Source organism: Mustelus asterias, unplaced genomic scaffold (assembly GCF_964213995.1).
Source record: "Mustelus asterias unplaced genomic scaffold, sMusAst1.hap1.1 HAP1_SCAFFOLD_382, whole genome shotgun sequence".
Taxonomy (NCBI): Eukaryota; Metazoa; Chordata; class Chondrichthyes; order Carcharhiniformes; family Triakidae; genus Mustelus; species Mustelus asterias.
In genome coordinates this window covers 126,311-197,521 of record NW_027590338.1, presented here as the reverse complement: position 1 = coordinate 197,521, position 71,211 = coordinate 126,311, and the positions used below count along the sequence as shown (strand labels likewise).

Genomic DNA, 71,211 nt, shown 5'->3' with positions numbered 1-71,211 from the left:
TCGCAGACCGAAATCTCAAACGTCACGTCTAGATCTGACAGAGTCATATTCCTTGGGAGCTGAATATCATTGGCCTTTGAATCTGGAACGAGAAATGATTGTCCGGTCTGTTGATTTGAAAAGATTTCAAATGTCAGTGTGACTGGAAAAGCACCAACACACTGCCACAGTCGAGTGAGAGTGTTCCAATGCACTGACTAAAGAGCTTTAACCAGTTACACAGCCTGAATAAATATCACACCATTCACAGCGGGGAGAGACTGTAATCTTGTTGTGAGTGAGGACGAGGCTTCAACTGATTGTCCACCCAAGAGAGTGGCAAGGACACCTGCACCATGGAGAAACCGTGGAAATGTGGGGACTGTGGGAAGAGATCCAGAGCCCCATCAGAGCTGGAAGCTCATCGGCGCAGCCACACTGGGGAGAGACCGTTCACGTGTTCTCAGTGTGGGGAGGGATTCACTCAGTCATCCAGCCTGCAGACACACCAGCGAGTTCACACTGGGGAGAGACCGTTCACGTGTTCTCAGTGTGGGGAGGGATTCAGTTATTTATCCAGCCTGCAGACACATCAGCGAGTTCACACTGGGGAGAGACCATTCACCTGCCCTCAATGTGGGAAGGGATTCGCTTGTTCATCCAACCTGCGGGCACACAAGTGGGTTCACACTGGGGAGAGGCCGTTCACCTGCTCTCAGTGTGGGAAGGGATTCACTCGGCTTTCCGACCTGCGGACACATGAGCACATTCATTCTGGGGAGAGGCCATTCACCTGCTCTCAGTGTGGGAAGGGGTTCACTCGGTCACATGACCTGCAGAAACACCAGCGAGTTCACACTGGGGAGAGGCCATTCACCTGCTCTCAGTGTGGGAAGGGATTCACTCAGTCATCCCACCTGCACAAACACCATCGTGTTCACACTGGGGAGAGGCCGTTCACCTGCCCTCAGTGTGGGAAGGGATTCTGTGATTCATCCAGTCTGCGGATACACCAGCGAGTTCACACTGGGGAGAGGCCGTTCACCTGCTCTGTGTGTGAGAAGAGATTCAGTCTTTCATCCCACCTGCGGAGACACCAGCGAGTTCACAAGTGATTCGAGGGGTTGGATTCTGCTGTTATTGTTTCTGCTCTCAATTACACCCAGGACTGCATTTTGTTCATTCTCACAGTTGGTCAATGGGGAGACTCGGAGGGTTTCTTTCTGCTGGACTGGCCGGTCTCACGCCTTTGCCTCCAGTGGGCTGATGCTCTTTGAGTCTTGTTGCGAATACCTGGTTTCAAATTTCACACGGATCACAGAGTGACAGGGTGTTAGGAAGTTAAGAGTCACTATTTCTGTTTGAAACCCCCTCAAATGCCTATCCAATTTCCTTTGTAATTGTTCATTGTCTCCACTTCCTCCACCCTCGTAGGCAGCGAGTTCCAGGTCATTACCATTTGCTGCATCAAAATTTTCTTCCTCACATCTCCCCCGCCTTGCATCTCTGACCCAAAACCATAAATCTGTGTCCCCCTCGTCCTTGTCCCACCAGCGAATGGGAACAGCTTTTCTTTGTCCACCTTATCTAAACCTGTCAGAATCTTGTCCACCTCTATCAAATCTTCCCTCAACCTCCTTTGCTCCAAGGGGAACAACCCCAGTCTGACATTGACAATAAAGAACAAACTAACAGAATGTGTTAATACCTGAAATCAAATGAGAATATTTAATTTCTGTTTTAAAGATATTATGAATATATTGTCCTGGACAATAAAGGAATTGGAATAACTCACCTTGGGGGGTGTGTGGTTGAATGGAATATATCAATCTTGTATCCACCTACAGTGAGTGAAAATCTGGAATGTGTAGCTGGAAATCCCTCCCTGTGGGCTTCCTTACACCTCAGGCATTGTAGCAGTTTAAGAAGGCAGTGTTGGGGTTGACCATGGCCGAGGCAGCTGCATACAGCCACATATTCTGTTATAATTGAAGGACAGTGAGAGTTTTAACAACACCAGGTTAAAGTCCAACAGGTTTATTTGGTAGCAAATGCCATTAGCTTTCAGAGCGCTGCTCCTTCATCAGTTGGAGTGGAAATCTGCTCCCAAACAGGGCACAGAGACACAAAATCAATTTACAGAATACTGATTAGAATGTGAATCTCTACAGCCAACCAGGTCTTAAAGATACAGACAATGTGAGTGGAGGGAGCATTAAGCACAGGTTAAAGAGATGTGTATTATCTCCAGACAGGACAACCAGTGAGATTCTGCAAGTCCAGGAGGCAAGCTGTGGGGGTTACTGATAGTGTGACATAAAGCCAATTTATCTTTCAAGGGGTGAGTGTCTCAGAGGTATGCAACTGGAAAACATTTTCCATTCACCTCCTGCGTTGCTGCAGTATATAGATATTGTTCTCACTCTGCCAGCAGGGCTGTGGGATTAATTATTCAGATCTTAAAGACAGCCCAACTGGGCAGGATGTGCCAAATGGTTTCCATCTGTGATGTATCGTTCCACAAAACAGAATATTCAGCATAGAACATAGAACAGTACAGCACAGAACAGGCCCTTCGGCCCACGATGTTGTGCCGAGCTTTATCTGAAACCAAGATCAAGCTATCCCACTCCCTATCATCCTGGTGTGCTCCATGTGCCTATCCAATAATCGCTTAAATGTTCCTAAAGTGTCTGACTCCACTATCACTGCAGGCAGTCCATTCCACACCCCAACCACTCTCTGCATAAAGAACCTACCTCTGATATCCTTCCTATATCTCCCACCTCGAACCCTATAGTTATGCCCCCTTGTAATAGCTCCATTCACCCGAGGAAATAGTCTTTGAACATTCACTCCATCTATCCCCTTCATCATTTTATAAACCTCTATTAAGTCTCCCCTCAGCCTCCTCCGCTCCGGAGAGAACAGCCCGAGCTCCCTCAACCTTTCCTCATAAGACCTACCCTCCAAACCAGGCAGCATCCTGGTAAATCTCCTCTGCACTCTTTCCAGCGCTTCCACATTCTTCTTATAGTGAGGTGACCAGAACTGCACACAATATTCCAAATGTGGTCTCACCAAGGTCCTGTACAGTTGCAGCATAACCCCACGGCTCTTAAACTCCAACCCCCTGTTAATAAAAGCTAACACACTATAGGCCTTCTTCACAGCTCTATCCACTTGAGTGGCAACCTTTAGAGATCTGTGGATATGGACCCCAAGATCTCTCTGTTCCTCCACAGTCTTCAGAACCCTACCTTTGACCCTGTAATCCACATTTAAATTAGTCCTACCAAAATGAATCACCTCACATTTATCAGGGTTAAACTCCATTTGCCATTTTTCAGCCCAGCTTTGCATCCTATCTATGTCTCTTTGCAGCCGACAACAGCCCTCCACCTCATCCACTACTCCACCAATCTTGGTGTCATCAGCAAATTTACTGATCCACCCTTCAGCCTCCTCCTCTAAGTCATGAATAAAAATCACAAAGAGCAGAGGACCAAGCACTGATCCCTGTGGCACTCCGCTAGCAACCTGCCTCCAATCCGAAAATTTTCCATCCACCACCACCCTCTGTCTTCGATTAGACAGCCAGTTACCTATCCAATCGGCCAACTTTCCCTCTTTCTCACACCTCCTCACTTTCATCATAAGCCGACTGTGGGGGATCTTATCAAACGCCTTACTAAAATCCATGTATATGACATCAACTGCTCGACCTTCATCAACACACTTAGTTACCTCCTCAAAAAATTCTATCAAATGTGTGAGGCACGACTTGCCCTTCACAAATCCGTGCTGACTATCCCGGATTAATCCGCATCTTTCTAAATGGTCTAAATAAAGGGTCTGAAGGCAGAGCTGGTTAAGCCACACAAAATAAGGGACATTTGATTGTTTGATCTTTGATTTGTTTTGAATTATTGTTATTGCGTATTGTTATGATCCTGGTTGGGACTGTTGACAGAGAAATTTGAACCCAGTGAGTAACAAAGAATTACGCCACAAAATTCTATGCATGTAAACAAAAACAAACTTTATTGGATATGAAAAACAAAAGAAAATTAAAAACCAATACGACAAACAGAACACTGTAGTTTAGAAAGACTTACATTATAAACTCAGTTCTACTTTTTAACTTCTACCCCCAAGATTTCCCTTCTAAACGATATCTTGAAGGTTCATTCAGTTCTGTTCCTGTGAACATATGGAAGGTACATCAAAGCTCCCCAGAATTCACTTTAATTCTCCTCAGTATTCCAGCTATTTTCCAAGATTTCATGGGGGTCTTTTCATTAACTTTTGACTGAACAACCCTCCAACTTTCCTTCAGGGCCTCAAAACTGTGGAACTCCTCAGTCCAAGCCTGAGCTTCACTGCCTTCTTGCTGAGGGATTTAAACATGAGAAACAGCCCTGGTCCCTCATGATCCTCGAGGCTTCTACTCCCACAGCTGGTTCACAGCTCCCGCTCCCACAGCTGGTTCACAGTTCCTGCTCCCACAGCTGGTTCACAGCTCCCGCTCCCACAGCTGGTTCACAGTGGGAGTGTCATTGGCCGAGTAATGCAGAAACCCAGCAAAGGATCCGGGGACAGGCAGCTGGTGGGATTTGAATTCAGTGAATCAATCTGGAATTATATTAAGTTAGTCTCAGTAACGGTGACCATGAAACTATCATCGATTGTTGTAAAAACCTGTCCGGTTCACCCTATTAATGCTCCCTATTAGGGAAGGAAATCTGCCATCCTTACCCGGTCTGGCCTACATGTGAATCCAGACCCACACAGCGATGTGGGTGAATCTTAACTGCCCCTCTGAAATGGCCGAGCAAGTCACTCCATTCAGGGGCAATTAGGAGATGAGCAACGTGTGCTGGGGCTTTGCCAGCAGTGTCCACATCCCAGGAAAGACTAAAGAATATTCCACGGAAAGTGATGGGTGATTTGAAATGAATTGAAAGTAGGTCAGGAGGTGCTCGTATCGTCCAGAGCTGCTTTTCAATGGATCCTCCTGTTTAAAATAAAAACACATCAGTGTGCCCCTTTCCCAGACACAGTTGACCTTGGAATATCACAATGCTGTTTTTAAACATTCCTGTGTTAAAGAATCAGTCATTTAGAATTGTGAAACAGACAGAAATTAAACGGTCCGTTTTTCCTGGGATCCTCCTGTGCCTGGCACCGGTGTCCTGAACAAGGTTATTAACATTCTCTGGGTTAAAGGTTCCTCCTGGTTCTTGCTGTCTGTTGTGTCCTTTGTCACAGTCGGTACCAGGGCATTTCTATTGAAAGGTTGTTAAGAAATTCCAGTGAATTCCAGCCCCTTGTGTAACGTTCCATTTGGTGTGTGTCAGATTCAGAGATGTCCACGTGTGTGTGAAAAGGGTTCTGGGTAAGGGTTTTAACCCTTCTTTCCCCGTTAGTAACAATGAGCCCTGTATTCAATTCTAAAGTATAAAGTCCTCATTCGATATCAATTCTACCTGTTATCTACATTTCACCAACCAGTCTATATTTTCATCACAGGACTGCAGTGGGAGCACCGTCAACATCTTACTGACTGGATTGATTTTATCGAGGAGGTGACGAAGGTGATCGATGAAGGTAGAGCAGTGGATGTTGTGAACATGGATTTTAGTAAGGCTTTCGACAAGGTCCCTCATGGTCGGCTCATCCAGAAGATTAAGATGCATGGGATTCACGGTGACTTGGCCGCTCGGATTCAGAATTGACTTGCCCATAGAAGTCAGAGAGTAGTGGTGGAGGGTGTTTTTCTGGCTGGAAGTCCATGACTAGTGGTGTTCTGCAGGGATCCGTACTGGGACCTGCGCTATTTGTGACATATATAAATGACTTGGATGAAAACGTGGATGGGTGGGTTAGTAAGCTGGCAGATGTCACAAAACTAGATGGAGTTGTAGATAATGTAGAAGGTTGTGAAAGGTTACAGTGGGATGTAGATCAGCTGCAGATAAGAGCGGAGAAATGGCAGATGGATTTTAATCCAGACAAGTGAGAGGTGCTGCACTTTGGAAGATCAAATATTAAGGATAAGTATACAGTTAATGTACAGAGGGATCTTGTGGTTCAAGTCCATAGCTTCCTGAAATTAGCCACACAAATGTTTAGTCGGTAAAGGCATATGGCATGCTTGCCTTTATTGAGTACAAGAGTCAGCGTGCCATGTTGCAGCTTTATAAAAGTTTGTTTGGGCCGCACTTAGAATATTGCGTTCAATTCTGGTCGCCACATTACAGAAAGGATGCAGAGGTTTTGATGAGGGTGCAGAAGAGGTTTCCCAGGATGCTGCCTGGATTGGAGGGTGTGAGCGACTGACAAACGAGGGTTGTTTTCTCGATAGTGGCGGAGGGTGAGGGGAGACCTGATAGCAGTCTATAAAATAAGAGACATGGAATCTTTTCCCCCAGAGTCGATATGTCTAATACCAGGGAGCATGCACTGAAGGTGAAACGGGGAAAGTTCAAAGGAGATGTGAGAGGTAAGTGTTTTTACACAGAGAGTGGTAGGTGTCTGGAACACGCTGCCAGGGATGGTGGTGGAGGCAGATACGATAGGGGCGTTTAAGGGGGTTTTAAATAAGCACATGAATATGCAAGGAATAGAGGAATATGGACCAAGGGCAGGCAGAAAGGAATAGTTTAATTTGGCATCATGTTCGACACAACATGGTGGGCTGAAGGGTCTGTTCCTGTGCTGTACTGTTCTACGTTCTATTTGTGATCTCCATTTAGAAAAAGGAAATAGAGGCACTGGAGAAGGGGCAAGAAAGATTCACAAGAATAATCCCAGAACTGTCATCACTTGTGAACTCACTGGTGATTCACCAAGTTTGCTGACTGAGTGAATCCCTTCCCAGTCAGAGCAGGTGACCAGCCTCTGCCTGGTGTGAACTCACTGGTGGGACATTAGTTCCCGAGAGCTTTTGAAGCCACGCCCACATTTAAAGGGTCTCTCCTGGGTGTGATGATGTTGTGTCTGGGCAGGCTGGATAACCGAGTAAATCCTTTCGCACACACTAAGCAGGTGAATTGTTTCTCCCCGGTGTGAACTCACTGGTGTTTCAGCAGTGTTGATGATATTCTAAACCTCCTTGAACAGTGAGAGCAGCTGAACGGCCTCTCCCCGGTGTGAATGTGCTCGGGGATCGTCAGTTCCTGAGGGCTTCTGAAGCCGGCCTCTCAGGCAGAGCATTTAAAGGGTCTCTCCTTGGAGTGAGTGGTTTTGTGTTTCTGCAGGCTGGATGACTGAGTGAATCCTTTCCCACACACAGAGCAGGTGAACGGTCTCTCCCCAGTGTGAACTCGCTGGTGGGACACCAGTTCTCCAGAGCTTTTGAATCCACTCCCACAGTTAGAACATTTAAAACGGTCTCTCTTTGGTGTGAGTGAGATTGTGCCTGCGCAGGTTCGATGAATGAGTGAATCCCTTCCCACACATAGAGCAGGTGAATGGTCTCTCCCCGGTGTGAACTCGCTGGTGTTTCCGCAGGTTGTATGATGTTCTAAACCTCTTTGAGCAGCGAGAGCAGCTGAACGGTCTCTCCTCAGTGTGAATGCGCTGGTGGATCATCAGTACCTGAGAGCTTTTGAATCCACTCCCACAGTCAGAGCATTTAAACGGTCTCTCATTGGTGTGAGTGACTCGGTGTCTCAGCAGGTGGGATGAATGAATGAACCCCTTCCCACACACAGAGCAGGTGAACGGTCTCTCCCCAGTGTAAACTCGCTGGTGTATCTGCAGGATGGCTAAAGTTCTAAATCTCTTTGAGCAGTGAGAGCAGCTGAATGGTCTGTCCTCGGTGTGAATGCGCTGGTGGGACATCAGATCTCCAGAGCTTTTAAAACCACTCCCACAGTCAGAGCATGTAAATGGTCTCTCATTGGTGTGAGTGAGATTGTGTGTCTGCAGGCTGGATAACTGACTGAGTCCCTTCCCACACACAGAGCAGGTGAACGGCCTCTCCCCAGTGTGACTGCGTTGATGAATTTCCAGCCGAGATGAGGATATGAATCTCTTCCCACAGTCCCCACATTTCCACGCTTTCTCCATGGTGCGAGTGTCCTTGTGACTCTCCAGGTTAAACAATCAGTTAAATCTGACACAGAACACAGGTACAGTCTCTCCCCTGTGAATGCTGCGATGTATTTTCAGGCTGTGTAACTGGTTAAAGCTCTTTCCACACTCAGTGCACTGGAACACTCTCACTCGGGTGTGTGTATCTCAGTGCATTTCTAGTCACAGCGATGTTTACAATCTTTTGAAGCCAAGAGGCCAAACAAACATTTCTCCTGCTAGGTTCAAAGGCCAATGATATTCAGGTCCCAAGAAATTGAGTCACTCTGTCAGATCTCGATGTGATGTTGGAGATTTCTGTCTGATTTCTCCTTGTCTAATATCCTGTAAGTCAATTTAGAAAAAAACATCGCAATTCAGAATATGATCGAAATTCAAATCTACATTTCTAGTTAATGGAGCGTTCATTAAAGACACAGTCATGGAGCATTAAACTTGCCGAGCAGGGCCTCCCGTATCAGCACACAGGCAGCTGCTTTGTGAGACTGCCAGCAGTACGGACAAGTCAGAGATCAGGGCGTCCTCAGAAGTGGGATTCATTGTGAAAGCTCAGGGACGGTTGATAAGATGCAGCAATTCTATGATTCTAATGAACGTTCTTTCCTCTCTCATTCCGCAAAAGCTGCGAATCTCCATCTCACACACTCTCCCTCCATTCTCACTCTGCTGTATCTAATATTCACCCTCCCAATTCTCCTGAAGGTGCTGATTGAGGCTGATTGACAGATCCATGCTCACTGCTTCCTGTCCAGCACAGAAATCATAACAAATAGGAGCTGCAGTCAGCATTCGGCCCATCGAGTCTGCTCAACCATTCATTGAGATTATTGGTTGATCTACCTCTGCATTATTTTCCCCACACTATCCCCCATATCCATCGATATCTTCAATATCTAGAAACCTATCTATCCCTCTCTTGAAAATTCTTGATGACTGAGGCTCTGTAGTCTTCTGGGGTAGAGAATCCAAAACATCACCACGTCCTTGAGTGAAGAAATCCTTCCTCATCTGAGCTTTCTCTCCATTTTGCAGCCTGTTCCCAATAATTATTGACTCCCTTGTCATTCAAAAACTGTCTAACTCATCCTTGAATATATTCAATCCCTCCACTGGTCCCTATGGAAGAGAAATCTAGATACTAACAATTCTCTGAGGGAAGAGATTGTTGGAAATATATAATATAGCTGCAGTCCAAAATTACACAGCCAGATATAATAAGTGTATTTTATTACAGAGCTATAAATAATATATTGAATCTGTACCATATAACAACAGGGGAGCTGATAACCTCGTGGTATTATCACCAGACTATTAATCCAGAAACTTAGCTAATGCTCTGGGGACCCAGGTTCGAATCCTGCCACGGCAGATGGTGGAATTTGAATTTAAAAACAAAATCTGGAATTAAGAATCTACTGATGACCATGAAACCATTGTCGATTGACCAGAAAAACCCATCTGGTTCATTAATGTGCTTTAGGGAAGGAAATCTGCTGTCCTTACCCAGTCTGGCCTACATGTGACTCCAGAGCCACAGCAATGTGGTTGACTCTCAAACAGCTTCTGAAATGGCCCAGCGAGCCACTCAGTTCAAGGGCAGTTAGGGATGGGCAATAAATGCTGGCCCAGCAACACCCATATCCCAAGGATGAATAAAAAAAACATCAGACACATCTCTGTCCTATATTAGTTTACTGTCCCCTTTAATATATTTCAGAAATTAGATGGGCACACGAAGGAAATAAAGTTGCAGGGGAAAGGGAATATAGAAAGGGAATGGGACTGATTGGATTGTTCGACAGAGAGTCGGCAGGGAATCGAGTTATTGAATGGACTCCTTCTGCGCTGTAATGACTCAATGAGTGGAAATATATAACATAGCTTCATTGCTACATTACAAGACAAGAAATAATAATAAATGTACTTTGTTACAGAACCATAAATAATATACCAAATCTATAATATAACAACACGAGGCATATCTCTGCCCTCTATTAATTTGTTGTTCTTTTAAATGTCAGCCATCTCCGAGGGAAACCAGCCCTTTAATTGTGAACATTAGGAAAGGGACCTTTGAGCCAGACAAATCAATGTGTCAAGCTGAGGGAGCAAAGGATGTCAATGTCTTTCAGAGAAAGAGACCCGGGCCAACCTTTCCAGAGTCTGCAGCCTCCCTGGATTCACTTCCTTTCCTTTCAGTTGCTGCAAGTCCCCAGTTTCCCCCAGAATGAGAAAAGAAATGGAAAGGGGGAAAAAAGAAAGTATTTTACTCACAGATGTTGGAGACAGAAGACGTTTGAGTCTGTCTGTACTCAATCTTCATTCAGAGACAGAGCAGCAGCAGCTTTGCTGGGCAGGAATGAGCAGCTGAACAAGCTCATTGTCCAACTTCCGCATTCAGACAATGGGGGAGCTCTGATTGGCTTGAGGACCAGAGAACGTCCGGTCCTCCAGCTTTCCATTGGCCAACACCTCAAGCAGCAGGTCAACAGGTTGGCTCCCCCCGCACATGCGCATCTTCCCCTCTCCATTGGACATGCGCAGTGCCGGGCCCAGGGTGCAGACATATGGGCATATATCTGTCTGGCAGCCTGCTTGGAGATTTTCAGCTGTGTCCAGGACAGGAAGCAGTGAGCATGGATCTGTCAATCAGCCTCAATCAGCACCTTCAGGAGAATTGGGAGGGTGAATATTAGATACAGCAGAGTGAGAATGGAGGGAGAGTGTGTGGGATGGAGATTCACAGCTTTTGGGGAATGAGAGAGGAAAGAATGTTCCATAGAAACTAGAATTGTCTGTTCTGAATTTCTATCCTGTACTGACACTGATGACTTGTGTCAACTTGTTTTACAGGATATTGAAAGAGAAATCACAGGCTGAAATCTCAAACGTCACGTCGAGACGTGACAGAGTCATATTCCTTGGGAGCTGAATATCATCGGCCATTGAATCGAGAAGGAGAAATTGTTGTCCAGTCTGTTGATTTGAAAACATTTCAAACATCAGTGTAACTGGAAAAGCATCAACACACTGCCACACTTGAGTAAGAGTGTTCCAGTGCACTGGCTAAAGAGCTTTAACCAATTACACAGCCTGAATAAATATCACATCATTCACAGCGGGGAGAGACTGCACTCGTGTTGTGTGTGTGGACGAGGCTTCAATTGATTGGCCACCCAAGAGAGAGGCAAGGACACCTGCACCATGGAGAAACCATGGAAATGTGTAGACTGTGGAAAGAGATACAGTGCCCCATCTCTGCTGGATGCTCATCGAAGCAGCCACACTGGGGAGAGGCCATTCATCTGCTCTCAGTGTGGGGAGGGATTCATTTGTTTTTCCCACCTGCAGTCACACCAGCGAGTTCACACTGGGGAGAGACCGTTCACCTGCTCTCAGTGTGGGAAGGGATTCACTGTGTCATCCACCTTGCAGAGACACCAGCGAACTCACACTGGAGAGAGGCCATTCACCTGCTCTCAGTGTGGGAAGAGATTCACTCGGTCATCTGACCTGCAGACACACCAGCGAGTTCACATTGGGGAGAGGCCGTTCACCTGCTCTCAGTGTGGGAAGGGATTCATTCAGGCATCCAGCCTGCAGATACACCAGCGAGTTCATTCTGGGGAGATGACATTCATGTGCTCTCAATGCGGGTATTCTGGGGTATATCCCTTTAGGCCCTGGGGACTTGTCTACTTTAATGTTTCTCAAGAATCCCAATACCTCCTCCTTTTTGATCTCAACATGACTCAAACTATCCACACACCCTTTCCCAGACTCATCATCCACCAAGTCCTTCTCTTTGATGAATACGGACGCAAAGTACTCATTTAATACATCGCCATTTCCTCTGGCTCCAGACATAGATTCCCTCCCCTGTCCTTGAGTGGACCAACCCTCTCCCTGTTGCTCTTTATATATGTATAAAAAGCCTTGGGATTTTCCTTAATCCTGCTGCCCAATGCTTTCTCGTGACCCCTTTTCGCCCTCAGACTTGGGTGAAAGGACTGAGGGGATGGTTGCTAAATTTGCTAATGGCATAAAGATAGGTAGGAAAGTTGTGAAGATGACATAAGGAGACGACAAAAATATATATTTTTATTCCTTTAATTTCTTTATTGTTTCTTCATTTTTCTTCCTCCCTCCCACTCTTTCCCCCTTCTTTATTCCCCTTCTCTGACCTTTTCTCCCCCTTTGCTAAATCTTACCTCGTCCCATTCATTACTCTCTCCCCTCCCCCGCCCCTCCCTCTCTCTTTTGGCCATTCACACCCTTTATTCTCTCTGTGGACAGCTATGAGCAGTCTTTTCCCCTGGTTTCTGTGGCTATGACTCATCTTTAATTCCCTCACCCGGCAGTATAAATATCTCCCACTTTCTCTGCCTTTTAGCTTTGACAAAGGGTCATCTGGACTCGAAACATCAGCTCTTTTCTCTCCTTACAGATGCTGCCAGACCTGCTGAGATTTTCCAGCATCTTCTGTTTTTGGTTACAAAAATATATAGATCGGTTAAAACAGGGGCAAAGATCCGCCAAATGTAATATAATGTGGCAAAAAGTCAAATCATCCATTTTGGCAGGAAGAATAAAAGAGAAGCTTATCATTTAAATGGTGTGAGATTGCAGAGCTGAGATTACAGAGGGATCTGGGTGTCCCAGTGCTTGAATCACAAAAGGCCGGTATACAGGTACAGCAGGGAATTGGGAAAGCTAATAGAATGTTGTTGTTTATTGCGAAGGGAATTGAATAAAAAAGTAGGGAGATTATACAGGATATTGGTGAAACCATCTGGAGTACTGTGTACAATATGGCTCTCATTTAGGAAAGATGTAAACACATTGGAAACAGCTCAGAGAAGGTTTACTGGACTAATACCTGAAATGGCTGGTTTGTCTAATGAGGATTGATTGGACAGGCTGGGCTTGTATCCACTGGAGTTTAGAAGAGTAAGAGGCGGCTCGATTAAAACAAATAACAGGAGAACTTCTTCCTCTCAGAGGGTCTGAATATCTGGAACTCTCTTCCTCAAAGGGCAGTGGACGCAGAGTCTCTGAATCTTTTGAAGGCAGAGCTGGACAGATTCTTAATAAGCAAGGGGCTGAAAGGTTATCGGGGGGTCGGCGGGAATGTGGAGTTGAGGTTACAATCAGATCAGCTGTGCACATATTGAATGGTGAAGTAGGCTCGAGGGACGTACCCCTGTTCTGAATATGCACATTCATCTGTTATCACATCCTGTACAATAGATTGGAGCATTTTCCCTCTGGCTGATGTCAGGCTGATGGGTCTGTGGTTCCCCGTTTTCTCTCTCCCTCCTTAAACAGTGGGGTTTCATTTACCACCTTCCAATCTGCAGCAACCATTCCACAATCTATAGAATTTGGAAAGATGACCACCAATGTATCCACTATCTCCACAGCCACCTCTTCCAACACTCTGGGATGTAGATCAGCAGTTTTTGGGGATTTATTCACTTCCAACCCCATTAATTTCTCCAGTGCTACTTTTTCACTAATACTAATCTCTTTCAGTTCCTCATGCTCACTACTCCCTCTGCATGCTTTGCGAGGCTTCCAAACATAATTGCGAACAAAATATCTTTAAACTTCCCAACACCCTTTCACTCTGTGATCCTTGAGAAATCCAAAGCCAGATATTCGCAACAAGGTTAAAAGATTATCAGCCCACTGGAGGCAAAGTGGTGAGACCGGCCAGTCCAGCAGAAAGAGAGCCTCCAATTCTCCCCAGTGACCAACTATGAGAATGAACAAAATGCAGTCCTGGATGTAATTGAGAGCAGAAACAATAACAGCAGAATCCAACCCCTGGAATCACATGTGAACTCGCTGGTGTCTCCGCAGGTTGGATAACTGAGTGAATCCTTTCCCACACTGAGAGCAGGTGAACGGTCTCTCCTTGGTGTGAACTCGCTGGTGTGTCTGAAGAGTGGATAACTGAGCAAATCCCTTCTCGCACTGAGGGCAGGTGAACGGCCTCTCCCCAGTGTGAAACCGTTGGTGTGTCTTCAGATGGGATAACTGAGTGAACCCATTCCCACACTGAGAGCAGATAAACGGCCTCTCCCTAGTGTGAACTCGCTGGTGTGTCCGCAGGCTGGATGACTGACTGAATCCCTTCCCACACTGAGAGCAGATGAATGGTCGCTCCTCATTGTGAACTCGCTGGTGTGTCTGCAGGGCGGATGACTGAGTGAATCTCTTCCCACAATGAAAGCAGATGAATGGCCTTTCCTCATTGTGAACTCGCTGGTGTGTCTGCAGAGTGGATAATCGACTGAATCCATTCCCACACTGAGAACAGGTGAACGGTCTCTCCCCAGTGTGGCTGCGTCGATGGGTTTCCAGGTGAGAAGGGTATCTAAATCCCTTCCCACAGTCCCCACATTTCCACCGTTTCTCCATGGTGCAGGTGTCCTTGTGACTCTCCAGGTCGGACAATCAGTTGAAACCTCATCCACACACAGAACACGGGTACAGTCTCTCCCCGCTGTGAATGCTGCGATGTTTTTTCAGGCTGTGCAACTGAAGTGTTTTCCACACAGTGCACTGGAACACTCTCACCCGGGTGTGTATGTCTCAGTGCTTTCCAGTCACACTGATGTTTAAAATCTCCTGAAGCAGACAGAGCAGAGAAACATTTCTCCTTCTAGATTCAAAGGCCGATGATATTCAGGTCCCGATGAATTGAGTGACTCTGTCAGATGTTGACGTGATGTTTGGTTTGAGATTTCTGTCTGTAAACCCTCACCTTCTGATAGCCTGTAAAAGGTGTTTACAAAAGTCATCAGTGTCAGTACAGGATAGAAATTCAGAGCAGACAATTCTAGTTTCTATGGAACATTCTTTCCTCTCTCTTTCCCCAAAAGCTGTAAATCTCCATCCCACACACTCTCCCTCCATTCTCACTCTGCTGTATCTAATATTCACCCTTTCAATTCTCCTGAAGGTGCTGATTGAGGCTGATTGACAGATCCATGCTCACTGCTTCCTGTCCTGGCCACAGCTGAAAATCTCCATGCAGGCTGCCAGACAGTCTATACAGAGTCATAGAGGTTTACAGCATGGAAACAGGCCCTTCGGCCCAATTTGTCCATGCCGCCTTTTTTTTAAACCCTTAAGCTCGTCCCAATTGCCCGCATTTGGCCCATATCCCTCGAAACCCATCTTACCCATGTAACTGTCTAAATGCTTTTTAAAAGTCAAAATCATACCCGCCTCTACTACTATCTCTGGCAGCTTGTTCCAGACACTCACCATTCTCTGTATGAAAAAATTGCCCTTCTCACCTTAAACCTATGCCCTCTAGTTTTAGACTCCCCTACTTTGGGAAAAGATATTGACTATCTACCTTGTCTGTGCCCCTCATTATTTTATAGACCTCTATAAGGTCACCCCTCAGCCTCCTACGCTCCAGACAAAAAAGTCCCAGTCTATCCAGCCTCTCCTTATAACTCAATCCATCAAGTCCCGGTAGCATCCTAATAAGTCTTTTCTGCACTCTTTCTAGTTTAATAATATCCTTTCTATAATAGGGTGACCAGAACTGCACACAGCATTCCAAGTGTTGCCTTACCAATGTCTTGTACAACTTCAACAAGACATCCCAACTCCTGTATTCAATGTTCTGACCAATGAAATCAAGCACGCTGAATGCCTTCTTCACCACTCACAAAGCCATGCTGACTGTCCCTAATCAGTCATTGCATCTTGAAATGCCTGTAGATCCTGTCTCTCAAAATACCTTCCAACAACTTACCCACCACAGATGTGAGGCTCACTGGCCTGTAGTTCCCAGGCTTTTCCCTGCAGCCCTTTTTAAACAAAGGCACAACATTTGCCACCCTCCAATCTTCAGGCACCTCACCTGTGACTATCGATGATACAAATATCTCTGCTATGACTGAACTAAAAATATATTTAATGGATCGGATGGCTCTAGTTGGGTTAACATAGAACATAGAAAGCCACAGCACAAACAGGCCCTTCGGCCCACAAGTTGCGCCGATCACATCTCCACCTCTAGGCCTATCTATAGCCCTCAATCCCATTAAATCCCATGTACTCATCCAGAAGTCTCTTAAAAGACCCCAACGAGTTTGCCTCCACCACCACCGACGTCAGCCGATTCCACTCACCCACCACCCTCTGAGTGAAAAACTTACCCCTGACATCTCCTCTGTACCTACCCCCCAGCACCTTAAACCTGTGTCCTCTCGTAGCAACCATTTCAGCCCTTGGAAATAGCCTCTGAGAGTCTACCCTATCCAGACCTCTCAACATCTTGTAAACCTCTATCAGGTCACCTCTCATCCTTCGTCTCTCCAGGGAGAAGAGACCAAGCTCCCTCAACCTATCCTCATAAGGCATGCCCCCCAATCCAGGCAACATCCTTGTAAATCTCCTCTGCACCCTTTCAATGGCTTCAACATCTTTCCTGTAATGAGGTGACCAGAACTGCGCGCAGTACTCCAAGTGGGGTCTAACCAGGGTCCTATAAAGCTGCAGCATTATCTCCCGACTCCTAAACTCAATCCCTCGATTAATGAAGGCCAGTACGCCGTACGCCTTCTTGACCGCATCCTCCACCTGCGAGGCCGATTTAAGAGTCCTATGGACCCGGACCCCAAGGTCCTTCTGATCCTCTACACTGCTAAGAATGGTACCCTTCATATTATACTGCTGCTTCATCCCATTGGATCTGCCAAAATGGACCACCACACACTTATCCGGGTTGAAGTCCATCTGCCACTTCTCCGCCCAGTCTTGCATTCTATCTATGTCTCGCTGCAATTTCTGACATCCCTCCAAACTATCCACAACACCACCTACCTTGGTGTCGTCAGCAAACTTACCAACCCATCCCTCCACTTCCTCATCCAGGTCATTTATGAAAATGACAAACAGCAAGGGTCCCAGAACAGATCCCTGGGGCACTCCACTGGTCACTGACCTCCATGCAGAGAAAGACCCCTCCACAGTTAAGATACAGGGGGTTGTGATTAATGATGATCTTGAACTTGCTGACTGTGGAGGTAGTCAAGCCGAGGGGATCAATAATTTCTAAATGAGATTGGATGGGTGCTGCAGGGTTACAGAATGGGACCCACTCCAGACGGACAGAACTGCTCGACAGACAGTTTATAGTTTAGTTTTGATAATTTATTAATTAGTGTCACAAGGATGCTGACATTAACACTGCAATGAAGTCACTGTGAAAATCATGAAAAAGTATGAAGTTACTGTGAGAGTCGGTATGGACTCGAGTTATCCAATGGACTCCTTCTGTGCTGGAATGACTCTGTGACTGGAAATATATAACGTAGCTACAGGACTATATTACAAGACTGGAAATAATAAATGCATTTATTACAGGACCAGAAGTAAATCAGTCCCATATAATAACACCAGAGACTGTCTCTGCTCAAGTTTAGCTTCTGCTCGACTTTAAAAGAGTAAGAGGCAACTTAATTTAAACCTTCAAGATCCTGAAAGACCTTGGATGTGGAGAGGATGTTTACTCTTATGGGAGAATCTTGGGGTCACTGTTTTAAAAGTGTTGTAACAACACCAGGTTAAAGTCCAACAGGTTTATTTGGTAGCAAATACCATAAGCTTTCGGAGCGCTGCTCCTTCGTCAGATGGAGCGGAAATGTGCTCTCAAACAGTGCACAGCAGTCACGGGCATTCAGCCTCGGATCTTCAGGTAAGCGTTCTCCAAGGCAGCCTTCACGACACACGACAGCGCAGAGTCGCTGAGCAGAAACTGATAGCCAAGTTCCGCACGCATGAGGACGGCCTAAACCGGGATGTTGGATTTATGTCACATTATCAGTAACCCCCACAGCTTGCCTCCTGATCTTACTAGCTGTTCTGTCTGGAGACAATACACATCTCTTGAACCTGTGCTTAATGCTCCCTCCACCCAAATTGTCTGTATCTTTACGACCTGGCTAGCTGTAGGGATTCGCATTCTAATCAGTATTCTGTAACTTGATTTTGTGTCTCTGTGCACTGTTTGAGAGCAGATATCCACTCCATCTGACGAAGGAGCAGCGCTCCGAAAGCTTATGGTATTTGCTACCAAATAAACCTGTTGGACTTTAACCTGGTGTTGTGAGACTTCTTACTGTGCTTACCCCAGTCCAACGCCGGCAGCTCCACATCATAAAAAAGTGTTGCCCATTGAAGACAGAGATGAGAAGATTTTTTTTCACTCAGAGAGTCTTGAATCTTTGGAACTCCCTTCCTCAAAAGTAGAAGTAGAGTCTGATTTCAATAAGGAATTAGATACATTTCTTGGGGATCAAGGGATACGGGGGGTGGGGGGGGAAGCGGGATTATGATATTGAATTTGATGATCAGCCATGACCATAATGAACGGCGGAGCAGGCTCGAAGGGCCGAATAGCGTCCTCCCCACTTCTACTTTCCAGTATGTTTCTATGTAAACATGAGGAGCCTGGGGCTGAAATGTAACCAAATATTTTGCCACCGCTTCAGGCAACTTTTCACACTGAAACATAGAATCTAGAAGTGGGGGTAGGTCATTCAGCCCTTCGAGCTTGTTCCACCATTCATTATGGTCATGGTTGATCATCAAATTCAATATCCTAATCCCCCCCCCCACCCCACTCCCGTTCCCCCATATCCCTTGATCTATATTCTGTGGCAGTGAATTCCACACATTCATCACCCTCTGGGTGAAGAAATTTCTCCTCACCTCAGTTCTAAAAGGTTTACCCCTTATCCTCAAACTATGACCCCGAGTTCCGGACTCCCCCCACCATTGGGAACATTCTTCCTGTATCTACCCTGTCGAACCCTGTTAGAATTTTTAAGTTTCTATGAGATCCAACTCTTCCAAACTCCAGTGAATATAATCTTAACCGATTTAGTTTCTCCTCATATGACTGACTTGCCATCCCAGGAATCAGCCTGGTAAACCTTCGCTGCACTCCCTCTATAACAAGGACATCCTTCCTCAGATAAGGACACCAAAACTGTACACAATACTCCAGGTGTGGCCTCACCAACGCCCTATAGAACTGCAGCAAAACATCCCGATCCCTATACTCAAATCCTCTTGCTATGAAGGCCTACATATCATTTGCCTTCTTTACTGCCTACTGTACCTGCACGCTTACTTTCAGCGACTGATGCACGAGGAATCAAACATCTTGTTGAGTATATACCTCCCTCAATTTACACCTATTCAAGTAATAATCTGTCTTCCTATTATTGCTACCAAAGTGGATAATCTCACATTTATCCACATTATACTGCATCTGCAATGCTGACGCCCACACACTCAGCCTGTCCAAATCACGCTAAAGCATCTCTGCAACCTCCTCACAGCTCACCCTCCCACTCAACTTTGTATTATCTGCAAACTTGGAGATAATACATTCCATTCCCTCTTCCAAATCATTAATATATAATGTGAAGAGTTGGGGTCCTAGCACAGATCCCTGCCAAACCCCACTAGTCACTGACTGCCAATCAGAAAAAGACTCATTTATGCCAATGCTTCACTTCTTATCTGCGAACCAGCTTTCTATCCATCTCAAGACATTCCCTGCAATCCCATGTCCTTTAACTTTACATAGCAGTCTCATATGTGAGACCTTGTCGAAAGCCTTCTGAAAGTCTAAATAAACCACATCCACTGGTTCTCCTCGGTCAACTCTACTACTTACATCCTTACAAAATTCCAATAGATTCGTCAAGCATGATTTCCCTTTTGTAAATCCATGCTGTCTTTGTCTGATTATACCACTGCCTTCCAAATGCCGAGTTGTGAAATCCTTGATAATAGACACCAGCAACTTCCCCAATACCAATGTTAGGCTCACTGGTCTATAGTTCCCTGTTTTCTCTCTCCCTCCCTTTTTGAATAGTGGGTTTACATTAGCTACCCTCCAATCTGTCGGAACTATTACCGATTCCAAAGAATTTGGGAAAATAACCACCAATGTATCTACTATTTCCAGGACCACTTCCTGAGATACTCTGGGATGAAGCTTATCTGGACCTGGAGATTTATCCACCTTCAATCCCATCAATTTCCCCAAAAACTTCTCAACTGATGCTGATTTCCTTCAGCCCCTGACTAAAACATGTTTCTTTCAGCACTTCTGGTACATTATTCACGTCTTCCTTTGTGAAGACTGAAGCAAAGTACCAATTTAATTCCTCAGCCATTTCTTTATTCCCCGTTATGAATTCTCCCATTTCTAACATTTGTTTTTGTCAATCTTCTTCTCTTTACATATCTATAGAAACTTTTACAGTCAGTTTTTATGTTCCCTGCTCGCTTCCTTTCATACTCCATTTTTCCCTTCTTAATCAATCCCTTGGTCCTCCTTTGCTGAATTTTAAACTGCTCCCAATCCTCGGGCCTATTGCTTTTTCTTGCCGATTTGAATGCTTCTTCCTTGAATCTGATACTACCTCTAATTTCCCTTGTAAGCCATGGTTTGGCCACAATTCCCTTACCACTCTTGCGCCAAACAGGAATAAACAACTTCTGGAGTATGTACATGGCCCATGGACTCCTCTCGGCTGCAAACATTAGCTGCAGCCTGGGAGTGGGTGTTTAAAACCTGTTGTCCGGTTTTCTGTGCATTCCGGTCACTCGGACCCGATTGGGAGCAGAAAACGCTGAAGCCCCACCCACTCACTGTTGCGTCACAAAGATCCCAGCGCAGGCGGGCTCCGCTCCCTGCTGAATCAAGATGGCGGCTGTTAACCTGAGCCTCGTCCCGGGAAAAAGACCCAAAGCTGCAAACACGGGACCTGCGGATTACTATTAAAGGTTTGAGACCTTCAGCAGATATTTAGAAACCCTCTCCGTCCATCTGCCGGTTCCAATCCTCCCTCCATGTATCCGCATCCTTACCGGTTGCTGATGAGACAGAGGAACGTCTCTCCCCATTGCCATCATCCACGCTGCGCATGCGCTACACTCTGCCTGACTGCGCATACACAACTCTCCCGTGCTGTGGATAGGGGACATTCCCCACCGCGAGGAATGGTGGGTAAAGCGCACGCCATCGAAACTCCTCATTTGTGAAGTGAGCTTTTTCTGCTGCGATGTGAAAATTAGGGATAGGGTGCAGTCAATAAAATTAGGAATCAAATTATACTGTAATCTAAGTACTCAAGGCATTCATTATCCACCAGAAAGTAAGGGATTGGAAATTCTCAACCGAAGTATCTGAAATTGATACATAATGAGAGGGAAATCGATCCGTATTTTTAATGAACATCAACACACAAAAATGGAACTTGACACCTTTAAACAGCTCGCCCTCTTGACACAGAAGTGTCATAATGGGAAATGTGTGTGATGGATAGAGCGGTTTGTGGGGCACAGGGGATTGTGGGATCCACGGCCCCATTAAACAGCAGCTATTGGTATGAGTTTTATTAGAGAAGCGTCAGTGACTGCAAACATTAACTCTGTTTCTGTCTCCATAGATGCTGTCTAACCTGATGAATATTTCCAACGTTTTCTCTTTTCATTTCCGATTTCCAGCAGTTGCAGTGTTTTGATTTTGTTTAGTTGAAGGCGTTGCTCATGGAACCGAGCCTCAAAACAAATGGACCGTTTAAAGCTGTGTTTCAAGTAAGGAAAAAGTAGTTCTGTCGGGTATTTTCATTAAATTTACATTTAGAAAAATTTCAAATTTTTCAGTGTGTGGGAAGGGATTCAGTCATTCATCCACGCTGCTGAGGCACCAGCGAGTTCACAACTGGAACATGGAAATTACTAGAATTACCAGCAATTGTCTAAACCTCCTTTGACAGCAGCTTCCAAAACTACAAACCTCTTCTCCAACATGGATAAGGGCAGTTTGTGCACAGAAACCCCACTACCTGCATTTACTCTTCAGAATCACGCACTATTCTGATTTGGTAGTATACTGCTCTGCCTTCATAATCACTCAGCCAAAATCCTAAAACTTATTTCCGAGCAACACAGTACAGTGGCTCAGGGTGGCACAGTGGTCAGCACTGCTGTCTCACAGCACCAGGGACCCAGGTTTGATTCCAGCTTTGGGTGACTGTGTGGAGTTTGCACGTTCTCTCTGTGACTGCATGAGTTTCCTTCAGGTGCTCCGGTTTCCTCCCACACCCCAAAGGTGTACAGGTTAGGTGGATTGGCTATGCTAAATTGCCCGTTAAACGCAGGAGGATACAGTTATCTCAGGATTACAAGTTGTTTTGAGATTTGAGATTGAAAATGACATTTTGAGGTGATAGTTTTCCTGCATCCTTTGAGTTGGTGAAGGCTGTGGTTTGGCAGGTTCTGTCAAAGTTCTTGTCCAGTTGTAGATGTATAAAGTCCTTACCATTCATTCCCTCCCTGTTTCATCTTTATCTTTCTCCTCCCATTGAGGCTGAATTCTTGTGTAGATCTGGACTGGGTGGCAGGTTTCCTGCATTGAAGGACATTAACAAACCATTTGGGTTTTTAATCACAATCCAGCAGCTTCCGGAGTCACTTCTTCCTTGTGCCGGCTCCACAAATTACCGGATTCATTCAGCTCAATTTCACAACCTGCCTTTGTGTTTATCACTGTTTTTTCTCCTCTTTAAATTAATTTGCAGCCTTGAGAAATCCATGAGCCATGTACATATTCAGTGTGAGAGATTGCAACCCCTGAAGGAGCTGCTTCTCCACTTTTAGTTACAATTCTGTTCTGCCCCACGCTCCTGTTCGTTGACTGCCCAGTGTGGAGGAGACTGGGGAGGTCAGAGGATCTTTTCCTGGACCTGTTCTTGGGGCTGGTTAAAACAGTAATTTGTAGTTCAGCAGAGGGTAACTTGGCTGTGGTTCTTCTGTGGTTTCACAGTAACTTCATTACAGTGTTACTGCAAGCCTTACTTGTGACTAATAAAAGTAAACTTTAACTTTCTTGTCCATGCTCGTGTGGTCCTGGAGAGGGAGCAGACAGTGTCGACTGGAACACTCGATATCTTCCGCAACTCAGGGTACAGAGTGTCTCACAAACACTGGAAACAAAGTTCTGGTTTAGTTCAGATGGAAGTTCGATTGGACCACAAGATTTGGGGAAACAAGATTTGAAATAATATTCCATGGAAACTAGAATTGTTTGTTCTGAATTTCTATCCTGTGCTGACAGCGATACTGACTCTGTCAATGTCTTTTACAAGGTCCACAAGGACGATGAATTGCAGATGGGAAACTGAAACCAAACATCACATCAAGAGCTGACAGAGTCACTCAATTCATCAGAACCTGAATATCATCGACCTTTAAATGTGGAAGGAGAAATGTTTGTCTGTTCTGGCGGTGGGGAACAATTTCAAACATCAGTGTGACTGGAAAAGCGCCGAGACATACACCTGAGTGAGAGTGAACTGACTGGAAAGAGCTTTAACCAGTTACACAGCCTGAAAGAAACATCACACCATTCACAGCAGAGAACAATAAGATCATAAGAATTAGGATCAGAATTAGGCCATTGGACTCATCGAGTCTGCTCCTCCATTCAATGAGATCACGGCTGATATGATATGACAATCCAATTTTCTGCCTTGTCCCATAACCCTTAATAGCCTTACTTAGAAGCAATACACATGTTGTGTGTGGACAAGGCTTGAACAGACAAGAACACCTGCACCATGGAGAAACCATGGAAATGTGGGGACTGTGGGAAGGGATTCAGTTACCCATCTCTGCTGGAAATGCATCGGCGCAGTCACACTGGGGAGAGACCATTCACCTGCTCCATGTGTGGGAAGGGATTCATTCAGTCATCCCACCTGCTGACCCACCAGCAAGTTCACATTGAAGAGAGGCTTTTTAACCATGCTGACGGTGATCACAGCTCTAAAAGCCCTGAGGACCTGGTCACGCACCAATCTATTCACACCGAGAAACAGTTCTGCTGCTCTTACTGTGGGAAGTTATTTAAGCGATCACAGAATCTCATTGAACACAAACGCACTCATACTGGGGAAAGGCCGTTCACCTGCTCTGTGTGTGGGAAGGGATTCACACGATCATCCCACCTCGCTACACACCGACTGGTTCACACTGATAACAGACCTTTCAAATGTTCCGAATGTGAGAAGAGTTATAAAACCACAAGTGATCTGCTGATACACCAGCGAGTTCACAATGAGGAGAGGCCATTCAGATGTACAGTGTGTGGGAAGGGATTCACTCTGTTATCCAGCCTCCAGAAACACCAGCGAGTTCACACTGGGGAGAGGTCGTTCACCTGCTCCTTGTGTGGAAAAGGATTCATTTATTTAACCAGCCTCAGATCACACCAACTTGTTCACTCAGATAAGAAACCTTTCAGATGTTCTGAATGTGAGAAGAGCTTTAAGACCTCAAGTGTTCTGCTGAGACACCAACAAGTTCACACTGGGGAGAGACCGTTCACCTGCTCTGACTGTGGAAAGGGATTCACTCGCTCATCCAACCTGCGAACACACCAGCACATTCACACCGGGGAGAAACCGTTCACTTGCTCTGAGTGCAGAATGGGATTTTCTCACTCATCCCACCTGCTGAGACACCAACACACTCACAATGGAGAGAGACCGTTCACCTTCTCTGAGTGTGAGATGGGATTCACTCAGTCAACCCATCTTCTAACACACCAACAAATTGGCAAGTGTCTGGAGGAATTGGATTCTGCTGTTATTGCTGCTGTCAATCACATCCAGGACTGAACCATGTTCATTCTGACAGTTGGGGTGTGTTTTTGCTGATGTTTGTGATTGCTATAACTGGGCTGGAGTTTATTACTCCGGATAAATGTCAAATTAACTAATATTGTTTAAAGACACAAAGCTGAGACCTTCATTTCTTCAGGACAAGAAAAGATTAATCAATGTCTTGTTACCAATTGCTGCATTTTTGTGACCTTTTCTCCTTTCTAGTTCTAGATTATTTCAGTTTTCATACCTTGTTACTCTCCTGGACAAGTCCCAGCTCCCCATACCTTCCAGAGTGTCTTTCCTGGCCTTGGAATCTATGGAAGGCATCAGTAACACATCCGTGATCACCAAACACAAATCACAGTTGTTTTCACTGATCCACTTCTTTCCCCAGTCATTCAGGATGGTGATGTTTGTGGAGCTTTCTCTCTCTGTGATTTGTTTAATTGTCCCCCACCATTCACGACTGGATGTGGGGGGACTGCAGCTTTGATCTGATCCGTTGTTTGTGGGATCACTTGGTCCTGCCTGGGACATGCTGCCTCTGCTGTTTAGCATGCTTATGGTCCCGTGTTATAGAGTCACCAGATTGGAATCTCAGTTTTAGGGTGCCTCGTGCTGCTCCTGACTTGTTCTCCTACACTCCATCTTGAACTAGGGGAGGTGATGACTTGGTGGTATTATTGCTGAACTATTAATCCAGAAACTCAGCTAATGATTTGGGGACCGGGTTTCGAATCCTGCCACATCAGTTGGTGGAATTTGAATTCAATGAAAAAAATCTGGAATTAAGAATTTATTGATGACCATAAAACCATTGTTGATTATCATAAAAAACCCATCTGGCTCACTAATGCCCTTTAGGGAAGGAAATCTGCTCTCCTTACCCGGTCTGGCCTACATGTGACTCCCTCTGAAATGGCCTCGCAAGTCAGTCAGTTCAAGGGCAACAAGGACTGGGCCATAAATGCTGGCCATCCAGCAATGCCCATTTCCCACGAATGAATAAAAAAGAATTTCAAGTTGAGGACTCCCAGGATGACTCACTTGCACTGTCCACCTCTGTGCTGCTCCCTCTACTCAGGTCTGAACTGCTGGGAGGACAGGACATTTTGGCAGGAAGGATAAAAGGGAAGCAGATTATCTAAATGCTGAGAGATTGTCGAGCTCTGAGATGCAGAGGGATCTGAGTGTCCTAGAGATTGAATAAACTGGGATTGTTCTCCCTGGAAAGATGGAGGCTGAGGTGCGACCTGATAGACATTTATAAAATTATGAGGGGCATGGATAGGGTGAACAGTTGGGAGCTTTTTCCCAGGGCAGAAATGACAATTACAAGAGGGCACAAGTTCAAGATAAGGGGGAAAGGTTCAGTGGAGATGTGCGGGGGAAGGTTTTTTACACAGAGGGTGGTGGGGGCCTGGAATGCAGTGCCAAGTGAGGTGGTTGAGGCAGACACGTTAGTGACATTTAAGTCTTATCTGGATAGACACATGAACAGATGGGGAATAGAGGGATATAAGCGGTTGGTCTCGATAGGACAATGTGATCAGCGTAGACCGAAGGGCCTGTTCCTGTGCTGTTCTTTGTTTTTTGCATGAATTACAAAAAGCTCGTAAGCAGGTAAAGCAAGTAATTAGGAAAGCTATCATTTGTGAGGGGAATTGATTACATAAATATGGAGGTTATGCTTCAGTTATCCAGAGCACCAGTGAGACCACATCTGAAGTACGGTGTACAGTATTGGTCATCTTGTTTAAGCAAGGATGTAAATACATTGGAAGCAGTCGATTGACCAGACTAATGTCAGAAATGTGTGGATTATGGGTAAAGCTTGGACAGGCTAGGTTTGTGTCTGCTGGAGTTTAGAAGAGTAAGATAAATTTGATCGAAACATAGAAGATCCTGAAGGGTCTTGACAGGTTGATGTGGAAAGGATGTTTCCTCTTGTGTGAGAATCTAGAGCTCTGGGTCCCTGTTTAAAAATAAGGGTTCGCACATTTAAAACGGAGATGAGGTGAAATATTTTCTTTCAGAGTCTCTGGAACACTCTTCTGAAAAGGCGGTGGAAGCAGAGTCTTTGAAGATTTTTAAGGCAGATGTAGATAGATTCTTGGCAAGCAAGTGGGTGATAGATTATTGGGGGTAGGCAGGATGCAGATTTAAAGTTACTATCAGATCAACCCTGATCTGATTAAATGGTGGAGCAGACTCAAGGGGCCAAATAGCCGAATCCTGCTCCTTGTTCCTGTGAGACATTGGCAGTAAGATATGATTCAAAGTATGTCTGTGTCAGCCTGTTGCTTGACTGGACTGTTCGACTGTAGGAACGGTCATATTTAATAGTTTGTAGCTTAGTTATGTGTAATAATCAAGTAATTGAAGCTTATTAATCACGATGGCACAGTGGTTAGCACTGCTGCTTCACAGCTCCAGGGACCTGGGTTCGATTCCCAGCTTGGGTCGCTGTCTGTGTGGAGTTTGCACATTCTCCTCGTGTCTGCGTGGGTTTCCTCCGGGTGCTCCGGTTTCCTCCCACAGTCCAAAGATGTGCGGGTTAGGTTGATTGGCCATGGTAAAATTGCTCCTTAGTGTCCTGAGATGCGTAGCTTAGAGGGATTAGTGGGTAAATATGTAGGGATAAGGGGGTAGGGCAGGGATGGGATTGTGGTCGGTGCCGACTTGATGGGCCAAATGGCTTCTTTCTGCACTGTAGGGCTTCTATGACATTCTAATCTGCTGTAATATTCTGCTTAATTGTAATACGTTAGTATCATGTAACTGGCTTTGTCTGTAGCTGCATCCTTATTTGACAAGTGAAATACATCACATGACCCGAGGCCGGTGTAAAGCTACACTTTTATACTTTAATTACAGAGTCCTGTGGATCCCATCAACTCTGGATGAGCTGAGGTCTGGAACTGTTACCCGTCAGCCATTGACAACAACAGTTATACTTGAGTTAGAGGCCATATTGTGTGAAGAAACCAGCTGTGAAGTTTCAAACCTTCAGCACTGTGTCATAAATTAGTTTAATCTTTTAACTTGTAATATCTTAAAAGAAGCAATCACTTTCCTTCACACCAAATCACCATATTTGGTTTGAAAAATTAAAGATTTCAGTTCTCCAGTTTTCGTAACACAGTAGTTATTCTGACTAATTAGTTTTGAACATTTATCAATTGAATGTATCATACTGTATTTGTGTTTCCAGCTATCTCACCTTTTACACACTGATTTGATGCCCACTTTCTTTGGATTTCAGATCTGAAGTAACTTTGTCATTTCTGTATTAGTTTAAGGCTGTGTGTCATTTTGTGTCCTTTTAATTAACTGTGTTCCAAGCTCTGGCAACCACTACAAAAACCAGCAAGCACTTTCTTTAACCAAAATACACTGATGGTCACCTGCCCCAATGAGAACTCTACAGGATTCCTGCACATCAATGAGACATTTGAGACAATGAGCCCAAATGTTAACCATTGGGATTTGACACCATAAACTTGCTTATTTCAAATAAGTGACAAAGAAGATATCTTTCGGTCCCCATTATCTCAGTACAAAGCCATAAAATTTAATAAAATGACAGGAAAGGTTATAACGTGGGGCAGACTCCGAAAGTAACTGATACATTAGAGGGCCAGCCAGGAGGTTGCAGGAAATGATCGGTAGATGACCATCACCATGAAGAAACCAATCAGAAACTGATTACGCACCAACGACATCAATCAGGGACATCTTTCTTGTGTCCAACCAAATAAACAAAATCAGCTTAACTTCGGGACAACTCAAAAGTGGCAGCTCTCTAAAAGGAGGGGAACCGCCCGAAACAAAAAACAAAGTGGAAAGGAAACTTAAAACATCAAATTAAAATGTGATTAAAGGGGTCAATAACACACCCCAGTCCCTGCAGTGCCCTGTGGGCACGGAAGGCTTCAGTGGTGCCCTTGGACACCGCATGCTCCCTTTCCAGGGACACCTGGCCATGAATATAGCTGCGGTAGAGGGGGCAGACAGGTTGGAGACCCTCTCGATCGCCCTCTGCCTGGACCTGTAGATGGAATTAAATCAATCAGAGACTGATCATGTGAACCAGAGTTCAGGAACACCATTGATCATGTACAAGGGGCTGTGTCCAGAAAAAGTTAATAAGTATCAGCTTTCAGCTGCCCGGTTCACAGCTCAGAGAAGCTGAGTAGGAAGAAGATAGACAACAGTCTATCTGTATTATGTCACCCTGTGGCGGCATGTAGATGAGAAACAGGAGGGGCAAAGGATAAACACTTGGGGGACACCTAGTGCAGGGGCTTTGGAGAGGAAAGAGAGGTTGGAGATGGGGTAGTAGTTGGCAAAGACTATGGGATTGAGTGTTTTTTTAGGATTGGTGATGACAGTGGATTTGAAAGTGAGAGGGACAGTGTGAGAGAAAAGAGAACCGTCAACAATATCACCTAATGTGGGGAAGGTGGATGATCAGCAGTTTAGTGAGAATAGGATTGATGGAGCACAAGGCGGGTCTCATGGACAAGATGCAGAGGGCATGAAGGGAGATAGGAGAGAAACTGGAGGAAACTATAGGTTCTGGGCTTGGGCAAGATGGAACCTTAGACATGGTTTGTCCCGGTGGGCTTGTGGAAGGGAGGGAAGCAGCAGAGGCAGCTGATCAGATTGTCCCAATCTCACAAAGAAGCTCCATGAGCTCCTCACACTTGGAGGTGAGGATGGAAGAGACAGGGGAGCGTGAGAACCCTTCGAAAGGAAATAACATATGTTAAAAATGTTAAAAGGTTAAACACTGTTAACACAAAGCTAATTTATTGAAATTATTTGTGAATTCGCTGGTGTCTCAGCAGGTTGGATGACTGAGTGAATCTCTTCCCACACTTGGGGCAGGTGAACGGCCTTTCCCTGGTGTGAACTCGCTGGTGTGTCAGCAGGGAGGATGACTGAGTGAATCCCTTCCCACACTGGGAGCAGGTGAATGGTCGCTCCCCAGTGTGAACTCGCTGATGTGCAGTGAGGTCAGATGATGTCTTGAACCCAGTGTCACAGTGAGAGCACCTGAATGGTTTCTCGTCAGTGTGAACACGATGGCGCATCAGTTCCCCAGAACTTTTAAAGCATTTCTCACAGTCTGGGCAGTTAAAAGGTCTCTCCTCAGTGTGAACTCGTTGATGGTGGAGCAGTTGCCGGGAACTTTTGTAGCACTTCCTGCAGTCTGGACATTGAAATGGTCTCTTCTCATTGTGAACACTCTGGTGATTCAACAGAGTGGATAATTGAGTGAATCCCTTCCCACACTCAGAACAGGTGAAAGGTTTCTCCCCAGTGTGAATTCGCTGGTGTATCCGCAGGTTAGATGCCCGACTGAACCCATTCCCACACACAGAGCAGGTGAATGGCCTCTCCCCGGTGTGAGTATGCTGGTGCTCAGTGAGTTGAGATGATTGTTTGAACCCAGTCCCACAATGAGAGCATCTGAATGGCCTCTCGTCACTGTGAGCACGTTGATGGAGTATCAGGTCCCGGGAACTTTTATAGCACTTCCCACAGTCTGGACATTTAAATGGTCTCTCGTCAGTGTGAACTCGCTGGTGCGCCATCAAGTCAGAGGACCGAGCGAATCCTTTCCCACACTCTGAGCAAGTGAATGGTCTCTTCCCAGTGTGAACTCGCTGGTGTCTCAGCAGGTTGCCTGACTGAGCGAATCCCTTCCCACAGTTGGAACAATTGAAAGGTCTCTCTCCAGTGTGAACTCGCTGGTGTTGCAGCAGGCTGGATGAGCGAGAGAATCCCTTCCCACACTTGGAGCAAGTGAATGACCTCTCCCCGGTGTGTCTGGGCCAATGAGTTTCCAGTTCGGGTGGGGATCTGAATCCCTCCCCACATTCCCACTGTTTCTCCCCACTGTGAACAGTGCCTTTTCCTTCCATGTTCAAAATTCACAAATATTCAGCTGACAATAAATTGGGTGACTCCATCTGATCCTGATGGGATGTTTGGTTTGAGTTTTCTGATTGGAAATCCTCCGCTTCAGATAATCTGTGAAATTGATTTTAAACAGAAAAAAGGCGATGAGAAAGACTCACAAAGGCAGGTTGTGAAATTGAATTGAATGTATCTGGTCATTTGTGGGGCCGGCACTCGGAAAAAGTGACCATGAAATTTGTTCAATCTTTTGTCAGAACTGAAATGGTCACGAATATCCTTCAGTGAAGAAAGCCTGCCACCCGGTCTGAGTCTACCCAAGGCTCTGGCCTCTGCAAGAACACAAGAAATAGGAGCAGGGGTAGGCCATTCGGCCTGTCGAGGCTGCTCTGCCATTCAGCCACATCTTATCGTCTCAGCATTAAATATAGTCAATGATGGAACCCTCTGGGTAACAGAAATCTATCTCACAAGAGAGACAGCAAGAGAGAGAAAATCAGAAAGTAGTGAGAGTGACAGAGAGAGAAGGTGGGAGAGATGGGGGCAAATGGGAGATATTTTATAGACAGAACAATTTGACAGAACCTTCTATGCCCTCAACCTCCACCACCTGGATGGACTAGGGCAGCAGGAGTATTTGGACACCATCATCTGCAAGTTCCCCTTCGAGCTACACACCATCTGAACTTGTCTGACATCCAAGATTGAATTAGCGGAAATGTCCTCCATTTAAATAATGACAAGACTGAGCCCATTTCCTTCAGTCTCTCGCCATCAACTCCATCCCTGTCCCTGCCAAATGTCTGAGTCTGAAGCAGACTGTTCACAACCATGGTGAAATATTTCAACCCAAGATGATCTTCCAAACTCATCCACATCAGCACCAAAATCACCTATTTTCATCTCCGTGACATCACCCAATTATACATTAGCCTCAGTTTATCCACTGCAAAATCATCCATTCCTTTGTTACCTCTAAACCAAGTTATTATAACACACTCCCATCTGGCTTTCAACACTAAACAACCTCCTCCAGGCAGCTAAAATCACTGTCTCCATTGCACCTCTCCCCGATGAGCTCAACGCATTCTATGCCCGTTTTGAGCAAGAGGTCAGCGAGAGCACGCCCTCCATCTGGGAAGCTCTGTCAAACCTCCATTCGAGCTCACCATTGTCGACATCTGAGCAGCCTTCTCAAAAGTCAACCCATGGAAAGTGACCAGCCCGAATGGGGTACCCGGGCGAGCACACAGATCTTGTGCAGACCAGCTCACAGGGTTATTCGTAGACATCTTTAACCTCTTTTTATACCAATCTGAGGTCCTTATCTGCTTCAAGAAGGCAAACATCATCCCGATGCTAAAGAAAAGCAAGGCAGCATGCCTTAATGACTATTGCCCAGTGGCTCTGACATCCATCAGTATGAAGTGCTTCAAAAGATTAGTCATGGCTCAAAATCAATTTCAGCCTCCCAGATTGCCTGGATCCACTACAGTTTGCCTATCACCGCAATAGGTCCATAGCAGACACCATCTCCTTGGCCCTACACTCAACACCTGGAACACCTGAATAACAAAGACACTTATGTCAGACTCCTATTGACCACATCTCAACCTTCAACACCTTTATTCTAACAGAACTCATCTCCAAACTCTGTGGCCTGGGGCTCAGCTCCTCCCTCTGTGACTGGATCCTAAACTTCCTAACCCACAGACCACAATCAGTAAAAATAGGCAACAACAACACCTCCACAATCATCCTCAACACAAGTGCCCACAGGCTGTGTCCTCAGCCCTTTAATATACTCCTTATACACCTATGACTGTGTGGACAAATTCCCCTTCAACTCAATTTTCAAGTTTGCTGATGACACCACCGTAGTGGGTTGGATCTCAAACAATAATGAGACGGAGTACAGGAAAGTGAGAGAGAATCTGGTGAACTGGTGCGGTGACAATAATCTCTCCCTCAATGTCAGCAAAAGGAAGGAGATAGTCATTGACTTCAAGAAGCGTAGTGAAGGACACGCCCCTGTCTACATCAATGGGTGAAGTGGAAATGGCTGACAGCTTCAAGTTTCTAGGTGTCCAGATCACCAACAGCCTGTCCTGGTCCTGCCACGCTGATGATATGGTTAAGAAAGCCCACCAACGCCTCTACCTTCACAGCTTCTTCCTTGCTGTCATCAGACTTCTGAATGGACTTGCCTTATACACCCCCAGCTATAACTGTAACACTACATTCTGCACACTCTCCTTTCCTTCTCCCCTATGCATTCTATGAACGGTATGTTTTTGTCTGTCTAGCACAAGAACAATACTTTTCACGTCATAGTAATACTTGTGACAATAATAAATCAAATCAATCAAATGTGACAATGTTAAATCAAATCCCTTAAAACTCTTTAAAACTCACCTCTTTGTCCAATCTTTTGCTCATGTGTTAATATATCCTGCTGTATCTGGATGTTCATGTGAAATGCACTGGGATGATTTCTGATGTTAAAGGTTTTAAATAAATAGAAGTTGTTGCTGACTGGAACCCTGACCTCCTGCTTTACAACAACCCGTTGATTTCAATCTCTGAGGCTTTGCTCCTGCGGCTTTGCAGCCCGATCCTAACATCGGCACTGCGCATGCTCCAGTTCACAATGCCTGGGAGTGATTGACGGCGATTCTGGACCAATAGAAAGAGAGGGCGGGGCTGGAGGACCGAGCAGGAGAGGCTGGTCCTCCAGCCAATCGGAGTGAACGAGGGGCGGGTCTAGACCAGAACACTCCTGTTTTTTTTTCTTTTTAGGTCAAACCAAGTAAACAAACTCAAATTAAATCAGGACAAAGTAAAAGGGGCAGCTCCCCAAAAAGGAGGGGGAACAGTCCGAACAGAAATCAAAATACAAAGGAAACTTAAAAAACATCAAATTAAAACGTGATTATTAGGGTCAATAATGCACCCCAACCCCTGCGGTGCCCAGCGGGCGCGGAAAGCGTCAACCTCGCCCGTGGACACCGCATGCTCCCTCTCCAGGGACACCTGGCCGCGAACGTAGCCGCGGTAGAGGGGAAGACAGTCAGGATGGACGGCCCCCTCGATCGCCCGCTGCCTGGACCGGTAAATAGCGCGTTTCGCCAGGCCCAGGAGCAGGTTCACGAGGAGGTCGCCATCCCGACCCTCCCCTCTCCGCACCGGGTGTCCGTAGATCAGGAGCGTGGGACTGAAGTGCAAACAAAACATCAATAAAAGGTTCTTCAGGAAAACATAAAGGGAGTGCAGCCTAAGACACTCAACATAGACATGGTCCACGGACTCCACAAGGCCACAGAAAGGGCAGTCTTCGGAGCCCGTGAACCAGTGAATCCTACGGTTGTGCGGAACTGCTGCATGCATCACCCTCCACCCCAGGTCCCCGACGTAATTGGGGGAGATCCCTCCGTAGAGGGACCTCCAGCGGGGACCTCCGCCGCCCGGCGGCAACAAGGCCCGCCAAGGTGTATCCGGGCGACAGGCGAGGAGGCGGTAGTGGAAGGTGTGCAGCAGCAGCCCGCACAGGAAACGCCTCCGCGCGGTAGAAAAAGGCACGGAGGGCATTTCCGCGAGGCGGCTCAGGCTGTGGGGCACCTCACCCAGGGGAGGGGGCTGAGGCTTTGGGCCAATGTGGAATTCCGCCCGAACAGGGGAACGCTCGGGCGGGATCCCACCGCACGCCTGCGCCGTCTCAAGTTTGCGTGCAGTTTCGGGGCCGAGCACGACCGTCCTAAGGTCTAGGATGGCTACTGTTCTCAGTCGCAACTCCTGTTGCGACTGAGAACATGCGCAGTGCCGATGAGAACTCACGATCGAGACGGTTGTGGAAATTATCAGCCGGTGAGATACCGTGGGATGGGTCATGAGGGAGGGATGGAGCCGGCGGGTAGGTTTAGAGGCCTCATAAACATCCCGTGTGGGCCGAAGCTCCAATGCGGAGTTTGTAGCGGCGGAAGCTGCTCAGGCTTTTCCCCGAGAGAGGCCCGTGTGAACAGCCGCCATATTTACTGGGGATGGTGTCTGGTCTGGTGCATGCGCAATGAAGGAGTGCTCGGAGGTTCCAGACGTCACAATGGAATGGGTGAGAGTTCCAGATGAGCTGAGACTGGGGGAGTCGGGCGATGTCACTGAGGTGGAAGAACAAAGAACAGTACAGCACAGGAACAGGCCCTTCGGCCCTCCAAGCCTGTGCTGACCACGATGGCCTCACTAAACTTAAAAAAAACCTTCCGTCCTTACTCGGTCTGTATCTCTCTATTCCCTCCCTATTCATTATCCATCCAGATGCCTCTTAAATGTTGCTAGTGTGTGTTTCCACCACAGAACATTGAATACAGGAGCTGGGACGTCTTGTTGAAGTTGTACAAGACATTGGTAAGGCCACACTCGGAATACTGTGTGCAATTCCGGTCACCCTATTATAGAAAGGATATTATTAAACTAGAAAGAGTGCAGAAAAGATTTACTAGGATACTACCAGGGCTTGATGGTTTGGGTTATAAGGAGAGGCTGCATAGACTGGGACTTTATTCCCTGGAGCGTAGGAGGCTGAGGGGTGATCTTAGAGAGGTCTATAAAATAATGAGGGGCACAGATCAGCTAGATAGTCAATATCGTTTCCCAAAGGTAGGGGAGTCTAAAACTAGAGGGCATAGGTTTGAGGGGAGAGATACAAAAGTGTCCAGAGGGGCAATCTTTTCACACACAGGGTTGGGAGTGTCTGGAACAAGCTGCCAGAGGTAGTAGAGGCGGGTACAATTTTATCTTTTAAAAAGCATTCAGTTAGTTACATGGGTAAGATGGTGCAGAGGGATATGGGCCAAATATGAGCAATTGGGATTGGTTTAGGGGTTTTAAAAAAAGGGTGGCATGGACAAGTTGGGCCGAAGGGCCTGTTTCCATGCTGTAAATCTCTATGACTCGATGACCTCCTTTAGTAGCGCCTTCCAGACACCCACCACTCTCTGCATGAAAAACTTCCTCATTCACATCTCCTTGAAACTTTCCCTCTCTCACCATGAAACTCTGTCTCCATGGAAGTAGGCAGCCTTGATGATGATCTGAATATGTGGTTGGAAGCTCAACCTGGGGTGATATATTTCACTACAGTTGTGAACAGCCTGGATCTGCCTCTTTCAGTTGCCAGGAGGAGGGATAGAGTTGCTGGCGAGGGAGTGGAATTTGCAGTGGGGACTGAACACAATGGGTTCAGTCTTCCCAGTAGTTATATAAAAAAAAGTTCATGTTCTTTTAGTACAGGATTTCAGACAAGTCAGCATGATGTGTAAGTTGTAGGGGAACTTGGAGTTGATGGGGTTCCTTTCTAACCTACTACCCTGGTCCTTGGTCATGGAGGTTGAGGGTTTGGGAGATTCTGTCAAAGTTCTTGTTGAGTTGTAGATGTATAAAATCCCTCTCCTTCACCCCGGCTCTCTCCTATTTCTCTTTGTCTCCTCCCACAGTGTCCACAGTCTTGTGTAGATCCAGACTGGGTGGCAGGTTTCATTCCTTGAGAACATTGGGGAACCGGTTGGATTTTTATGACAAGCCAGCAATGCCGGCCCCACAAATTCCCAGATTCATTCAGCTCAATTTCACAAGCTACCTTTGTCTTTTTGTGGGTTCTCTCTCACTCCCTTTTTTCCGTTTTAAATCAATTTCACAGGGTTTTAGAAAAGGATTTGGAGTTTGGAAACTGAAACCAAACATCATATCAGAATCTGATGGAGGCGGCCAATTTATTGTAACCTGAATATCATTGCATTTTGAACATGGAAGAAAAATGCACCATTCACAGTGGAGAGAAACCATACATGTGTTCTGTGTGTGGACAAGACTTCAACTTATCATCTGGTCTTTCAGAACATAATTGCAGTCATAACAGAGATTTAGCATGTGGGGACTGTGGGAAAGGATTCGATTTCTCATCCCAACTGGAGATTCATCGGTGCAGTCACACTGGAGAGAAGCCATTCACCTGCTCCGAGTGTGGGAAGGGATTCAATAGGCCATCCCACCTAGCAAGACATCAGCAAATTCACACTGGGGAGAAACCATTCACGTGCTCTGAGTGTGGGAAGGGATTCAATAGACCCTCCCACCTGGCAATGCACCAGCGAGTTCACACTGGGGAGAAACCGTTTACCTGCTCCCAGTGTGGGAAGGGATTTGCTGACTCATCCAATCTGCTGAGACACGAGCGAGTTCACACTGGGGAGAGGCCGTTCACCTGCTCCAGATGTGGGAAGGGATTCACTAACCAATCTTATCTGCTGACACACCAGCGAGTTCACACTGGGGAGAGGCCTTTCATCTGTTCCCAGTGTGGGAAAGGATTCGCTCAGTTATCCACTCTGCTGTTACACCAGCGGGTTCACACTGGGGAGAGACCATTCACCTGCTCTCAGTGTGGGAAGGGATTCACTCGCTCAACCAAACTGCTGATACACCAGCGAGATCACACTGGGGAGAGGCCGTACACTTGCTCTGTGTGTGGGAAGGGATTCACTCAGTCATCCAACCTGCTGATACACCAACGAGTTCACACTGGGGAGAAGCCATTCACCTGCTCCCATTGTGGGAAGGGATTCAATAGGCCATCCCACCTAGCAATGCACCAGCGAATTCACTCTGGGGAGAAACCGTTCACCTGCTCCCAGTGTGGGAAGGGGTTTGCTGACTCTGCCAATTTACTGAGACACGAGCAACTTCACACTGGGGAGAGACCGTTCACTTGCTCCCGGTGTGGGAACGGATTCATTAACCAATCTTACCTGCTGATACACCAGCGAATTCACACTGGGGAGAGACCATTCACCTGCTCTGTGTGGGAAGGGATTCACTCAGTCATCCCATCTGCTGACACACCAGCGTATTCACACTGAGGAGAGACCTTTCATCTGCTCCCAGTGTGGGAAGGGATTCAGTATGCCATCCCACCTAGCAAGGCACCAGCGAATTCACACTAGGGAGAAGCCGTCACCTGCTCCCAGTGTGGAAAGGGATTTGTCACCTCAGCCAATCTGCTGAGACACCAGCGAATTCACAAGGAACTATTGTGGTTGGAATTTTCCTGTTAATATTCAGATTGAATCATGTTCATTTCGGCCTGTTTCTGCTGAATTGAAAAAAAACTCCAGCTCTGTTATAGATGTTAATATAATTGGTCTTATAAAGGGAGGATCTGGGGTCAGGAATCTCACACAAAACATCAAATCAGCATTGGATGGAGCTGCACAATTTATAGTAAATTGAAAAGCAGGGAGCTTTGAACACGGAAGGAAACAGCACCATTCACAACTACAGTCACATTCGGGAGAAACCGTGGAAATCTAGAGACTGTGAGGAGACATTTCAGTTACCCGTTTGACCTTTTTATCATTTCCTAATGCAGTGCATTTCTTATTTACTAGATTAGGATCATAATAAATGTAGCTACGCTGTATCTTTCAATCAGAGTCATCACGGCACTGAAGGAATACATTCGTTTTCTCAAACCCATTTGATTCTCTGTGGACCAGTAACACAGGCTATAAAAACATCACACTATTCACAGCTGGGAGAAACTGTACACGTGTTGTGTGTGTGTGGGTGGAAAAGGATGAGTGGTGTCCCAAGGGTAAGGTGTTGGATTGGGGGAAGGCTAACTTTAGTGGGATTAGGCAGAAATTGGCAGCTCTTGATTGGGAGAGGCTGTTTGAGGGTAAATCCACATCTGGCATGTGGGAGTCTTTTAAGGAACAGTTGTTAGGGCTACAGGACAGGCATGTGCCTGTAAAAAAGAAGGATAGGAAGGGTAGGATTCGAGAACCGTGGATAACCAGGGAAATTGAGGGACTGGTCAAAAAGAAAAGAGAGGCGTATGTTAGGTCCAGGCAGCTAAAAACGGAGGGAGCTCTGGAGGAGTACAATGAAAGTAGGAAAGAACTCAAACGGGGAATTAGAAGGGCAAAAAGGGGTCACGAAATGTTCTTGGCAGACAGGATTAAGGAGAATCCCAAGGCATTTTATTCATACGTTAGGAACAAAAGGGTTGTCAGGGAAAAAAATCAGACCTCTCAGGGACAAAAGTGGGGAATTATGCTTGGAGCCCAAAGAAGTAGGGGAGATCCGAAATGAATACTTTGCATCGGTATTCACAAAGGAGAGGGATGTGTTGACTGGGAGTGTCTTGGAGGGGAGTGCTGAACCGTTGGAGAAAATCTCCATTACAAGGGAGGAAGTGTTAGGTTTGTTAGAGAATATAAAGACTGACAAATCCCCAGGGCCTGATGGAATCTATCCCAGGCTGCTCAGGGAGACGAGAGATGAAATCGCTGGGCCTCTGACGCAAATCTTTGTCTCGTCACTGGACACAGGTGACGTCCCAGAGGAGTGGAGGATAGCTAATGTGGTCCCGTTATTTAAGAAGGGTAGGAAGGATAACCTGGGTAATTATAGGCCGGTGAGCTTGACGTCCCTGGTGGGGAAGTTGTCGGAGAAGATTCTTAGAGATAGGATGTATGCGCATTTAGAAAGGAATAAACTCATTAACGATAGTCAGCATGGTTTTGTGAGAGGGAGGTCATGCCTCACTAACCTGGTGGAGTTATTTGAAGAAGTGACCAGAATGGTTGACGAGGGAAGGGCCGTGGATGTCGTCTATATGGACTTTAGTAAAGCGTTTGACAAAGTCCCTCATGGTAGGCTGGTGAAAAAGGTTGGATCTCATGGCATAAATGGGGAGGTGGCTAGATGGGTGGAGAACTGGCTTGGTCACATAAACGATCTGGAAGAAGGTGTAACTGGGGTGATCAGTAAGTTTGCGGACGACACAAAATTGGCAGGACTTGCAGATAGTGAGGAGCATTGTCAGAAGCTACAGAAGGATATAGATAGGCTGGAAATTTGGGCAAAGAAATGGCAGATGGAGTTCAATCCTGATCAATGCGAAGTGTTGCATTTTGGTAGAAATAATGTAGGGAGGAGCTATACGATAAATGGCAGAACCGTAAAGGGTGTAGATACACAGAGGGACCTGGGTGTGCAAGTCCACAGATCCTTGAAGGTGACGTCACAGGTGGAGAAGGTGGTGAAAAAGGCATATGGCATGCTTGCCTTTATAGGACGGGGCATCGAGTATAAAAGTTGGGGTCTGATGTTGCAGATGTATAGAACGTTGGTTCGGCCGCATTTGGAATACTGCGTCCAGTTCTGGTCACCACACTACCAGAAGGGACATGGAGGCTTTGGAGAGAGTACAGAGGAGGTTTACCAGGATGTTGCCTGGTATGGAGGGGCTTAGTTATGAGGAGAGATTGGGTAAACTGGGGTTGTTCTCCCTGGAAAGACGGAGGATGAGGGGAGACTTAATAGAGGTGTATAAAATTTTGAAAGGCATAGATAGGGTGAACGGTGGGAAGCTTTTCCCCAGGTCGGTGGTGACGTTCACGAGGGGTCATAGGTTCAAGGTGAAGGGGGGGAGGTTTAACACGGATATCAGAAGGACATATTTTACACAGAGGGTGGTGGGGGCCTGGAATGCGCTGCCAGGCAAGGTGGTGGAGGTGGACACACTGGGAACGTTTAAGACTTATCTAGATAGCCATATGAATGGAGTGGGAATGGAGGGATACAAAAGAATGGTCTAGTTTGGACCAGGGAGCGGCATGGTCTTGGAGGGCCGAAGGGCCTGTTCCTGTGCTGTATTGTTCTTTGTCTCAGATTACTACAGCAGATATGCATTGTTCTGACTCGAGCAGCCGGGCTGTGGAATTAATTGGATAGATCTTCCAGAGAGCCTGCAGAGACATAATGGGCCAAATGGTTTCTACTTATGCTGTATCCTTCTCTAAAAGAGTGAATATTCAGTATCAGGGACAGAGAGAAGAACCAGTGACTGTGCGATTGAACCCAGCCAGAATCAGCACCATAAAGGGAGGAGTGAGGGGGAAACGGTAAAAAGCTTTGAAACCATTGCATGGTCCTGCAGCAGAACTTTGAGAAATAGAGCACAGCATATCACCAATTCTCAATATTTCATTAATTTACCTCAAATGCTAACAATGTTATTTTGAACTAACTATATGAAGTTTCAATGGCGGTTATTGCCCAGCATTCGCTGCGGGTGTGAAAGTGCCCTATTCACGCCACAGGAGCCCAGTACGCAGGCGCAGCGCTGTATCTGGGGCATGCGCAGTGTCACTTTGCTCGGAGCCCCGCGAGTCCGCGAGACGCTTGTTTCAAGGGGTGAGAATCAGTGGGGCGGAGGGAGGAATGGAACGGGAGCCGGGGTGGGGAGGGAGCAGAGGCTTCATAAACATCTGCTGTAGGGCGCCAGGCCTGAATAAGAGCCTTCCGGTCCCGGGTTTGCAGCTCCGGGGATTTTATCCGGGATCAGGCCCGGTGCCGCGGCCGCCATCTTTGTTTAGCGGGGAGCAGAGCGCATGCGCGGTCAGTGGGCGGAGCTTTAGGATTTGGGTGACCAGGAGAGACAATGTTTGAGTCATTGACTGACAGGCCGGGTTCATGGATGCTGCCTTTCACCTTCTCAGTTTGGAGCGGCGGCTCGCCGTCTTTTATACACTTTAATCATACAGACATTAGCGGTTACTTCGTCATTAGCTTTGGGTGGTTACCTGTACTTAGCCAATTGGGCTCCCCTCGCAATAATTGACCTCCAATCACATTCCTTCAAAAACAACCGTTAACAAAAGCCCACAAGTTTCGGTTCCGCTTTATCTTAAGCTAAGCTGACCATCTGGACCTCGCGGTCTGGTTTTTTTTGTCTGTTCCGTATTTTTTATACAATAACAAGCTGTAGCTCAAAGGTTAGTTCGTTATTTAGTCAGCAACAGAATGATCTTTGTTAACCACAGGATAAGTGCTGGGTGCAGCCGGTCCTGTAGTCACGTACGCATTAACTTTCAAAGGTCACAGTCTTAATTTCACTCCAACAATCACATCTCATTTATCTAAAATCCAATGAGCACAGATGCACCCTGCCTAACCTTTCCTCATAAAACAGACCCCTTCATGCCCGAAATCAGCTCATGAACCTTGTCTGAATAGCTTCCAATGTAAGTATATTCCATCTTAAGTAATCTTATGCTAGAAAACAGGAGGGGAGAATGTTATGGATTTATATTCAGGGCGGACAAATGACTGTTGGGGGGTGACACAGTGGTTAGCACTTCTGTCTCATAGCGCCAGAGACCCGGTTCAATTCCAGCCTCGGGTGATTGTCTGTATGGAGTTTGCACATTCTCCCTCTGTCTGTGTGGGTTTCCTCTGGGTGCTCTGGTTTCCTCCCACACTCCAAAGAGTGGGTTGATCGACCATGCTAAATTGTCCCTTTGTGTCCCAAGATGAGGGGGAAGGAAAGGATTAGTGATGTACGTACATCAGGTTTCAGGTATAGGGCCTGAGTAAAGGTGATCTGTTAGAAACTTGGTGCAGACTCGATGGGCTAAAAGGCCTCCTTCTGCACTGCAGAGATTCTGTGATTTTTGGAATCTCCTTTTACAGATGGTTAGAAGAAGAGGATTTTTACAGCAATCTCAAACCCCCAAAAATGTGTATTTCTTAATTTCAAGCCACAATTGACACATGACTCTTGTAATCTCTTTTTGCAGGAAGTTAGAATATTTGAACATTGCAATTTTTCTCTGATTCCAGTGCTTCTGACATCTTTCCAGCCGCAGGTTTTAAATTAGAAAACAGTGAAATTGTTTCAGAGGTGAGTATTATTGAACATTTACCTATAATTTTGAATTTTCGTCCTGTGCTCTGTTATCTGTACTCTGGTTCCACGTCTCTGGGGCTGGTGTGACTCCGTTACTGTGGATCTGAATCCATGTCCATCCATTGCTTTGTTTCACCCCTGCCCTCCCTGATCACCTCTCTGTCATTGTCAGTTCAGAGAAGGATCTGCAGGCTGATACCTGGGATGAAGGTGTTGTTTTGGGAGGAAAGTTTGGGCCTGTACTGACTGGAGTTTAGAGGTGATCATAGTATTGACATCAGATTGTGAGGTAGTGATTAGTATGGATGAAGAGAGGATGTTTCCAATGTTGGGGATTCCAGAATTAGTCGGCAGATTGTCAAAATAAAGGGTCCCCCATTTCTGATGGTGAGGAGGAGAAATGTCTTCCCTCAGAGGGCCGTTAGTCTTTGCAATTCTCTTCCCCAGAGAGCAGTGGAGGCTGCATCATTAAATATACTCAAAATACAGAGAATTCTGATCGAAAAGGGAGTCAAGGGTGACAGGAAGAAAAGTGGAGTTAAGATCACAATCAGATCAGCCATGATCTTGATGGGGAGACGATGGCCTTGTGGTATTATTGCTGAACTATTAATTCAGAAACTCAGCGAATGTTCTGGGGACCCGGGTTTGAATCCTGCTATAGAATCATAGAATCCCTACAGTACAGAAGGAGGCCATTCAGCCCATCGAGTCTGCACCGACAACAATCCCACCCCATAGCAGCTGGTGGAATTTGAATTCAATTAAAAATATCTGGAATTAAGAAATTACTGATGACCATGAAACTCTTTCGATTGTCGGACAAACCTATCTGGTTCACTAATGTCCTTCAGGGAATGAAATCTGCCATCCTTAATTGGTCTGGCCTACATGTGACTCCAAAGCCACAACAACGTGGTTGACTCTCAACTGCCCTTCAAGAGCAACTAGGGATGGGTAATAAATGCTGGCCAGCCAGCAACATCCATGTCCCATGAATGAATAAAAAAAATTCACTTGAGCAGCTTGGTGGGCTGAATTTCTAACTATTTCTTATGATCTGTCAGGAACATGAAATGGTGAGTGTCGATCAGCATTAATTAGCACCTTCAGGAGAATTGGGTGGGTATATATTAAAGTTTAAAGTTTATTTATTAGTCACAAGTAAAGCTTATTTTAACACTGCAATTTCTCTTAAAGACATTGACATCCTTTGCTCCCTCAGCTTGACACATTTATTTGTTTGGTTAAAAAGTCCCTTTCCGAATGTTCACAATTAAAGGGCTGGTTTCCCCAGGAGATGGCTGACATTTAAAAGAAGAATAAATTAATATAGGACAGAGATATGCCTTGTGTTGTTATATTGTAGATTTGGTATATTATTTATGGTCCTGTAACAAAGTACATTTATTATTATTTCTCGTTTTGTATTGTAACACTGATGCTATGTTATATATTTCCACTCATCGAGTCATTACAGCGCAGAAGGAGTCCATTCAGTAACTCGAATCCATGCCGACTCTCTGTAGAACATTCCAATCAGTCCCATTCCCTTTCTATATTCCCGTTCCCCTGCAACTTTATTTCCTTCATGTGCCCATCTAATTTCTGAAATATATTAAAGGGGACAGTAAAGCAATATCGGACAAAGACGTGTCCGATGGTGTTTTTTTATTCATCCTTGGGACACGGGCATTGCCGGCTGGGCCAGCATTTATTGCCCATCCCTAATTGCCCTTGAACTGAGTGGCTCGCTGGGCCATTTCAGAAGCTGGTTGAGAGTCAACCACATTGCTGTGGCTCTGGAGTCACATGTAGGCCAGACTGGGTAAGGACGGCAGATTTCCTTCCCTAAAGCACATTCATGGACCAGATGTGTTTTTTGGTCAATCGACAATGGTTTCATGGTCATCAGTAGATTCTTAATTCCAGATTTTGTTTTTAAATTCAAATTCCGCCATCTGCCGTGGCAGGATTCGAACCTGGGTCCCCAGAACATCAGCTAAGTTTCTGGATTAATAGTCTAGCGATAATACCACGAGGCTATCAGCTCCCCTGTTGTTATATGGTACAGATTAGATATATTATTTATAGCTCTGTAATAAAATACACTTATTATATCTGGCTGTGTAATTTTGGACTGCAGCTATATTATATATTTCCAACAATCTCTTCCCTCAGAGAATTGTTAGTATCTAGATTTCTCTTCCATAGGGACCAGTGGAGGGATTGAATATATTCAAGGATGAGTTAGACAGTTTTTGAATGACAAGGGAGTCAATAATTATTGGGAACAGGCTGGAAAATGGAGAGAAAGCTTAAATGAGGAAGGATTTCTTCACTCAAGGATGTGGTGATGTTTTGGATTCTCTACCCCAGAGGACTATAGAGCCTCAGTCATCAAGAATTTTCAAGAGAGGGATTGATAGGTTTCTAGATATTGAAGATATTGATGGATATGGGGGACAGTGTGGGGAAAATAATGCAGAGGTAGATCAACCAATAATCTCAATGAATGGTTGAGCAGACTCGATGGGCCGAATGCTGACTGCAGCTCCTATTTGTTCTGATTTCTGTGCTGGAGTGGAAGCAGTGAGCATGGATCTGTCCATCAGCCTCAATCAGCACCTTCAGGAGAATTGGGAGGGTGAATATTAGATACAGCAGAGTGAGAATGGAGGGAGAGTGTGTGGGATGGAGATTCACAGCTTTTGGGGAATGGGAGAGGAAAGAACGTTCATTAGAATCATCGAGTTCTTACATCTTATCAACCATCCCTGAGCTTTCACAATGAATCCCACTTCTGAGGACACCCTTATCTCTGACTTGTCCGTACTGCTGGCAGTCTCACAAAGCAGCTGCCTGTGTGCTGATACGGGAGGACCTGCTCGGCAAGTTTAATGCTCCATGACTGTGTCTTTAATGAATGCTCCATAGAAACTAGAAATGTAGATTTGAATTTCGATCGTATTCTGAATTGCGATGTTTTTTTTCTAAATTGACTTACAGGATATTAGACAAGGAGAAATCAGACAGAAATCTCCAACATCACATCGAGATCTGACAGAGTGACTCGATTTCTTGGGACCTGAATATCATCGGCCTTTGAACCTAGCAGGAGAAATGTTTGTTTGGCCTCTTGGCTTCAAAAGATTGTAAACATCACTGTGACTAGGAATGCACTGAGATACACACACCCGAGTGAGAGTGTTCCAGTGCACTGAGTGTGGAAAGAGCTTTAACCAGTTACACAGCCTGAAAATACATCACAGCATTCACAGCGGGGAGAGACTGTACCCACGTTCTGTGTGAGATTTAACTGATTGTTTAACCTGCAGAGTCACAAGGACACCCACACCATGGAGAAACCGTGCAAATGTGGGGACTGTGGGAAGAGATACAGAGCCCCATCTGAGCTGGAAATTCATCAACGCAGTCATACTGGGGAGAGACCATTCACCTGCTCTGTGTGTGGGAAGGGATTCATTCATTTAGGCAGCCTGCAGAAACACAAGGTCACTCATACCCAGGAGAGACCTTTTAAATGTTCTGACTGTGGGAGCAGATTCAAACGCTCTCAGGATCTCGTGTCCCACCAGCGCATTCACAGTGAGGAGAGACCGTTCAGCTGCTCTCACTGCTCAAAGAGGTTTAGAACATCATACCACCTGCGGAGACACCAGCGAGTTCACACTGGGGAAAGGCCGTTCCCCTGCTCTGTGTGTGGGAAGGGATTCACTCAGTCATCCACCCTGAAGACACACCGAGTCACTCACAGCAATGAGAGACCGTTTAAATGCTCTGACTGTGGGAGCGGATTCAAAAGCTCTCAGGATCTCGTGTCCCACCAGCGCATTCACACTGAGGAGAGACCGTTCAGCTGCTCTCACTGCACAAAGAGGTTTAGAACTTCATCCAACCTGCAGACACACGAGCGAGTTCACACTGGGGAGAGGCCATTCACCTGCTCTGTGTGTGGGAAGGGATTCACTCAATTATCCACCCTGCTGAAACACAAAATTACTCACATCCAGGAGAGACCCTTTAACTGCTCTGACTGTGGGGGAGGTTTCAAAAGCTCTGGAGAACTGGTATCCCACCAGCGCATTCACACTGAAGAGAGACCGTTCAGCTGCTCTCACTGCACAAAGAGATTTAGAACATCATACCACCTGCGGATACACCAGCGAGTTCACACTGGGGAAAGGCCATTCACCTGCTCGGTGTGTGGGAAGGGATTCATTCAGTCATTCCACCTGCGCACACACAATCTCACTCACACCAATGAGAGACCGTTTAAATGCTCTGACTGTGGGAGCGGATTCAGAAGCTCTCAGGATCTGGTGTCCCACCAGCGCATTCACACTGAGGACAGACCGTTCAGCTGCTCTCACTGCTCAAAGAGGTTTAAAACGTCATCCAACCTGCGGATACACCAGCGAGTTCACACCGGGGAGAGACCATTCACCTGCTCTGTGTGTGGGAAGGGATTCACTGCTTCATCCAGCTTGCTGAGACACAAAGCCACTCACTCCAAGGAGAGCCCCTTTAAATGCTCTGCCTGAGAGGCCGGCTTCAGAAGCTCTCAGGAACTGATGATCCCCGAGCACATTCACACCGGGGAGAGGCCGTTCAGCTGCTCTCGCTGTTCAAGGAGGTTTAGAATATCATCAACACTGCTGAAACACCAGTGAGTTCACACCGGGGAGAAACCATTCACCTGCTTGGTGTGTGCGAAAGGATTTACTCAGTTATCCAGCCTGCTCAGACACAACATCATCACACCCAGGAGAGACCCTTTAAATGTGGGCGTGGCTTCAAAAGCTCTCGGGAACTAATGTCCCACCAGTGAGTTCACACCAGGCAGAGGCTGGTCACCTGCTCTGACTGGGAAGGGATTCACTCAGTCAGCAAACTTGGTGAAACACCAGTGAGTTCACAAGTGATTACAGTTCTGGGATTATTCTTGTGAATCTTTCTTGACCCTTCTCCAGTGCCTCTATTTCCTTTTTCTAAATGGAGATCACAAATAGAACGTAGAACAGTACAGCACAGGAACAGAACCTTCAGCCCACCATGTTGTGTCGAACATGATGCCAAATTAAACTATTCCTTTCTGCCTGCCCTTGGTCCATATTCCTCTATTCCTTGCATATTCATGTGCTTATTTAAAACCCCCTTAAACACCCCTATCGTATCTGCCTCCACCACCATTCCTAGCAGCGCATCCCAGACACCTACCACTCTCTGTGTAAAAACACTTACCTCTCACATCTCCTTTGAACTTTCCCCGTCTCACCTTCAGTGCATGCTCCCTGGTATTAGACATATCAACTCTGAGGAAAAGATTCTACGTCTCTCATTTTATAGACTGCTATCAGGTCTCCCCTCACCCTCCACCGCTATCGAGAAAACACCCCTCGTTTGTCAGTCGCTCACACCCTCCAATCCAGGCAGCATCCTGGGAAACCTCTTCTGCACCCTCATCAAAACCTCTGCATCCTTTCTGTAATGTGGCGACCAGAATTGAACGCAATATTCTAAGCGCGGCCCAAACAAACTTTTATAAAGCTGCAACATGGCATGCTGACTCTTGTACTCAATAAAGGCAAGCATGCCATATGCCTTCTTTAGTGACTAAATATTTGTGTAGCTAATTTCAGGGAGCTCTGGACTTGAACCTCAAGATCCCTCTGTACATTAACTGTATACTTATCCTTAATATTTGATCTCCCAAAGTGCAGCACCACACACTTGCCCGGATTAAAATCCATCTGCCATTTCTCTGCTCATATCTGTAGCTGATCTACATCCCACTGTATCCTTTGACAACCTTCTACACTATCTACAACTCCATCTAGTTTTGTGTCGTCTGCAAGCTTACTAACCCACCCATCCACGTTTTCATCCAAGTCATTGATATATATCACAAATAGCGCAGGTCCCAGTACGGATCCCTGCAGAACACCACTAGTCACAGACCTCCAGTCAGAAAAACACCCTCCACCACTACTCTCTGACTTCTATGGGCAAGTCAATTCTGAATCCAAGTGGCCAAGTCACCGTGAATCCCATGCATCTTAATCTTCTGGATGAGCCGACCATGAGGGACCTTGTCGAAAGCCTCACTAAAATCCATGTACACAACATCCACTGCTCTATCCTCATCGATCACCTTCGTCACCTCCTCGATAAAATCAATCAAGTCAGTAAGATGTTGACGGTGCTCCCACTGCAGTCCTGTGATGAAAATATAGACTGGTTCAGTGAAATGTAGATAACAGGTAGAATTGATATCGAATGAGGACTTTATACTTTAGAATTGAATAAAGGGCTCATTGTTACTAACGGGGAAAGAAGAGTTAAAACCCTGACCCAGAACCCTTTTCACACACACGTGGACATCTCTGAATCTGACACACACCAAATGGAACGTTACACAAGGGGCTGGAATTCACTGGAATTTCTTAACAACCTTTCAATAGAAATGTCCTGGTACCGACTGTGACAAAGGACACAACAGACAGCAAGAACCAGGAGGAACCTTTAACACAGAGAATGTTAATAACCTTGTTCAGGACACCGGTGCCAGGCACAGGAGGATCCCAGGAAAAACGGAACATTCAATTTCTGTCTGTTTCACAATTCTAAATGACTGATTCTTTAACAAAGGAATGTTTAAAAACAGCATTGTGATATTCCAAGGTCAGTGTGTCTGGGAAAGGGGCACACTGATGTGTTTTTATTTTAAACAGGAGGATCCATTGAAAAGCAGCTCTGGACGATACGAGCACCTCCTGACCTACTTTCAATTCATTTCAAATCACCCATCACTTTCCGTGGAATATTCTTTATTCTTCCCTGGGATGTGGACACTGCTGGCAAAGCCCCAGCACACGGTGCTCAGCTCCTAATTGCCCCTGAACGGAGTGACTTGCTCAGCCATTTCAGAGGGGGAGTTAAGAGTCACCCACATCGCTGTGTGGGTCTGGATTCACACGTAGGCCAGACCGGGTAAGGATGGCAGATTTCCTTCCCTAATAGGGAGCATTAATAGGGTGAACTGGATGGGTTTTTACAACAATCAATGATAGTTTCATGGTCACCGTTACTGAGACTAACTTTATATAATTCCAGATTGATTCACTGAATTCAAATCCCACCAGCTGCCTGTCCCCAGATCCTTTGCTGGGTCTCTGCATTACTCGGCCAGCGACATTCCAACTATCCCACCACCTCCCCCTGAATGGAATATTCCACAGATCCTTAGTTAAATGGGATGGTGAAAAGAGAAAGGCTTTGACCTCTCACAGAAAGCAGGCAGTCTGCAGTTAGCCTGGAAGCCGTCAGCTGTGGATGCAGGAGCTGTGAACCAGCTGTGGGACCGGGAGCTGTGATCCAGCTGTGGGACCAGGAGCTGTGGACCAGCTGTGGGAGCAGGAGCTGTGAACCAGCTGTGGGAACAGGAGCTGTGAACCAGCTGTGGGAGCAGGAGCTGTGAACCAGCTGTGGGACCAGGAGCTGTGGGAGCAGGAGCTGTGAACCAGCTGTGGGACTGGAAGCCTGGAGGGCCATGAGGAACCAGTGCTGTTCCTAATGTTTAAATCCCTCAGCAAGAAGACAGTGAAGCTCAGGCTTTGACTGAGGAGTCCACAGTTTTGAGATCATAGAGGAAAGTTGAAGGGTTGTTGAGTGGGAAGCTAATGGAAGGACCTCATAAACGCTTGGAGAGTAGCTGGAACACTGAGGAGGATTAAAGTGAATTCTGGTGAGCTTCGTCGTACCTTCCATATGTTCACAGGAACAGAAGTGAATGAGCCTTCAAGATATTAAGTATCAGGGAAATTTTGGGTAGAAGTTAAAAAGTAGAACTGTGTTTATAACATAAATCTTTTTAACCGACAGTGTTAAGTTTGTAGTGTTGGTTTTTAATTTTCTTTTGTTTTATATATCCAATAAAGCATGTTTTTGTTTAAAGATTCTTGTGACATTATTCTTCCGTTAATCACTGGCTATTTGAATTTTTTTTTAAACATTAACGGCCCCAACCAGGATTATAACGATATTCACAGAAAATATTTCAAAACAAATCAAAGATGAAAAAATATAATTTCCCTCATTTTGTATGGCTTCGCCAGCTCTGCTTTCAGACCATTTATTTAGATTCAAAACACTGGTCTTAGACCCACATTTCTCCCCTTCAAACAGAATGTGAAATTCTATCCTATTGTAAGATCTGGGTTTGGCTCCAATCTCAATTGTAACAGTCAAGTCAGTTACCCATTGGAATAAGTTGTGAAAGGAATCTGCAGCTCCTGACTAGTTACAGACCATTCCAGGTACAAGAATGTTGTCACAGAATTTATTAATTGTAATAAGTATAAAATCACAATATTTGTTCCACTGGAGCAAGCTCAGAGGGAGTGATTGGAGGCAGCAGTGCTGGTGAGAGATTAATTGAATTGTTTATTTATTTAATTAGTCAGCTAGTGTGTGTTTTTTTTGGCCTTTACTTTTGCAGTAGTATGTTAAGTTTAAAGTGAAAATTGGAAGTGGGCTGCTAAGGAGTCTGGGAAGGGTTTTTTAAGCGTGTGAAGTATAAAAGGTAGGCTGCAGTATACAGCGGGCAGCGTCGGGAGCGGGCAGTGGAGTGAGTGGGAAGCAGAGTGTGAGCTATAAGGCTTTGGCTCACAGGGCTTGAGTGAGTGGGAAGCAGAGTGTGAGCTATAAGGCTTTGGCTCACAGGGCTTAGGCAGAAAGGGCGAGCAGGGGTGAGTTTAATTCTTTTTTGCACTTTCTACCTGGTACTGGCAAGGTAGCTGGAGGGGATGGGTGTGCAGGCAGTTCAATGTTCCTCTTGCACTATGTTTGAGGTGAGGGACGACGACAGTGTCCCTGCTGATTACATCTGTGGGAAGTGCACCCATCTGCAGCTCCTCCAAAACCGTGTTAGGGAACTGGAGCTGGAGTTGGATGAACTTAGGATCATCAGGGACACAGATTTGGCCATAGACAGAAGCTTTAGGAATACAGTTACTCCAAGGAATGAAAACAGATGGGTGATGGTGAGAGGGGCTGGGAGGAAGCAGTCCATGCAGGGATCCCCGGTGGCCGTTCCCCTTAGCAACAAGTATTCCGCTTTGGATACGGTTGAGGGGGATGACATACCAGTGGTGAGCCGCAGTGAGAGGATCTCAAGCACTGTGTCCGTCTCTGTGGCTCGGGAGGGTAAGGGGCAGAGCGGGAGTGCAATGGTTATTGGGGACTCGTTAGTTAGAGGGATAGATAGGAGGTTCTGTGGCAGCAAAAGAGACTCACGGATGGTATGTTGCCTACCGGATGCCAAGGTCCGTGACGTCTCAGACCGTGTTTTCCGGATTCTGAAGGGGGAGGGGAAACAGTCACAAGTCGTGGTGCACATTGGTACCAATGACATAGGTAAGAGAAGGGATGGGGATTTAAAGCAGGAATTTCTGGAGCTGGGCTGGAAGCTGAGAGCCAAGACAAAACATGTGGTCATCTCTGGTACATTGCCGGTGCCACGTGATAGCTAGTTGAGGAACAGGGAGAGAGTGCAGTTAAACATGTGGTTGCAGGGATGGTGTAGGAGGGAGGGTTTCAGATACGTGGATAATTGGAACACATTCTGGGGAAGGTGAGACCTGTACAAACAGGACGGGGTGCACCTGAACCAGAGGGGCACCAATTTCCTAGGAGGGAAATTTGTTACGGCTCTTCAGGGGGGTTTAAACTAATTTGTCAGGGGAGTGGGAAAAGGAGTTGTAGTCCAGAAGTCAGTGAGGGTGGTGAGGTATTGGGGAATTTTTCAGGGTCAAGGATGGGTAGCGGTAGACAGGAAGGTGGGTTGAAGTGTGTCTACTTCAATGCAAGGAGCATCCGGAACAAGGTAGATGACCTTGGGGCGTGGATTGGTACTTGGGACTACGATGTTGTGGCCATTACGGAGACGTGGGAAGAACAAGGACAGGAATGGTTGTTGGACGTTCCGGGGTATAGATGTTTCACTAAGTGTAGGGAAGCTGGTAAAAGAGGTGGAGGAGTGGCATTGTGAATCAAGGATAGTTTAACGGCGGCGGAAAGGCACTTCGAGGGGGATCTGCACACTGAGGTAATATGGGCTGAGGTTAGAAATAGGAAAGGAGCGGTCACGTTGTTAGGAGTTTACTATAGGCCCCCAAATAGTAATAGAGATGTGGAGGAAGAAATTGCTAATCAGATTATGGATAGGTGTGGAGGTCACAGGGTAGTTGTCATGGGGGACTTTAACTTTCCAAATATTGATTGGAACCTTTGTAGGTCAAATAGTTCGGATGGGGCAGTTTTTGTGCAGTGTGTGCAGGAGGGTTTCCTGACACAATATGTGGATAGGCCGACAAGAGGTGAGGCCACATTGGATTTGGTACTGGGAAATGAACCGGGCCAAGTGTTAGATTTGGTTGTGGGAGAGCACTTTGGAGATAGTGACCACAATTCGGTGTCTTTTGTTATTGCAATGGACAGGGATAGGGCCGTACGGCAGGGCAAGGTTTACAATTGGGGGAGAGGTAATTATGATGCGATTAGGCAAGAATTAGGGGGCATAAGTTGGGAACAGAAACTGTCAGAGAAAGGAACTAATGAAAAGTGGAACTTTTTCAAGGAACTAATACTGGATGCCCTTGATAGGTATGTCCCTGTCAGGCAGGGAGGAAATGGCCAAGTGAGGGAACCATGGTTCACAAAAAAGGTGGAATGTCTTGTGAAAAGGAAGAGGGAAGCTTATGTAGGGATGAGGAAGCAAGGTTCAGATGGCTCGATTGAGGGTTACAAGTTAGCAAGGAATGAGCTGAAAAAGGGGCTTAGGAGAGCTAGGAGGGGACACGAGAAGTCCTTGGCGGGTCGGATCAAGGAAAACCCCAAGGCTTTTTACTCTTATGTGAGGAATAAAAGAATGACCAGGGTGAGGTTAGGGCCGGTCAAGGACAGTAGTGGGAACTTGTGTATGGAGTCAGTGGAGATAGGCGAGGTGATGAATGAATACTTTTCTTCAGTGTTCACCAAGGAGAGGGGCCATGTTTTTGAGGAAGAGAAGGTGTTACAGGCTAATAGGCTGGAGGAAATAGATGTTCGGAGGGAGGATGTCCTGGCAGTTTTGAATAAACTGAAGGTCGATAAGTCCCCTGGGCCTGATGAAATGTATCCTAGGATTCTTTGGGAGGCAAGGGATGAGATTGCAGAGCCTTTGGCTTTGATCTTTGGGTCCTCGCTGTCCACGGGGATGGTGCCAGAGGACTGGAGAATGGCGAATGTTGTTCCTCTGTTTAAGAAAGGGAATAGAAATGACCCTGGTAATTATAGACCAGTTAGTCTTACTTCGGTGGTTGGTAAATTGATGGGAAAAGGTCCTTAGAGATGGGATTTACGACCATTTAGAAATAGGCGGATTAATCCGGGATAGTCAGCACGGATTCGTGAAGGGCAAGTCGTGCCTCACAAATTTGATTGAATTTTTTGAGGAGGTAACTAAGTGTGTTGATGAAGGTAGGGCAGTTGATGTCATATACATGGATTTTAGTAAGGCGTTTGATAAGGTCCCCCATGGTCGGCTTATGATGAAAGTGAGGAGGTGTGGGATAGAGGGAAAGTTGGCCGATTGGATAGGGAACTGGCTGTCTGATCGAAGACAGAGGGTGGTGGTCGATGGAAAATTTTCGGATTGGAGGCAGGTTGCTAGCGGAGTGCCGCAGGGATCAGTACTTGGTCCTCTGCTCTTTGTGATTTTTATTAATGACTTAGAGGAGGGGGCTGAAGGGTGGATCAGCAAATTTGCTGATGACACCAAGATTGGTGGAGTAGTGGATGAGGTGGAGGGCTGTTGTAGGCTGCAAAGAGACATAGATAGGATGCAAAGCTGGGCTGAAAAATGGCAAATGGAGTTTAACCCTGATAAATGTGAGGTGATTAATTTTGGTAGGACTAATTTAAATGTGGATTACAGGGTCAAAGGTAGGGTTCTGAAGACTGTGGAGGAACAGAGAGATCTTGGGGTTCATATCCACAGATCTCTAAAGGTTGGCAGTTACGTGGATAGAGCTGTGAAGAAGGCCTATAGTGTGTTAGCTTTTATTAACAGGGGGTTGGAGTTTAAGAGCCATGGGGTTATGCTGCAACTGTACAGGACCTTGGTGAGACCACATTTGGAATATTGTGTGCAGTTCTGGTCACCTCACTATAAGAAGGATGTGGAAGCGCTGGAAAGAGTGCAGAGGAGATTTACCAGGATGCTGCCTGGTTTGGAGGGTAGGTCTTATGAGGAAAGGTTGAGGGAGCTGGGGCAGTTCTCTCTGGAGCGGAGGAGGCTGAGGGGAGACTTAATAGAGGTTTATAAAATGATGAAGGGGATAGAGTGAACGTTCAAACACTATTTCCTCGGGTGGATGGAGCTATTACAAGCGGGCATAACTATAGGGTTCATGGTGGGAGATATAGGAAGGATATCAGAGGTAGGTTCTTTATGCAGAGAGTGGTTGGGGTGTGGAATGGACTTCCTGCAGTGATAGTGGAGTCAGACACTTTAGGAACATATAAGCGGATATTGGATAGCCACATGGAGCACACCAGGATGATAGGGAGTGGGATAGCTTGATCTTGGTTTCAGATAAAGCTTGGCACAACATCGTGGGCCAAAGGGCCTGTTCTGTGCTGTACTGTTCTATGTTCTGTGGTCTATTTAAACACAGTGGATCAGTCTGTTCACTCTGGAACACCAGCTCTCGGCTTCTGGTTGACTGTGGCTGTCGGCTGTTCTGTTGACCAAAGTCTATCTTACTTCATGTAGTGTTGTGTTGCGCACCGAGCTCCGGAAAATTGTCACTCATTAACCCTCGCTCACAACTATCTCTGTGCGGTATTCGCTCATTCAGCTTTGTCGCTCGTCTGCTGTGGTTCTGATTGGCCCAAGCAGCACATGATCAGCCCCTGATTGATAAAATGGTGCATGATCAATGTCTGATTGGTCCCTGAAGGATATTGGTCATCTTGCTGATGTCACTTCCCATTAACTCATAGAAATCATCGAATCCCGACAGTGCAGAAGGAGGCCATTCGGCCCATCGAGTCTGCATCGACCACCCCAGACCCTATCCCAGTAACCCCATGTATTTACCTTGCTAACCCCCACCCCCCCCCCCCCGACACTAAGGGCAATTTAGCACAGCCAATCAACCTAACCCACACATCTTTGGAGTGTGGGAGGAAATTGGAGCACCTGGAGGAAACCCACGCAGATACGGGGAGAATGTACAAACTCCACACACACAGTCACCTGAGATTGGAATTGAACCCGGGGTCCTGGTGTTGTGAGGCAGCAGTGCGAACCACTGTGCCACCGTGCTGCCCGGGTCACCTTCCTGATATCACTTCCCATTAACTCCTAACTGAGTTAATCCAGGATCTCAGTCACTTGCAGCAACATCCTTTTCCTTACTGCTTTTCCCTGCTGCTGTAGTAAGTTCAAAGCTTTTCCACTGAGATAACAAGGCAGCACAAGGTCATTTGTGTGTCTGCTTCCTTGTAATAAAAGGACGTGTGGTGTCACTTCCTGATGATTGATGTTCGTCAGGCTCATCGACCGAACTGCTACATCTGAGGTGGGATGTTTCATTTCTTAGTGACTGCCGACGCCTGAAGCAAGTTACTGAAAGACAAATAACTCTAAGTACAAGAGATACACAAACTTAAACTAATACAATTATTACAGAACATAGAAAATCTACACAGAAAGGTGACGGGTGTGCTAAAGCTCAGGAAGCAATATACACATTACAAAATACCATTTTTATTTTATTTTCATAAGAAATAAAAGTCACAGAAAATACATCACAACAACACCATTACAGAAACTGATAATCAAACCCACACTAATCTGTGTGTATGTTGAAGGAAAGTGACTATTTCTCTTTAAGTTAAAAAGCGAATACAATTTAAGAAATAGCATTTCTCCAGAATTGACATTCACAATTAAACTACAAGAAGCTTCACATGTATCCTCTAATCCTGCCATCAAATGTGGATCATTTCAATGGAAATGTGCTCTCCCAGGCTCAAAGAGCATCAGCCACTGGAAGCAAAGTTGTGGGACCGGCCAGTCCACGAGAAAGAAACCCTCCGACCCTCCCACTTCACCTACTGTCAGAATGAACATGGTTCGGGCCTGTATGTGATTAACCACAGCAATAACAGCAGAATCCAACCCTGTCATCATTTGTGAACTCGCTGGTGTCTCTGCAAGTTGCAGAACAATGTGAATCCCTTCCCACACATGGAGCAGGTGAACGGCCTCTCCCTGGTGTGAACTCGCTGGCGTTTCATCACGGTTGCTGAATGTTTGAATCCCCTTCCACACACAGAGCAGTTGAATGGCTTCTTCTCAGTGTGAACTCGCTGGTGTGTCAGCAGGTTTGATGAATCACTGAATCCTCTCCCACACTCAGAGCAGGTGAATGGCTTTTCCCCTATGTGGACCCGCTGGTGTGTCAGCAAGTGGGATGACCGAATGAATCCCTTTCCACAGTCAGAGCAATTGAACGGTCTGTCTCCAGTGTGAACTCACTGGTGTGTCAGTAGTGTGGATGAATTGCTGAAAACATTTCCACAAACAGGGCAGGTGAATGGTCTCTCCCCAGTGTGAACTCGCTGGTGTCTCCGCAGTGTGGGTAAATCGCTGAATCCCTTCCCACACTCCGAACAGGTGAACGGCCTCTCCCCAGTGTGAACTCGCTGGTGTGTAAGCAGAAGGGAGAATTGACTAAATCCCTTCCCATACTGAGAGCAGGTGAATGGTCTCTCCCCAGTGTGACTGCGTCGATGAGTTTCCAGCTTTGATGGGTAATTGAATCCCTTCCCACAGTCCCCACATTTCCACCGTTTCTCCATGGTGCAGGTGTCCTTGTGACTCTGCTGGTTTCACGATCTGCTGAAGCCTCGTGCACACACAGAACACAATTAATTTCTCTCCCTGATGTGAATGATGCAATGTTTTTTCAGACTGTGTTAAAGCTCTTTCCACAGTCCGTGCACTGGAACACGCTCACTCAGGTGTGTGTGTGTTTCAGTGCTTTTCCAGGCACACTGATATTGAAGATCTCCTGAAAAAGACAGAACAGACAAATATTTATCCTTCTAAATTGAAAGACTGATGATATTCAGGTTCCGATAAATAGAGTGAATTTGTGAGATCTTAGTGTGACATTTGGTTTGATATTTCTGCCTGCAAATCATCACCTTCAGATATCCTGTAAAAGGAGTTTACAAAATGCATCAGTGTCAGTACAGGATAGAAATTCAGAACAGACAATTCTAGTTTCTATGGAACATTCTTTCCTCTCTCATTCCTGTGAATCTCCATCCCACACACTCTCCCTCCATTCTCACTCTGCTGTATCTAATACTCACCCTCCCAATTCTCCTGAAGGTGCTGATTGAGGCTGATTGACAGATCCATGTTCACTGCTTCACTTTGACCAAGAGTCAGGATGGACGTGTGTGGCTGAAAGGACCCCTTTGCTGTAATGACTCCATAACTGGAAGTATATAACAGAGGTACAGAACAATATTACAAGAATATAAATAAGAATAAATTACTTCATTGCAGAACCATAAATAATTTATCTAATCTGTGACAAAAAAAATCACAAGATATATCTCTGTCCTATATTAATTTACTGTCCCCTTAAATGTCAGCCATCTCCTGGGGAAAGCAGCCCTTTAATTCTGAACATTAGGAAAGAGAACATCCTCTTAACCAAGCAAATCAATGTGTCAAGCTGAGGGAGCAAAGAACGTCAATGTCTTTAAGAGAGGGAGAGAGACCTGGGCCAACCTTTCCAGAGTCTGCACCCTCTCTGGATTCACTTCATAGAATCATACAATCCTATAGTGTAGAAGGAGGCCATTCGTCCCATCGAGTCTGCACCAACCACAATCCCACTCGGGCCCTATCCCCGTACCTCTGTGCATTTACCCTAACTTGTCCCCCTGGCACTAAGGGGCAATTTAACATGGCCAATCCACCCGACCCGCACATCTTTTGGACCGTGGGAGGAAACCGGAGCACCCGGGGGAAACCCACATGGGGAGAGAACATGCAAAGTCCACACAGACAGTGACTCAAAACAGGAATTGACCCAAGTCCCTGACGCTGTGAGGCAGCAGTGCTAACCACTGTGCCACCATGCCATCCTAAAGTCTACTACACCTAGTATTCCCAGGAGGTCTCCTATTCAAGTACTAAACAGGCCTGAGTCTGCTTAGCTTCCGAGGTCAGGCGTTTTCAGTCTGGTATTGCCGTTGGCATTGGCTGATTCTTTTCACTTCCTTGAGTCTGTCGAAAGCTCAATCTTCATTCAGACAGAGAGCAGCAGCAGCTTTGCTGTGCAGGAATGAGCAGCTGAACCAGAGTCCTTCCGGTCCTCCAGAGTTCCCATTGGTCAATCCCCTGCAGACAGACAATGAGGGGCGGAGCCCCTCGTGGGGGTGGGCGGGACTTTGCCCTCCAGCCGCGCTGAGCTGTTGTCCATTGGAAAAGGTTGGAAGACCCGGACAGACAATGGTCAGTGCGCCGGCTTTGTCCCGGGCCCCCCCCACACCCGCACATGCGCATTCCTCCTAAAAACCCACACATGCGCACTTTTGATTCACTGCCCCTCACCAGCTCTGGCCAATGGGAAGAGTTGGAGGACCGGAAGGATTCTGGTCCTCCAGCCAAGCAGAGCGCGGGCCTTGTGTGATTGAAGATTGAGCTTCAGGCAGATTCAAACTTCCTCCTGTTTCAATTAAGTGCAAGCAATTAAGAGTGTGAGACTGAAGATCTAAAGGTCCCTGGTTCAATCCCGGGTTTCGGCAGGGCCCCTTTGCTGGCTTTCTGTGCTATCTGCAAATTGGCACTGCATTCCTTTAAAGAGGCCAACATCTGTGAGTAAAACACTTTCTTTTCTCCCCCTTTCCATTTCTTTTCTCATTCTGGGGGAAATTGGGGACTTGCAGCAACTGAAGGGAAAGGAAGTGAATCCAGGGAGGTTGCAGACTCTGGAAAGGTTGGCCCAGGTCTCTCTCTCTCTCTTAAAGACATTGATATAGAAACATAGAAGATAGGAGCAGGAGGAGGCCATTTGGCCCTTCGAGCCTGCTCCGCCATTCATTACAATCATGGCTAATCATCCAACTCAATAGCCTAATCCTGCTTTTTCCCCATAACCTGTGATCCCATTCGCCCCAAGTGCTTTATCCAGCCGCCTCTTGAATACATTCAATGTTTTGGCATCAACCACTTCCTGTGGTAATAAATTCCACAGGGTCACTATTCTTTGGGTGAAGAAATGTCTCCTCAAATCCGTCCTAAATGGTCTGCCCTGAATCCTCAGACTGTGACCCCCGGTTCTGGACTCCATCGGGAACATCCTCCCTGCATCTATCCTGTCTCGACCCTTAGAATTTTATAAGTCTCTTTGAGACTCCCCCCTCATTCATCTGAACTCCAATGAAAACAATTCTAACCCAGTCAGTCTCTCCTCATACATCAGTCCCGCGATTCCCTGAATCAGCCTGGTGAACATCCTTTGCTCCCTCAGCTTGACACATTTATTTGTCTGTCTAAAAGGATGGTCTTTTTCCTAATGTTCACATTAAAGGGCAGCTTTCCCCAGGAGATGGCTGACATTTAAGGGGACAGTAAATTAATATAGGACAGAGATATGTCTAGTGTTATTATAAGGTACCCAGATTAGATATATTATTTATGTTTCTGTAGTAAAATACATTTATTATTATTTCTTGCATTATAATATAATGCTGCAGCGATGTTATACATTTCCAGTCATAAAGTCATTACAGCACAGAAGGAATCCATTCGGTAACTCAAGTCCATGCTGACTCTCTGTATAACATTCCAGTCCCATTCCCACTCTATATCCCCATTCTCCTGAAAGTTTATTTCCTTCAAGTGCCCATCCACTTTCATTTTTAAATAGAATCCATAGATATGGATGGAGAGTTACAACATTTTGGGAATGAAATAGGAAATAACATTCCATAGAAACTAGAATTGTCTGCTCTGAATTTCTATCCTATACTGACTGTGATGACTTTTGCAAACTCATTTCACAGGATTTTGAACGAGGAATCACAGGCAGAAATCTCAACTGTCACATCTAGAAAGAGTCATATTCCTTGGGATCTGAATATCTTGTAATATGGAACTGTAGCTACGTTATATATTTCCAGACATCTCTTCCCTCAGAGGGTTGTTAGTCTTTTGGATTTCTCTTCCACAGGGACCAGTGGAGGCTGAGGATCATTGAATATATTCCAGTTAGACAGATCTTTGACTGACAAGGGTGTCAAGGGTTATGGGGAACAGAGAAGAAGATGGAGCAAAAGCTAAGATGTGGGGGGATTTCTTCACTCAAGGATGTGGTGAAGCTTTGGAATTCTCAACCCCTGAGGACAGTGAAGCCTCAGTCATCAACTATTTTCGAGAGAGAGATTGATTGGTTTCTAGATATTGAGGATATCAAGGGATATGGGTTTAGTGTGGGGAGAATGATGCTGAGGTAGATGAACGAATTATCTCATTGAATAGTTTAAAAGGCTCGATGGACCAAATGGCCGACTGCAGCTCCTATTTGTTATGGTCTCTGTGTCCAGGACAGGAAGCAGTGAGCATGGATCTGTCAATCAGCCTCAATCAGCACCTTCAGGAGAATTGGGAGGGTGAATATTAGATACAGCAGAGTGAGAATGGAGGGAGAGTGTGTGGGATGGAGATTTACAGCTTTTTGGGACTGAAATAGGAAAGAATGTTCCATAGAAACTAGAATTGTCTGTTCTGAATTTCTATCCTGTACTGACACTGATGACTTTTGTAAACTCGTTTTACAGGATATTGAAAGAGGAATCACAGGCTGAAATCTCAAACGTCACATCTAGATCTGACAGAGTCATATTCCTTGGGAGCTGAATATCATCGGACTTTGAATCTAGAAGAAGAAATGATTATCCGGTCTGTTGATTTGAAAAGATTTCAAATGTCAGTGTGACTGGAAAAGCAGCGACACACTGCCACACTCGAGTGAGAGTGTTCCAGTGCACTGACTAAAGAGCTTTAACCAGTTACACAGCCTGAATAAATATCACACCATTCACAGCAGGGAGAGACGGTACCCGTGTTGTGTGTGTGGACAAGGCTTCAACTGATTGGTCACCCAAGGGAGAGGCAAGGACACCTGCACCATGGAGAAACCATGGAAATGTGCGGACTGTGAGAAGAGATACAGATCCCCATCTCTGCTGGAAGCTCATCGGCGCAGCCACACTGGGAAGAGACCATTCACCTGCTCTCAGTGTGGGAAGGGATTCACCTACTCATCCGGCCTGCAGAAACACCAGCGAGTTCACACTGGGCAGAGGCCGTTCATCTGCTCTCAGTGTGGGAAGGGATTCACTCAGTCATCCAGCCTGCAGAGACACCAGCGAGTTCACACTGGGGAGAGGCCATTCACGTGTTCTCAGTGTGGGGAGGGATTCAGTCGATCTTCCGACCTGCCGGTCCATGAGCGCATTCATACTGGGGAGAGGCCGTTCACCTGCTCTCAGTGTGGGAAGAGATTCACTCAGTCTTCCAACCTGCGGAAACACCAGCGAGTTCACACCGGGGAGAGGCCGTTCACCTGCTCTCAGTGTGGGAAGAGATTCACTCAGTCTTCCAACCTGCGGAAACACCAACGAGTTCACACCGGGGAGAGACCATTCAACTGCTCTCAATGTGGGAAGGGATTCTGTGATTCATCCAACCTGCTGACACACCAGCGAATTCACATTGGGTAGAGGCCATTCACCTGCTCTGTGTGTGAGAAGAGATTCAGTCTTTTATCCCACCTGCTGAGACACCAACAAGTTCACGAGTGATTCCAGGGGTTTGATTCTGCTGTTGTTGTTTCTGCTCTCAATTACATCCAGGACTGCATTTTGTTCATTCTCACAGTTGGTCAATGGGGAGGGTCGGAGGGTTTCTTTCTGCTGGACTGGCCGGTCTCACAACTTTACTTCCAGTGGACTGATGCTCTTTGAGTCTTGTTGCGAATACCTGGTTTTAAATTTCACAAGGATCACAGAGTGACAGGGTGTGAGGAAGTTCAGAGATATTTCGTCACTATTTCTGTTTGAAACTCCCCCAGATGCCCATCCAATTTCCTTTGTAATTGTTTATTGTCTCCACTTCCTCCACCCTCGAAGGCAGCGAGTTCCAGGTCATTACCATTCACTGCATCAAAATATTCTTCCTCACATCCCCCCCTGCATCTCTGAACCAAAACCTTAAATCTGCGTCCCCCTCATCCTTGTCCCGTCAGCTAATGGGAACAGCTTTTCTTTGTCCACCTTATCTAAACCTGTCAGAATCTTTTCCACATCTATCAAATCTCCCCTCAACCTCCTTTGCTCCAAGAGGAACAACCCCAGCCTGACATTAACAATAAAGAACAAACTAACAGAATATGTTAGTACCTGAAATCAAATGGGAATGTTTAATTTCTGTTTTAAAGATATTGTGAATATATTGTCCTGGACAATAAAGGGATTTGAATAACTCACCTTGGATGTGGTTAATTGGAATATATCAATCTGGAACCCACCAACAGTTTCTGATATCCACCTACAGTCCAGTGAAAGTCTGGAATATGTAGCTGGAAATCCCTCCCTAACAGCACTGTGGGTGTACTTACACCTCAGGCATTGTAACAGTTCAGGAAGGCAGTGTTGGGGTTGACCATGGCCGAGGCAGCTACATACAGCCACATATTCTGTTATAATTGAAGGACTGCAGATTGAATGTGAGGCATTGTGGGACTGGACAATCTTGACCACATTCCTGTGACTGCTCAGTTTCTGCAATCACGGACCATTAAAGCTGCTTAGCAGGGCTCCAACAGAGGACCTGGTGAGAATATTTACTCAGAATGAGTTAGAATTAAACTGGGGCGGCACGGTAGCACAGTGGTTAGCACTGCTGCCTTACAGCGCCAGGGACCCGGGTTCGATTTCCAGCTTGGATCACTGTCTATGTGGAGTTTGCACATTCTCCCCGTGTCTGTGTAAGTTTCCTCTGGGTGCTCTGGTTTCCTCCCACAGTCCAAAGAAGTGCGGGTTAGGTAGATTGGCCATGCTAAATTGCCCCATCGTGTCAGGGGGACTAGCTAGGGTAAATGCATGAGGTTATGGGGATAGGGTCAGTGGGATTGTGGTTGGTGCAGACTTGATGGGCCGAATGGCCTCCTTCTGCACTGTAGAGATTCTATGAGATTATTGCAGGACCGGCTGGTGTTCAGCAGCTGAGAAACCTGGAATCTGTGAAAAAGGGGTCTGACTAATCAACAAATGGGGTAGGTAGCTGACTAAGAAGTTAAGAAGTGTTCTCAGGCATGTTTAAATTATTTTATCATGAATTTGTGATAAGAACTGTGAGGGACTTGTGACCTGATAGTCGGTGAAGTGACGGTATACTCCAAGTAGCACTGGACTGAAAAGCAGACCTCTGAGAGTAGATTCTAATGGTTATAATCCTACCCAAGCATGGCCAGTGACAAATCAGAGCTCAAGTGGGGACTGGACAGGTCTCTTACCTGCCATTTGGAAACTAAGAATGAGAAACTTATCGATTAAAATGATTCGAGAATAGAGCCAATCTTTCGAGTCTGGATAACACTTCGTAAGAGCTCTTATCAAGGGTCATCCAGACTCAAAACATTGGCTCTATCCTCTCTCCACAGATGCTGTCAGACCTGCTGAGATTTTCCAGCCTTTTCTGTTTTTGTTTCAGATTCCAGTATCCGCAGTATTTTACTTTTATGATAAAATGATTAGTTCTGATTGGAATCCCCAGGACCCTCCCGCAAAACAGAGGGAGTGGTGGCAGAAGGAGAAAAAGGATAAGGATGATAAAGTCTGGGTTCTGATTCTCTGAGCCCATGTAGAATCAACAAAATGAGTGAATCAGTTTATAAAGAACAAACGTTACCCATCCCTAACAAAAACTGATCAAATTAAATAGGTTGAGGAATATAACAAAAAAAATTAATAGATTAAGTTTAAAATCATTTGTTTTGTTTTAAACTTGTGTAAAGTGATGTAATTGTGTGCCAAGTTTTTGCTGCTCACTCCCCACCCCTTTAGGTTCTGTAGAAAAGTTAACCCTTTCAGCAGACAGTTCATTTGTTTTTAAATCGCCCAAAAACTCGTGTCTATTTTAGTTCATAATTGAAGATTTATGGGAATTGGCTAAGATGGACTCTCGACATTTTTAAAGTATAAAAAAGTGGTCTTGAGAAGGCAATTTGGTAGAGAGAGGTGGAGGGAGATATGTTTACAGAGAGGTGTTGAGAGCTGTTGGTTTTACAAGTTATCCATGTTTTTGGAGCGGTCACTTCATGTCCTGGTCTGAGAGGGATGGAGAGAAGTCTGTTCAATTGTTAATGTTAAACTTTCTCTATTAACTGTTAATCGACACTCTGTTTTTTATCTTTCTGACTTGTTATATTTTAATGCTTAATAAACTTTCTGAATTCACGATTTAAAGTGTTCTTTCTTGCCATATGGTCAAGACACTGGAACCTGGTGTGATTTACGATTGGGGAGGTTTTTGTAAACAAGAGAACCCCCATAAATCTTAGTTCAAATAAATCAAAGTTCTGATAAATGGAATGTTATCCTTTATTATTCTGGACAAATGTGAGGTAATGTATTTTGGAAGGTCTAATACAGATAGGAAATATACAGTAAATGGCAGAACCCTTAAGAGTATTGATAGGCAAAGGGATCTGGGTGTACAGGTACACAGGTCACTGAAAGTGGCAATGCAGATGGAGAAGGTAGTCAAGAAGGCATACGGCATGCTTGCCTTCATCGGCCGGGGTATTGAGTTTAAAAATTGGCAAGTCATGTTGCAGCTTTGTAGAAGCTTAGTTAGGCCGCACTTGGAATATAGTGTTCAATGTTTGTTGCCACACTACCAGAAGGATGTGGTGGCTTTGGAGAGGGTTCAGAAAAGATTTACCAGGATGTTGCCTGGTATGGAGGGCATTAACTATGAGGAGAGGTTGGAGAAACTTGGTTTGTTCTCACTGGAGCGACGGAGGTTGAGGGGAGACCTGATAGAAGTCTACAAGATTATGAGAGGCATGGACAGAGTGGATCGTCAGAAGCTGTTTCCCAGGGTGGAAGAGTCAATTATCCGGGGGCACAGGTTTAAGGTGCAAGGGGCAAGGTTTCAAGGAGATGTACGAGGCAGATTTTTTACACAGAGAGTAGTGGGTGCCTGGAACTTGTTGGCGGGGGAGGTAATGGAACCGGATACGGGAGTGACTTTTAAGGAGCGCCTTGACAAGTACATGAATAGGATGGGAATAGAGGGATATGGTCCCCGGAAGAGTAGGGGGTTTTAGTTAAGTCGGGCAGCATGGTCGGTGCAGGCTTGGAGGGCCGAAGGGCCTGTTCCTGTGCTGTAATTTTCTTTGTTCTTTGTTCTATTACGAGAGAAATTGAACATAGAAGTAAAGATGTTCTGCTTCAGTTATACAGGGCGTTGCTGAGACTGCATCTTGAACACTGGGTGCAGCTTTATCTCCTATTTAAGAAATGATACAAATGCATTGAAAGTGGTTCAGAGGAGGTTTAATAATTGCTTCCCAATTCTTGACCCTCACAGGATAAATGTTGTCAGATTTTCCTTGTCTTCACCTCTGATAAAGAGTAATCCTGACTCAAAATGTTGTCTCTATTCTCTCTCTGTAGATGCTGTCAGACTTGCTGAGATTGTCCAGCATTTTCTGTTTTTGTTTCAGATTCCAACAACAGCAGAATTTTGCCTTTATACCAATTCTTGTTGGATAAGGGCGTCAAAAGTATCGGGTGTAGAACGGGAATGTGGAACTCAACACAAAAAGATCAGCCATGATGTAAATAAACGGTGGAGCAGACTCAAAGGGCCAAATGACCGACTTCTGCTCCGATGTCGAATGTTGGTCACAGATTTCTGAGGATTGTGAAACAAGGCTGGAAGATTCGCCTTGCTTGTGTTAGTGGGAAAATGTCCAGGAGAACCATCACTGTGAAGGACAGCTCTGGGATTAAAGGTTGCCAGACTGGAAAAGGAAAACAATGGAAATAAACCCTTGGGGAGTAAAGAATCACTTTGGACTGGTTTTTGGAGAAAGTGTGTCAACATTCCAAGGCAGGGTAAAATATATCCATTGAGTGGATATTTAATGGTGTTAAGAGTAAAAGGACAAAGTTTAATTTTACAGTTTAAGGGCTATGTTCCCGATGAAAAAGTGTTTAATCATTGTTGCTTCCAGTTTGTTGGAGTAAACATCAGAAAACTTGAAGTTTTATCATGTGATTCTTTAATTTGTTTACTGGGTTTAGAATTCATTTTTATTAAATTGTTGATCGTTACAGAGATCCTAACATTTCATTTAAAGCCCCACGTTTCAATTTCCCATTTGAGCCTGGGGCACCTTTCTGTCTCTCTATTGCTGGTGTCAATGACAGCCAGGTGACGGAGCTGAGGGCTGAATTGAGCTGAGAATAATGGGGCCTGCGCTCCAGTTGGGAAACTGCCATGAGCGTCGCACTAATAGAGAGACAGGAAGGTGCTGGAGGACTGAGTGGGAAATGGGCCTCCAAACAATTGTTATATCAGTCACTCAGCGCTAAAGAGAAACCTGTCTCTTTAAATACAGATACAGGGAAAAGGCTGCACTGAAATCTGTCCCTTTTAAACTGCACAGAAGCAGGAGGCTGAGATTGACAGGCTGCAGGAGGAGCCCCTGCTATCTCTTTGAAAGGACTGTCTGATTCATCCTACCACACTGATCTGTCCCCACAGTCCTGCAAATTCTTCCCTTTCAAGTCTTTGCCCTTTGGAAAGATTCTATTGAATCTGCTTTCAGGCAGATCAGAACAACTCGCTTTGTCAAAAGAATAAAATCTCATCTCCCCCTCTGGCTCCTTTGCCAATTACCTTAGAGGGACTCACTTTCTGTTAAAGAGCCTGCCAACCCCTCTCACCCACTTTCCCTAAAGTGCATCAATCTCACCAGGAAAAGTCCAGAACAATCAAATATTTTTACTGATAAAAGTTTATCAATGAAACAGAACATGGTTAAAACAAACAGAAAATGACTTGAGGATCAAAGACAACCAGAGTAAAAGGATGTTCACAATGTTCTGGACACAAATGGTTTCTCTTTAATTCATCTGCAGCCTGTTCCCTGCCCTCTTTGTGGAACACCTCCGCTCAGTCCACAAGCATGACCCTGACCTTCCGCTTGTCATTAGAATTCACCACCTTGTTCTCACACTCACATTTCTGTCCTCGACCTGCTGCAATGTTCCGGAGAGGCCCAACACAAGCTGGACAAACAGCCCCTCATCTTCCGATGAGGCACTTTACAGCCTTCTGGACTCAACATTGAGTTCAACAACTTCACCCCCTGAACTTGTTTTCATGGTTTTTTGTTTCAGACAGAGATGTTCATTATTCTGTCCTGAACACTCACTTCTTTGCAACAACCATTACCTCGCCTTTTGCTTCTGTTCTACAAAATTCTTCTCCACAGATGCTGCCAGACCGGCTGCATTTTTCCAGTTCTTTCTGCGTTTATTGTAGAACTGCATGTAGTCGGGGGAAAACACTATTTACTCTCCTGGAGTAAATAAATGTCCTTCATCAGTTTTTGTGGATCATTCAGTGGAAATGTGCTCTCCCAGGCTCAAAGAAACCCTCCGACCCTCCCACGTCACCAACTGTCAGAATGAACATGGTTCAGTCCTGGATGTGATTAACAGAAGAATCCACCTCATGTAAGCAATTGTGAACTCGCTGGTGTGTCTGCAGGGTGGATAACTGAGTGAATCCCTTCCCACAGTCAGAGCAGGTGAGCGGCCTCTCCCCGTATAAAATTGATGGTGTCTCACCTGGGTGGAGGAATCTTGGAATTGCTTCCCATAATCAAAGCAAGTGAATGGTCTTTCCCCAGTGTGAACTCTCTGGTGTTTCTGCAGAGTGGATGAATCTCTGAATCCCTTTTCACACTCAGTGCAGGTGAATGGCCTCTCTCCAGTGTGAACTCGCTGGTGTCCGAGCAGGTTAGATGACTGAGTGAATCCCTTCCCACATTCAGTGCAGATAAAAGGCCTCTCCCCAGTGTGAATTCACTGGTGTGTCCACAGGTGGGATAACTGAGTGACTCCCTTCCCACAATCAGGGCAAGTAAATGGCCTTTCCCCAGTGTGAACGCGTCGGTGACTTTCCAGTCTTGATGGGGTAACGAATCCCTTCCCACATTCCCAAGGTTTCTCCATGGGGCAGGTGTCCTTGTGACTCTCCACGTTCAAGAACCAACTGAGGTGTCCACAAACACAGACCACGGAGAGTGTCTTTCCCGACTCCAAAGGGTAATGTTTTGAAAAACTGTGTAACTAGTTAAAGCTGAAACATTCTCACTCGGATCTCTGTGCGTCCAGGTGCTTTTCCAGTTTAAAATTTTCTGTTGCAGACAAAAAGACAAACATTTCTCCTACATTCAAAGGCTGATGATATTCAGGTCCCGGTGAATTGAGTGACTCTGTCAGATGTTGATGTGATGTGTGGAGTCTGCACATTCTCCCCGTGACTGCATGGGTTTCCTTCAGGTGCTCCAGTTTCCTCCCACAATCCACAGGTTAGGTGGATTGGCCATGCTAAATTCTCCCTTGGTGTACCCAACCAGTGTGGCGACTTGGGGATTTTCGCAGTAACTTCATTGCAGTGTTAATGTTAGCCTACTTGTGACACTAATACATTTTTTAAATCCCAAAAGCTGTAAATCTCCGTCCCACACACTGTCCCTCCATTCTCACTCTGATGTGTCTAACATTCACCCTCCCAATTCTCCTGAATCAGTGAGTCATGTTGATCTATCGATACAAGGTCCTGGAGTCAGACACCCAAACATTTTAATTCAGTAAATGTACATATATCTCGCCAGATGCACAATTAGCTGTCCAGAAAATGTTTGATCGAGAGTGCTGTATCTTTTAATTTGAGGTAGAGTAGGGGATGTGTGAGGAAGAACATTATTTAGACAGCGAGTGGGTATAATCAGAAAATCACACCAGTGTGGAAGTGGAGAAGAATAATTTAAAATAAATTGGGTTGGGCATCTGAAGGAAATAAACTTGCAGGGGAACAGGGCTATAGAGGGGTAGTGGGACTGACTGTATTGTCCGACAGAAAGTCGGCATGGACTCGAGTTACTGAATGGACACCTGTGCTGTGAATGTATAATGGAAATATATAATGTCGCTGAAGTACTATATTACAAAACTAGAAATAATAAATGTATTTTGTTACAGAACCAATTATGCACCATGTAACAACATTAGACAGATGTCTGTCCTATATTTACTGTCCCCTTAAATGTCAGCCATCTCTCGATGTTCCTGACGGTGGGGGAGTTGAGGATAAGGGGTCAACCTTTCAGGACTGAAGTGAGAAATTTCTTCACCCAGAGAATGGTGAATGTGTGGAATTCACTCCCACAGAAAGTAGCTGAAGCCAAGACATTGTGTGATTTCAAGAAGAAATTAGATAGAGTTCTCGGCGCTGAAGGGATATTGGGAGGGATGATCGGCCATGATCATAATGGATGGTCGAGCAGGTTTCTATCTCCTGGGGAAACCAGCCCGTGAACATTAGAAAAGAGACCATCCTTTTAGCCTGACAAATACATGTGTCAAGCTGAGAGAGGAAATTATGTCAATGTCTTTAAGAGAGAGAGAGAGAGACCTGGGCCAACCTTTCCAGAGTCTGCAGCCTCCCTGGATTCACTTCCTTTCCCTTCAGTTGCTGCAAGTCCCCAATTTCCTCCAGAATGAGAAAAGAAATGGAAAGGGGGAGAAAAATAAGGTGTTTTACTCACAGGTGTTGGAGACAGGAGGAGGTTTTGGCCTGTGTGAAGATAAAAACAAAACCTGTGATGTTAAAAATTAAAATGTATTGACTTGTAAGAAAATAAACAGAATACATTTTGCAAAGTTCCATCCACCACTCCCTCATCTGGCAGCCCTGCATTCAGGTGCAGGACGAGTAGTATACTGCAAGATTAGAAATATAATAAACCTACTGTACCAGAAAATCATAAATATAGAGTATGTAAATGTAACACGAGTCATAACAGAGACATCACCTACCTGACTACATTGTCCCCTGAAATGTCAGCCATTTCCTGGGGAAACAACCCTTTAATTGTTAACATTCGGAAAGAGACCATCCTTTTAGCCAGACAAATAAATGTGTCAAGCTGAGGGAGCAAAGGATGTCAATATCTTTAAGAGAGAGAGACCTGGGCCAACCTTTCCAGAGTCTGCAGCCTCCCTGGATTCACTTCCTTTCCCTTCAGTTGCTGCAAGTCCCCAATTCCCCCCAGAATGAGAAAAGAAATGGAAAGGGGGAAACATTGATTTCTTCCAGATGTTGCCCAGAGGAGGGAGTTTTAGTCTGAAGCTCATTGGGGGGGTCGGTGGGAATGTGAAGTTGAGGTTACAATCAGATCAGCTGTGTATGTATTGAATGGTGGAGCAGGCTCGAGGGACGTACCCCTATTCTGAATGTGCATATTCATCTGTTATCACATCCTGTAC

General features: G+C 45.7%; 5 protein-coding genes across 5 annotated transcripts in view; 3 read left to right on the top strand and 2 right to left on the bottom strand.

The window, feature by feature from the left end:
• The window catches only part of LOC144486520 (uncharacterized), a 5,761-nt gene extending 3,988 nt beyond the window's left edge, over positions 1-1,773 (top strand). The window contains exon 2 of the mRNA XM_078204564.1: positions 1-1,773. This exon is cut by the window's left edge and continues 16 nt beyond it. Within this exon, the coding sequence (XP_078060690.1) occupies positions 336-1,094 (759 nt within the window). The 5' untranslated portion in view covers positions 1-335 and the 3' untranslated portion in view covers positions 1,095-1,773.
• A 21,754-nt stretch (positions 1,774-23,527) lies between these two features.
• Positions 23,528-28,304, top strand: LOC144486534 (uncharacterized). The gene is made up of 2 exons (XM_078204584.1): positions 23,528-24,782; positions 28,149-28,304. The coding sequence occupies exons 1-2, from the start codon at positions 23,754-23,756 to the stop codon at positions 28,302-28,304; spliced, it is 1,185 nt and encodes a 394-aa protein (XP_078060710.1). The 5' UTR covers positions 23,528-23,753.
• A 661-nt stretch (positions 28,305-28,965) lies between these two features.
• LOC144486533 (uncharacterized) lies at positions 28,966-70,793 on the bottom strand. The gene is made up of 4 exons (XM_078204583.1): positions 70,762-70,793; positions 68,539-68,641; positions 29,935-30,607; positions 28,966-28,994 (listed from the first exon to the last, which is right to left on the bottom strand). Exons 1-4 carry the CDS (start codon positions 70,791-70,793, stop codon positions 28,966-28,968), a joined length of 837 nt encoding a protein of 278 aa, XP_078060709.1.
• LOC144486521 (uncharacterized) lies at positions 36,485-62,414 on the top strand. The gene is made up of 3 exons (XM_078204565.1): positions 36,485-37,425; positions 46,379-47,027; positions 61,849-62,414. Exons 1-3 carry the CDS (start codon positions 36,527-36,529, stop codon positions 62,356-62,358), a joined length of 2,058 nt encoding a protein of 685 aa, XP_078060691.1. The 5' UTR covers positions 36,485-36,526; the 3' UTR covers positions 62,359-62,414.
• On the bottom strand, positions 56,295-58,060 carry LOC144486526 (uncharacterized). The gene is made up of 2 exons (XM_078204573.1): positions 57,931-58,060; positions 56,295-57,623 (listed from the first exon to the last, which is right to left on the bottom strand). The coding sequence occupies exon 2, from the start codon at positions 57,409-57,411 to the stop codon at positions 57,085-57,087; it is 327 nt and encodes a 108-aa protein (XP_078060699.1). The 5' UTR covers positions 57,412-57,623; positions 57,931-58,060; the 3' UTR covers positions 56,295-57,084.
• Positions 70,794-71,211: the final 418 nt, after the last annotated feature.

Bases quoted from the DNA above. Each gene is read 5' to 3' on its own strand.
- LOC144486533 (XM_078204583.1), bottom strand. From the start codon at position 70,793: ATGGCTGACATTTCAGGGGACAATGTAGTCAG. The intron at 68,642-70,761 runs GTAGGTGATGTC...CACTGGAGAGAG, and splicing joins TCAGGGGACAATGTAGTCAG to GCCATTCACCTGCACTGAGT. The intron at 30,608-68,538 runs TATGGGAAGCAA...ACTTGCTCCAAG, and splicing joins GACCATTCACTTGCTTTGAT to TGTGGGAAGGGATTCTCTCG.
- LOC144486526 (XM_078204573.1), bottom strand. From the start codon at position 57,411: ATGGAGAAACGGTGGAAATGTGGGGACTGTGGGAAGGGATTCAATTAC.
- LOC144486534 (XM_078204584.1), top strand. From the start codon at position 23,754: ATGGAGAAACCATGGAAATGTGGGGACTGTGGGAAGGGATTCAGTTAC. The intron at 24,783-28,148 runs GTTATTGCTGCT...CTGTGTTCCAAG, and splicing joins TGGAGGAATTGGATTCTGCT to CTCTGGCAACCACTACAAAA.
- LOC144486521 (XM_078204565.1), top strand. From the start codon at position 36,527: ATGGAAGAAAAATGCACCATTCACAGTGGAGAGAAACCATACATGTGT. The intron at 37,426-46,378 runs GTTTGCTGACTC...CTGCACAAAGAG, and splicing joins TGCTCCCAGTGTGGGAAGGG to GTTTAGAACTTCATCCAACC. The intron at 47,028-61,848 runs AAATGCTCTGCC...CGCAGCCACACT, and splicing joins ACTCCAAGGAGAGCCCCTTT to GGGAAGAGACCATTCACCTG.